At 46.0% G+C, this 71722-nt stretch overlaps 3 protein-coding genes across 3 annotated transcripts in view; 2 read left to right on the top strand and 1 right to left on the bottom strand.

Annotated features, from left to right (window-relative positions):
• Window positions 1-6514, bottom strand: part of LOC143439941 (sperm motility kinase 2B-like) — a 10061-nt gene extending 3547 nt beyond the window's left edge. Inside the window, exon 1 of the mRNA XM_076926518.1 lies at window positions 6062-6514. The gene's annotated coding sequence lies outside the window, so the exon portion shown is untranslated. The remainder of the gene's footprint in view (window positions 1-6061) is intronic.
• Window positions 6515-16594: 10080 nt separating this feature from the next.
• Window positions 16595-20801, top strand: LOC143439940 (sperm motility kinase 2B-like). The gene is made up of 3 exons (XM_076926517.1): window positions 16595-17013; window positions 18415-19957; window positions 20399-20801. Exon 2 carries the CDS (start codon window positions 18441-18443, stop codon window positions 19911-19913), a length of 1473 nt encoding a protein of 490 aa, XP_076782632.1. The 5' UTR covers window positions 16595-17013; window positions 18415-18440; the 3' UTR covers window positions 19914-19957; window positions 20399-20801.
• A 19369-nt stretch (window positions 20802-40170) lies between these two features.
• On the top strand, window positions 40171-47533 carry LOC143439939 (sperm motility kinase 2A-like). Its single transcript, XM_076926516.1, has 3 exons — window positions 40171-40628; window positions 45149-46707; window positions 47149-47533. Exon 2 carries the CDS (start codon window positions 45175-45177, stop codon window positions 46660-46662), a length of 1488 nt encoding a protein of 495 aa, XP_076782631.1. The 5' UTR covers window positions 40171-40628; window positions 45149-45174; the 3' UTR covers window positions 46663-46707; window positions 47149-47533.
• The last annotated feature ends 24189 nt before the right edge of the window (window positions 47534-71722 follow it).

Here is a 71722-nt window from a genome sequence, read left to right as displayed (position 1 = left end):
TTGGAGCTAAAGAGCTTGTGGTTTTGACTGCCGGCTAACTTCCCTAATAAAGCCTCTGCTGATTGCATCCAGGTATTGTTTCTTGTGATCTTTGGGTGGTCATGATTTCCTGAGACTTGAGGAAGGGTCTCCCGAGTATGGGGGTCTTCACAACAACAGCAAAAACCCAGAAAAGCAAAACCACACACAAAACCAAAAAATCCAAAGTAAATAATCAAAGAAATTTTTAAAAATTAACAATTAGAAAACCCTAAGCAATATAAAATTAAATTAAAATCAAATTCCAAACAAGAGAACATGCAAAAAATGCTAAAAACCTAGAGATTAAAACAAAATGTAACAAAAGCATCAAAAGTTCTAGAATATACAGGAACTAAAAAAAAAATATCACCAAGAAACAACCCAATGAATAATTGGGAATATTGAGATAGGGATCTGAAAAGGGTTTTCTTGAAGACACACAAATGGCTAAGAAATATATATATATATATATATATATATATATATATATATATATATATATATAAAAGTGTTCACCATCCTTGGCCACCAGAGACACAAAAACTCAAACTTGTTTGAGATTTCATCTTATTCTAATCAGAATGGCTAAAGCACCAAGGCTGGTGTGGATGTGGGGGATGGAAATCCTCATGCATGCTGTCCATGGGAGGATATAGGCTGGTGTGGCCATTAAAAAAAACGTGTGAGTGTTCTCAGAGAACTAGAAATTGATATGCCACATGGTCCAGCTACTCCACTTCTGGGATATTCAACTATTTCCTACTGCAGAGACACTTGTTTCTCCATGTCCAATAGTGTTCCATTTATTCACAATGCAGGTATGTAAACAGCCTAGATATCCATTCGGCCGACGAATGGCAAATGAAAAGGTGGTACCTACATACAATGGAATGTTATTTAGCTGCAAAGAAAACTGAAATTATGAAGTTTCCAAGTAAACGCATGGAACTGGACAACATTACACTAAGTGAGCCAACCCAGACTCAGAAGAACAAACATGGCTGCTCTCATACACCCACAGATCCTTGTATCAAATCTTCAGATTGCTTAGTACAATTCTTGTATCTCATAGAAATTACATTTATCAGTGTAACTCATATCTCAGAGAAATTTCTTTGTGCAGTGACACAGAAACTCAAAACTGGTCAAAGACTGGAGAATGAATGTTATCAAACTGCTCAGACACAAACAGGGATGTGTACATTGTACCCTCCCTCCTTCCCTCCTTCCTTCCCTCCCTCCCTCCATGGCATAGGGACTACCATGGAAAAGCGGGGCAGAGAGATTGTAAGAACCAGGGTTGGGAAAGGCCAGAACAAAATATCTTCTTGACACGACAAGACCATGGCACCCATGAATTCCCAGCAGCTCTGGCTGCCAGCATAAGATCTACATGAAATCAAGCATTCCGACGTGACCAACCCCTGGCGGGAACACTGGCAGTTGATGACATCTAGGAGAGAGAGTCAATCCTCCTTAAGAACGTGTCTCCTGTCCAAGTACTAACCAGGCCTGACCCTGCTTAGCTTCTGAGATCAGACGAGATCCGGCGCATTCTGCAGCACCTGATTGACAGAGAGGCAGAGGCTGCCATCTCCCACTTGCAGTTATTTGAGGAACTCTGCCACCCGGCGCCCATTACCAGCGACCCCACAGAAGCTGCTGCCATGGGTGCTGTGGAGGCCTCCTTCAAGTGCTGTAGTGGGGCCATTATCGTGCTCACAAAATCTGGCAGGTGTGCTCACTAAGTGGCCAGGTACCACCATCAGGCTCCTATTACTGTTGTGACAAGCAATCCACAGATTGCTCGCCAGGCCCATCTGTACCGTGGCATCTTCCCTGCTCTGTGTAAAGATGCCTTACTAAATGCCTGGGCTAAGGATGTTGACCTTCGTGTAAACTTGGCCATGGATGTTGGCAAGGCCCGAGGCTTCTTCAAGACAGGAGAAGTGGTCATTGTGCTGACCGGGTGGCGCCCTGGCTCTGGCTTCACCAACACCACGCGTGTAGTAGTGCCTGACCCTTGATGGCCCTCTGGAGCCCCTCTTCTAGCCCCTGTCCCTTCCCCTGCCCTATCCTATCCATTAGGCCAGCAACGCTTGTAGTGCTCACTCTGGGCCATAGTGTGGCGCTGGTGGGCTAGGATGCCAGGAAAAATTGATGCCTCTGAAACATGCAATAGAACCCAGGTATTTTTCGCGGCCCTACTTGAGTCAGGGGTGAGGAAGGAATGCAGGGTTGGAAACTCCGAGTTTATCACAGAAGGGCAGCATCATCTCTGTGTACTTTGCTCCTGTAGAAAGTTGTCCAGAGAATTCCCAGCCCTAGCCTGGTGTCAGGAGAGGGCAAGAGTAGGGGCTGAGGGCATGGGGCCCAGGGGCCCAGGTAGATGACTTTTGGCCCTGGCCCTGACTTGCTTTCCCAACATCTTTGGCCTTCCTGCTCCTCCTTGTTCACTCCACTGCTGTCTGCAGACACTCCACTCTCGACCTTGTATTCTGCAGTCTCCAGCCCTCTTGCTATAGTGCCCACCTGAATGTCAATAAACAGCAGCTGAAGCAAAAAAAAAAAAAAAAAAAAGTATGTGTCTCCTGGTAGGTCAATCACATTCCAGTGGGTGCTCCCACACTCATGAACATATATGACAGCAGGCTATTAAAAAAACACATAGCCGGGCTGTGATGGAGCACACCTTTAATCCCAGCATTCTGGAGGCAGAGGCAGGCAGATTTCTGAGTTCGAGGCCAGCCTGGTCTACAGAGTGAGTTCCAGGACAGCCAGGGCTACACAGAGAAACCCTGTGTCGAAAAACAAAAAAGAAAAAGCAAACAAAAAAATCCACATGAATTTGTGGGTTGTGGGGAGTGGCTGGGTGGATGGATCTGGGAGGAGCTGGGGAAGGACAGGGAGTGAATAGGATCCAAATACATTCTATGCACGTCTGAAGTTCTTAAAAAATAGTATAACTTTTAAAAACCACAAATAATCAAAAACGTAAAACCCCAAACAAAGCCAAAGCGGATCAATAAAAAAATACAATAAATAAGAAAACCTAGAAGTGCAAAAGTTTGTAACCCAAAACTGGCACAAAATTCCCCAAAACGCTAACATAACACACACACACACACACACACACACACAGAGAGAGAGAGAGAGAGAGAGAGAGAGAGAGAGAGAGAGAGAGAGAATTTCAAACAAAAACCTCAATAAACACTGAAAGCAACAAACCAGCCAAGCAAAGAAACCAGAAAATAAAACCGAAAGCATAAAAGATTAAAACTCAAATAACCCCTGGGCTGTGGCGGTGCACACCTTTAGTCCCAGCATTCAGAAGGCAGAAGCAGGAAGATCTCTGAGTTTGAGGCCAGCCTGGTTGACAGAGTAAGTTCCAGGACAGTCAAGATACACAGATAAACTCTGTCTCAGGAAGAAAAAGAATTAACAAAAAAACAAAAACTAAACCTCTACTATCCACAGGCTGGGGAGATAGTTCAGTACTTAAATAGCAAAACACAAGGGCTGAATTTCAATCTTTAGAAACCCCGTGAAAAATAGTCCACTAAGTCATTTTAATTTTAGATTATAAAGTGGATCAGAGACCCCAACATAAAACCAGACACACTAAATCTAACAGAACAGAAAGTGGAAAATTCTCTTGAACTCATCGGCCCAGGAGACAACTTCCTGAAGAGAACATCAATGGCTCAGGCACTAACAACAACAATTATTAAATAGAACCTCATGAAACTGAAAGCTTCTGTAAGACAAAGGACACTGACATTAGGACAAAACAACAGCCTACAGATTGGGAAAAGATCTTCACTATCCTACATCTGATAGAGGGCTAATATCCAAGATATATAAAGAACCCAAGAAGCTAGACACTGACAATCCAAATAGCCCAATTGAAAAGGGGTGCAGAGCTAACAGAATTCTCAACAGAAGAATCTCTAAAGTCTGAGAAGCCCTTAAGGAAATGTTCAATGTACTTAGTCATCGGGGAAATACAAATCAAAATGACTTTGAGATTCCATCTTACACTCATCAGAATGGCTAAGATCAAAGTCTCAAGTGACATCGTCATGTGCTGTTGAGGATGTGAAGCAATGGCAACACTCCTCTATTGCTGGTGGGAGTGCAAACATGTACAACCACTCTTGTTGAGGCCCACATTCTGCCTCAACACTTTTGGGGCTAAGTGCTCTGGTCAAGAGAGAGAGTAGGGCTGCAGGGGCAGGAGACGTGAAGAATGGAGACAAGACAGGGTGTGATTCAGTCTCTTCTATTTTCTCAAGTCTCTTCTATTGAAGGGAATTCTGAGGTATTTATATACACATGCAGGAGAACACAGGTGAAAACACTTTACCACGTGCACCATACAGCTGAGGTCACTAAACAGCAAAACAAGCTATGTGGGATAAACAATATATTTATCAGAGTGTGCTTCAGCTGTTGTAGGCTTTTGACAACCAAGTCTTTCATCAGGGTATATGGTTCCAGATGGCTGCAAAGTTGATCTAGCCGCTTTCTACTAAAGTCGGCTCCCAACACACTCTGAAAATCAATTTGACAGTTTCTCAGAAAATCGGGAATAGTTCTACCCCAAGACCCAGCTATACCACTCTCAGGCACATACCCAAAAGATGTTCCACCATACCGCAAAGGGACTTACTCAACTATATTCATAGTAGCCTTATTCATGACAGCCCGAAACTTGAAACAACCCTGATGTTGAAGATATCCCTCAGTTGAAGAATGGATAGTGTAGTTAGTTTTCACAATGGAATATTAGTCTGATATTGAAAAACAAAGTTATTATGAAATTTGAAGGCCAATGATTGGAACTTGAAATATCATCCTGAGTGAGGTAACCTAGACCCAGAAAGACAAACATGGTATATATTCAGTTTTAAGTGGATATTAGCTCTAAAATACAGGATAAGCGTGGTATAATCAACAAACCCAAAGAAGCTAATTGACAAGGATGACCCAAGGGAGGACACTTGAATCTCGTTCAAAAGAAACAACAGAATAGGATGGAAGGAGGGAACCGAGAAGGAGAAGGGGTTGAGAGGAGACCAGGGCACCAGATATGTGTGGGGAGAGCAGGGAAAGTGGGCAGGAGAGGTCTGAGTGTGGGGGATGCATCTCTGGGATGAGTTGAAGACTTGGTCGGGATGGGATGGGGGGAGGCTCTAGAGAGTCTGTGAGAGTGATGCCAGCTGAGACTTCTAGCATCTGGGGTTGAAGAGACTGAAGTAGCCATCTCCTGTAGCCAGGCAAAATTTTCAGTAGTGGGAGGGGGACACTAACCAACCCACAATACCTTCAACCCCAAATGTGTCCGACCTATAAGATGTTCAGGGATAAAGATGGAGCAGAGATTGAGGGAATGGCCAGCCAATGACAGGCTCAACTTGAAACCCACCCCATGAGAGAGAGAGCACTATTAATGATATTCTAGGACTTCAGACAGGACCTAATGTAAGTGTCTTCTGCAAGGCTTCAATCAGCAGCTGATGGAAACAGATATAGAGACCCAGAGTCAAACATTAGGTAGAGCTTGGGGAAGTCTTGGGGAAGAGTGAGCAAGCCAGAGGGGTCAAAAACACCACAGAGTCAAATAACTTGAGCCCATGGAGGCTCATAGAGATTGAACCACCAACCAAAGAGCATGAAGGGGCTGGACCTAGGCCCCTTACACATTTGTAGCAGATGTGCAGTTTGTCTTCATGTGGGTCCTCTAACAATTGGAGCAGAAGTTGTGTTCTCTGGATCCCTTTCCCCTAGCTGGGCTGCCTCTTCTGATCTCCTTGGGAGAGGATAAGCTTAGTTCTGCTAGAACTAGATGTCCCAGAACAGGGTGGTATATGAGGGGTTGGCCTCCCCTTCTCTGAGAAAGGGAGGGAGTTATAGGAGGAAGGGCATATGAGGTGGGCCTAGGAGGAGAGGAGGGAGTGAGGGGCTGTGATTGGGATGTAACATGAATAAATTTTAAAAATTCTTAAAAAAAAAAAAAAAACAGAAATAGATGGCTTACCTTAGAAACAATGGCCAAGTTGACTGAAGGCCTCAAATCTTTCCCTCACACAGGTGTTCTCACCCTGATAACACCTGTACTTGCAGGACACACACACACACACACACACACACACACACACAAACCCACGTGCTCTCACACACTCACGGATTCACCCACAGTCACCCACAGGTATATTTACACACACACACACACGTACTCAAACACAAGTAAACTCAAAAAACAATGCACACACACAAGAAGAAACTCACAGGCAAGTAAACTTAAAATACAACACACATACTATACACACAAACACACACATACAGGCAAGCAACCGTCCCCATAAACGCACACCAATCTAGATACACACAAGCTCACACACAAACCAATCAAAAGCAAAATCCACAACCAGCTCACTAGATACAACAAAATCGCAGAGGGCACCACACCACCACTCCTCTCAACGCACTCAAAGAAATCCAGGTGTGACCACAGCTTAACATCTGTTGGCTGGACCATGTCACAGTTGCTCCTCATGAGGTCATAGCAGGACCTGTCCTGCCAGGGCTGGGAGGGACTCCGAGGCTCTGGCTAGGTGGGCTGTGGAGACTGACATTAGGCTTTCAGAAATCAAACCTGTAGGATGTGTTGATGTCCTCAGGTCTCTGGTTTGAATGTTTGCTGTGCCTCCTGCTTTAAAGTCCTAATGTCTACACTCAGCATGTCACTTTTGCATTCCAACTGATGGGTCCAAGATGATGCTACAGCTTAACTTTAAAACAATGCTCTTGTTAAGACCTAGGTGGCTGCTGTCTTTCTGACATTTCTGTAGCCATGTTGTTTTATACCTGTAGCCTGCTGTCTTGCATTAATAACAGAGGACCCTTCTCATGCCCGGCTAACCATTAACCACATATCCCATTAAGGTCTATGCTCTGGTAGTCTTGGAAATTCTCCTGACACTTGCCCTCCTTTAGGGCCAATCATAATTAAGGTCAGGTAGAATTGCTTTGTACAGCTTTGTAGCAGCAATAAGCCTGGACCTGAACCAACCACCCCACTGCCCAGCAAGACTTCCTGCACCTGTGTGTGAGCTTTCATGGTTGCTATGTGGTTTTTGCTTTTTAGAAGCCACCCATGGGAAACAGTCAGGGTTGCCTTCTCAACTCCTGAGTCTGACTTGCATCCTTGATCAATCAGTCCCAGGATATATGTTCAATAAACTACCCTTGCTTGACTGAGATGGCTGTCTGAGTGGTTTGTGGAGTGATTCCTGGACTCAACACTGCTCATGGAATATAATAAAGCAGCTTATTACCACCTGTGAGGATGACAGGAAGATACCTTTCTCATAATTTCCAAAATACTTGATTCTTGTCAAAAACATGGGAGGGGGGCTGTTGAGATGGCTCAGAGGTTAAGAGCACTGACTGCTCTTCTGGAGGTCATGATTTCAAATCCCAGCAACCACATGGTTGCTCACAATCATCTTCAATGAGATCTGATGCCCTCATATGTGTGTCTGAAGAGAGCTACAGTGTACTTACACATAATAAATACATTAAAAATCTTTTTTAAAAAACCATGGGTGGGGCCAGAACATCTGCTCCGCTAAGTGGGAGGACCTGAGTTTGAACCCACAGGAAAGCTGGGTACACACCTGTAATATCAGGATTCCTAGGAAGAAGGAAAAGCAGTTGAGAGAGAAAAATGCCTGGGACCTTGTGGGCCAGGCAGCCTGACATATGTAGTATCAAACCACACACCCGGTTCAAACAGTGTAGAAGAAGGTAAGGTCTGACAAAAATGTCCTCTAACCTCCACACATGGTGGGACATATCTGTGACCATATACATGCAAGCTTGTTTCATTCTGTCTCTTTCTCTCCTTCTCCTTCTCCCCTCTCCTCCTTTCTCTCTCTCTCTCTCTCTCTCTCTCTCTCTCTCTCTCTCTCTCTCTCTCTTTCTCTCTCTCTCTCTCTCAATCTCTCTCTGTCTCTTACACACTTACACACTATTATATGCACACTCTCACACATATTCACACACTATTATAAATACACAAACCTACTCTCAGACACTCTCACACTCACATACAGACACACAGAATCGTCGAGTGTACACAGTGTTATATTAAAAACAACTAAACAAGCCCTCTTTATGAACTGTGACTCTCTAGTGAAACCCTTCCTCAAACATGAGGAAGAAACTAAGACACTCTCATAGATGAAGACTGAGTTAAGGGATTTCAGGGTCTCAAGAAAGAATAAAGAACAGGTGATCCATGGACAATCACAAAAGGCAAGGAGGACTTTGCTTCCCCTGAGATGTGAGAGATGCTATGTCACATGACTGCAAACAACCAGAAGAGTTGGTCAGGGCTTTGAGAGCAGCAGCAATACCTTTCACATAGGAGAGGTGGTATTTTAGCATCAGTGTGATCTTTATGGTAACACAGGGTGGACAGCTTTGACCTGTCCTTGATTTTGGTGGAATTTTTCTAAGTTTCACTCCATTTAATCTGATGTTGGCTATTGGCTTGCTGTATATTATCTTTCTTGTTTTTATGCATGCCCCTGTATCACTGATCCTACCAAGACTTTTAACATGAAGGGATGTTGGGTTGTGTCGAGGGCTTTGTTTAGCATCTAATGAGATGACCATGTCATATTTTTTAATTAATCATTTTTTTCATTTACATTTCAAATGATATCCCACTTCCTGGGTGTCTCTCCACAACCTGTCCATCCCATTCCCCCCTCTCTCACGTCCCCTTTGCCTCTAAGAGGGTCACTTCCACCCACTCATGTTGCAGCCCGTACTGCCGGGCTTTGTGGGCCAAAATGTTTCGGCCTGCTTCGCTCCACGCTTGGCAGCCACTGTGTCTTGGCCCAAGCTGCCGTTCCGGTCCAAGGGTCAGGGTCTAGCGAGAGAGAGAGTGGGGATAAAGGGGAAGAGACGCGAAGAATGGAGACAAGACAGAGATTCTGATCAAGTCTCGTTTATTGAAGGGAATTCTGAGGTATTTATATACACAAGCAGGAGAACACAGGTGAAAACACTTTACCACGTGCACCATACAGCTGAGGTCACTAAACAGCAAAACAAGCTATGTGGGATAAACAATATACTTATCAGAGTGTGCTTCAGCTGTTATAGGCTTTTGACAACCAAGTCTTTCATCAGGGTATATGGTTCCAGATGGCTGCAAAGTTGATCTAGCCGCTTTCTGCTTAAGTCAGCTCCCAACAGGTCCCCCTTTTTAAATTTTTTTCAAAAGGGAAGGCTGGGAAAACTTACGGAAACCGTGCCTGTCCTAGGTTGGAGCAAAGGACCCCAGCCTCACTTAAGATGGTGAGGCCTCCCTTATTTTAGGGGCAAGGGTCTCGATATGCTCTCTTACCCGTCATTGGCTAACCAGCTTAGCACGCAAGTTAGGGGTTAATCCTCATCAGTCTTGATGACAGAGGTTTCAGAGTCCCCTACTTCCAGTCCGCTATGTATGTATGTAACCCATACATAGCGGACCTGTATGGGTTTCATTTGTTATCTGTTGCTGTACCAAAGCCATCAGTTTGAACAGCATGAACCCAAAAGACAAGAGACTTAATATCTAAACCATTGATATAACAGCAACACTCTTTAAGGCAACACACAACTTCCCCTGTTGGAGAAGTGAAAGGTCTAAGCCTTGCACCCACAAATTTATACCAATGAAATCCTTGAATTTTGCATCAGCTTAGTAACAATTATACAGATAAAGACAGCCTAATATTAACCACCTCAGTCCCCAAGTCCAGGGAATTGGGGCGCCGACTCTTCATTAACTTCTTCAAGCTGAACATGGGCGTTGAGATATTAGAAGAGGGATGAGGGGAAGGGTAAATTGATAAGCATCTGAAGTCTGTCTTAACTGCATCCAGCTGAAGTCCAGGGCATCAGTGAACATGCAGGTGATAAGATTCATTCTCCAAAGCTGTGTATTCTGTAATATACAAATCTCAAAACAAGTTTTAGTATCTAGATAATTATTTTGATTCTCTGAAATCTAGTGTTCTGGAGGCCTACCTCTGTCATGTCTGATCCATATAATTCTGGAAGACATAACTACTACCTTAATGACCTCATCAGAAAACACATAGAAAAACTTTTTTTTCCAAATTAACCTTTCCTTAAGCCAGTAACTAGAAAAACCTTTACATTGAGTTTTTATCCAGACAAATATAATTATATAACTCAGAATCACACCCATTTTGAAAGTTAAATCAATTAACATTATCATTCTGCTTAGCTCACTGTCTAGAGCAGCCTTCTATTTATTCCTCACGTCTTTAAAGCCTTTTTCATCTGTTTTTATTCACTTATTTCTTGCCCCATTTTGGTTACTATAACCTTTATCTATTTATCTGTTTGGCTCTCTTGACTCAGAGCAGCCTGCAATTTACTCCTTGCATCTTTAAAACTTTTTCATCTGTTTCTGCTTATTTTTTTCTTGCCCCGTTTTTGTTACTATAACCTTTATCTATCTGTTTGGCTCTCTTGACTCAGAGCAGCCTGCAATTTACTCCTTGCAACTTTAAATCCTTTTTCATCTGTTTCTATTTACTTATTTCTTGCCCCGTTTTTGTTACTATGCAATCACCCTTGTTTCACTTTCGAATTCAGCCAGCTCCATCAGTCGACTGGTTCTCCAGCGCAGGGTGTCTTCCACTGTATCCCGCTTACTGGAGCTCTAATGTTGAGACTCTGTCAGTCCACTGGTTCTCCAGCGCAGGGTGTGTTCCACTGTATCCCGCTTACTGGAGTTCAAACATTGAGGCTCTGTCAGTCGACTGGTTCTCCAGCGCAGGGTGTCTTCCACTGTATCCCGCTTACTGGAGCCCCACGTTGGGCGCCAAACTGTTGCAGCCCGTACTGCCGGGCTTTGTGGGCCAAAATGTTTCGGCCTGCTTCGCTCCACGCTTGGCAGCCACTGTGTCTTGGCCCAAGCTGCCGTTCCAGTCCAAGGGTCAGGGTCTAGCGAGGGAGAGAGTGGGGATAAAGGGGAAGAGACGCGAAGAATGGAAACAAGACAGAGATTCTGATCAAGTCTCGTTTATTGAAGGGAATTCTGAGGTATTTATATACACAAGCAGGAGAACACAGGTGAAAACACTTTACCACGTGCACCATACAGCTGAGGTCACTAAACAGCAAAACAAGCTATGTGGGATAAACAATATATTTATCAGAGTGTGCTTCAGCTGTTATAGGTTTTTGACAACCAAGTCTTTCATCAGGGTATATGGTTCCAGATGGCTGCAAAGTTGATCTAGCCGCTTTCTGCTTAAGTCAGCTCCCAACACACTCATCCACTCCCACCTCACCACTCTAGTATATCCTACATGTGCACATCAAACTTTCACAGGACCAGAGGCCTCCCCTCTCACTGATGTCATATAAGTCGATTCTCTGCCACATAGGTATTTGGAGCCCTGGATCCCTACATGTATACTCTTTCGTTGGTGTTTTAATGTCTGGGAGCTCTCTCTGGGTGGTCCGGTTAGTTGAAATTGTTTTTCTTATACGGTTGCAATCCACTGCACTAACTTCAGTCCTTCCCCTACCTCTTCCAGTTGAGTGCCCATGCTCAGTCTGATGGTTAGCTGTGAGTATCTGCATCCTTATTTGTCAGGTGTTGGTAGTACCTCCCAGGGAAAAGCCATTCCAGGCTCCTGTCAGCAAGCACTTCTTAGCATCAGCAATAGTGTCTGGGTTTGGTTCTACTTCTCCTTTGTTGCTTATTTCAGCTAAAGTCATCCCTTGCCTCCTAGGAGCTTCTTGCTTCCCTGATGTCTAGGACCTTCTAGTGGCTACCCTCAGTTCTTCATCTCCCACTGCTACATATTATTATTTGATTTCCTGACCTCATTTCCCTTGCAATACCCACTCCTGCCCCCCTTTTTACCCTCCCCCTCCTTTCTCTCTCCCAGATCCCTTTCAGCCTCTACCTTCTGTCATTTGGTTTCCTCTTCTATTTAGGACTGAAGCATCCACACGTTAGTCTTCCTTCTTTTTAAGCTGCACATGGTTTGTGAGTTGTATCATGGGTATTCTGAGCTTCTGAGCTAAAATCTACCATATCAGTCAATACATACCTTGTGTGTTCTTTTGTGTCTGGGTTATCTCCCCCGGCATGACATTTTCTAGTTCCATGCATTTGCCTAAGAATTTCATGAAGTCGTTGTTTTTAACAGCTGAGTGGTACTGCATTGTGTAGATGTACCACACTGTCTGTGTTTATTCTTCTGTTGAGGGACATCTGGGTTGTCTACAGCTTCTGGCTATTATAAATAAGGCTGCTACAAATATAGTGGAGCGTGTGTTTGTCTTATATGTTGGAGTATGTTTGGGGTCTATGCTCAGTAGTTGTTTAGCCGATTTCCTTGATAGTCCCGGTGCATTATTTAAATAGGAACACTACCAAGAAAAACGGTTAAAACTTTTTAAGGAAGTTCTTATTAATGAAAGCAATGATTTGGTCACAGATACCTAAGAGCATGATTGATAGACATGATGTGACTCATTTAAATGAATGTAGAGTGAACGGTGTGAGGCCACACACTTGCATCTGTAGCTATGACTGTGTTACAGCAGACTGCCTAATTGGGAATAAGTGGGAGAGGATGTGCCTAGTCCCACTGGTACTAGAAGTCCCAGGGTCAGGTGGTACCCAAGGGGGGCTCTCCTTCCCATAAGAGAAGTGGGGCTTAATGGTGGAAGGGATTCATATGGGTGACTGGGAAGAGAGAAGAGAGGGTGGCTGGGATCAGGATGTAAACTGAATAAAAAAATACATTTTTGGAAGAAAAAAAAGTTAAGCCTCATCTTAGTTTAATTGTAATCATTGATATGTACTGAGATTAAATTAAAATCCATGTCATAAACTGCTTGGACCTTTCAAATCTGCAGGAAACATCTTAAGGAAGAAGAAAAGAGGCTGAAGGAGGATGGTGAGGAGTCTGAGCCCTGCAATGCCTCAGTGTCCACTCACATGGCACTTGTCCTTGGCGGGTGACATCTTTCGCTCTTCCAGACTGTTGGACCAATCAGAACCCACGTGTTCTGTTTATGACCCTGTAAAAAGTACAGTTGCTGCTGGACCAATATGGAGTTGCTAGGCCGCTCAGCAAACTCACTGTTGACTTTTGAGGACCCTGGTGGATGAGCACACTGAGGAGGTACACAGCAGCCTCAAGTTGAGTCAGCCAGGCCCAGAGGGCTCTGAGGGCTCTCTCAAACTCTCAGAGCCCACCCTGAGTTTGAACGCTCTACACAGTGTAAGATGATTAGGGGCTTACCAGGAAATGTAGATGCTGAGGTGGCTGGCTCTGTTGGAGAGAACTAAATCAGAATGGGATGCATCAGGACAGTCAGGTGTCCTGAGCCCTCCACAGAGTCTAAGTCCAGCCTCACAAACCTTCATTCTGTCCAGAAGTTTCCCAACCCTAGGTCTTGTCTGACCTGCAATGCAGACAGTTGTATTACACAGTGTTCCTTAGAGACAGGATAAACTTTCCAGGTAGGCATCTTCTGTGTCACACTAAGACTGAGTCTGTGGTACAACAGGTGCTGAGGGGAACTGGCACTCCATTAAATTAATTATTAATTAATTAACGAATCCATCTCACCCCCTACAATCTTCATTGTCACCACCAGAAAGCACTGCTGTAAATATCTTCTTACAAATAAAAGCTGACTTTCCTCATGGAGATAGATAGATAGATAGACAGATAGATAGATAGACAGACAGACAGGCAGATGGGTAGACAGATAGAGCCAGCAGTTACCTGATCTTCATTGGATGACCAGGCAGACAGGAGATAAAAACTCTTTGTTTTCATCTCTACAAAGAAGTGACTTGCCTTTATCAGTTTCCTTCTGTCCTATTCTTGTGAACAAAGCACCTTTGAAATGGCTACTTTAATTACTTCTTCTACATTTCTGTTTTCTTTGGCTGTTCACTTAAGATAGCCCCTTTGGAATCTGCTCATCTCCATACAGGCCCATCTGTGGAATGTATACCTTCTCAGGAGCTATAGAGTTCTTTCAAGAAGCTCCCACCATCCCCTTTGGGGAAGTTGCCAATGTTCTCTACTCATGAGAGCACTGCATGAAGCAAACACACAACTGGCTCACCACTCCAGCTTGGGTGCCTGCCTCGGTACCCCTCCCCCAGAGTCCTTTCCAGTTGCACCTACCCCAGAGTCTTTACCACAGGGTTCCTACAACATTACTCCTGCCCCATTTCACCAGCCCAGGATCTCTGCCACACTGTACGTGCCCCAGGGTCCCTGCCCCTTTGTACCAACCCTGCTGCACAATCCTGAGAGTACCTACTAACTGTGCTGAGGTGGCTTTTTAAAAATCTAACTTAAACACCATGCCAGTCAGAATTCACAGTCTTTGGTGACACCAAGTAGATATTTGAAGGGTTTCATCTTCTTACCTCTCTCAATCCCTTCTCCCAGTTGGCCATGTGGAAGCAAAAGACATTTACCTGGCAGCAGAAAATGGACTCTCCACTTAGGCTCCCAGCACCCTAGAATTCTAATGAGATGGGCTTTTCTGAACCGGTTATATGATGCAGGGGTTGCAGATAGGCTTTGACATTGAAGAAGCCTGGGCTGGTGCATCTGCTAACATGTGTTTCCAATACCTTAGCATAACTCTAGATGGCCAACACAATGAGAGGAAGAATGAGATCTTGTAGCCCCATGTACTTCCTACCTAGAGGAAGTAAACAGTCAAGGTAGAACATGACTCTGAGGACTACTTTCTGAACTCACAGGTCTACGATGAGTGGGCTTTGAATAGATTTCAGAACTCAGAATAGGTCTGCATAAGCAAGTGCAGGTAATCCTCAGGAACAACCAGTTCCTGAGGAGGTTCTGAGAGATGTTGGATCCACTCTTGGAGAAGACAGCCTTGTGTTCATGGGCTAACACAGCAGGTGCCTGCTGATGCTATTCATACTATTGAAATAGAGGGGCAACCATTCCTTTAGTGACATGATGTCCTAGCACTCTGGAAACAGAATCTCTCAGATGAAGCAGACAGCCTGGAGGCTCCTGGCCCCATAGTCTCAATAGATTGCCCTCATGTGTGATGCTTCTACAGTCTGGAGGCTGGGAAAGGGAATATGGATACTGTCTTAGTTAGGGTTTTGCTGCTGAGAAGAGACACACCATGAACAATGCAGCTCACCTAAGGACAACATTAATTGAGGCTGCCTTAAAGTCTCATAAGTTCAGTCCATGATCACCAAGGTGGCAGCATAGAAGCATCCAGGCAGTCATGGTGCTGGAGGAGCTGGGAGTTCTACATCTTCATCTGAGGGCTTGTGTGAGGCTCCCTAAGCCATCCCTGGGCAGGCCCGTGCCAGATTCCCATAGGACCCTTTGTTTCTGTCCCCTATACTGTCTAAGAAGCAATTACCTGTCCTTGTGAACCCTGTTTATAAACCACCCTTTGCCTCAGCTCCGGGTTCCTTCTTACCTGGGAGCAGAAGGGCCCCGGTGCACCAGCCGCTATAAATTCATCAACAATCCTCATGTGATTGCAACTAGTCCCATCCATGAGTATCTCTGGGGGAGTGTGTTCCATGGTTTTAGATCTTTAAAATCCAACAAGAAATTATGAGAGAGGTATATTCTTGTCATCCTCACAGGTGGTAATAAGCTGCTTTATTATATTCCATGAGCAATGTTGGAGTCCAGGAATCACTCCACAAACCACTCAGACAGCCATTTCAGTCAAGCAAGGGTAGTTTATTGAACATATATCCTGGGACTGATTGATCAAGGATGCAGGTCAGACTTGGGAGTTGAGAAGGCAACCCTGACTGTTTCCCAGGGGTGGCTTATAAAAAGCAAAAATCACATAGCAACCATGAAAGCTCCACACAGGTGCAGGAAGTCTTGCTAGGCAGTGGGGTGGTTGGTTCAGGTCCAGGCTTATTGCTGCTAACTGTACAAAGCAATTCTACCTGACCTTAATTATGATTGGCCCTAAAGGAGGGCAAGGGTCAGGAGAATTTCCAAGACTACCAGAGCATAGACCTTAATGGGATATGTGGTTAATGGTTAGCTGGGCATGGGAAAGGTCCTCTCTAATAATCTAAGGAGGCTACAGGTATTTAAAAAATGGCTACAGAAATGTCAGAAAGACAGCAGCCACCTAGGTCTTCATATGAACTTTTTTAAAAAAAACTTAAGCTGTAGCATCATCTTGGACCCATCAGTTGGAATGCAAAAGTGACATGCTGAGTGTAGACATTAGGACTTTAAAGCAGGAGGCACAGCAAACATTCAAACCAGAGACCTGAGGACATCAACATATCCTACAGGTTTGATTTCTGAAAGCCTAATGTCAGTCTCCACAGCCCACCTAGCCAGAGCCTCGGAGTCCCTCCCAGCCCTGGCAGGACAGGTCCAGCTATGACCTCATGAGGAGCAACTGTGACATGGTCCAGCCAGCAGATGTTAAGCTGTGGTCACACCTGGATTTCTTTGAGTGCGTTGAGAGGAGTGGTGGTGTGGTGCCCTCTGCGATTTTGTTGTATCTAGTGAGCTGTTTGTGGATTTTACTTTTGATTGGTTTGTGTGAGCTTGTGTGTGTCTAGATCTGTGTGTGTTTGGGGGAAGATTGCTTGTGTGTGTGTGTATGTATGTGTAGTATGTGTGTTGTGTTTTCAGTTTACTTGTGTGTGAGTACCTGATTGTGTGTGTGCATTGTGTTTTAACTTTACTTGCGTGAGTACCTGTTTGTGTGTGTGTGTGTGTGTGTGTGTGTGTAGATATACCTGTGGGTGACTGTGGGTGAATCTGTGTGTGAGTGCAAGCACGAGTGTGTGTGTGTTTGAGTCTTGTAAGTACACCTGTGTGAGGGAAAGATTTAAGGCCTTCAGTCAGCTTGGCCATTGTTTCTAAGGTAAGGCATCTACCTTAAGTTTTTTAAAGAATTTTTAAAATTTATTCATGTTACATCCCAATCACAGCCCCTCACTCCCTCCTCTCCTCCTAGGCCCACCTCATATGCTCTTCCTCCTATAACTCCCTCTCTTTCTCAGAGAATTGGAGGCCAACCCCTTGTGTACCACCCTGTTCTGGGACATCTAGTTCTAGCAGAACTAAGCTTGTCCTCTCCCATGGAGATCAGAAGAGGCAGCCCAGCTAGGGGAAAGGGATCCAAAGGCAGGCAACAGAGGAAGAGACAGCCTCAGCTTCAATTGTTAGGGGACCCACATGAAGACAAACTGCACATCTGCTACAAATGTGTAAGGGGCCTAGGTCCAGCCCCTGCATGCTCTTTGGTTGGTGGTTCAATCTCTGTGAGCCTCCATGGGCTCTGTGGTGTTTTTGACCCCTCTGGCTTGCTCACTCTTCCCCAAGACTTCCCCAAGCTCTGCCTAATGTTTGACTCTGGGTTTCTGTATCTGTTTCCATCAGCTGCTGATTGAAGCCTTGCAGAAGAAAGTTTCATTAGGTCCTGTCTGCAAGTCCTAGAATATCATTAATAGTGCTCTCTCTGTCATGGGGTGGGTCTCAAGGTGGGCCTGTCATTGGCTGGCCAATTCCCTCAATCTCTGCTCCATCTTTATCTCTGAACATCTTATAGGTGGGACACATTTCAGGTTGAAGGTTTTGTGGGTTGGTTAGTGTCCCCCTCCCACTACTGTAAATTCTGCCTGGCTACAGGAGATGGCCACTTCAGTCTCTCCAACCCCAGCTGCTAAGAGTATCAGATACCATAGGTGAACATTAATATATATAATTTCTTAGCCACTTACATCATTTACATGTCTTCTGAGAAAACTCTTTTCAGATCCCTATCCTAATATTCCCAATTATTCATTGGGTTGTTTTCTTGCTGATTTTTTTTTATTTCTTTGCATATTCTAGAACTTTTGATAAGTTTGTTACATTTATTTTAATCTCTAAGTTTTTAGACTTTTTGCAGGTTCGCTTGTTTGGAGTTAAATTTTTTTTAGTTTAATTTTACATTATTTGGGTTTTCTAATCGTTAATTTTAAAAATCTCTTTGACTGTTTATATATTTTGTTGTGCATTTTTTCTTCTTACACAATTAGTAATATTCCTTCTCAGTGTTGCTGAGCTGTGCTCCTCCCTCCTAGTGACTTGCAGTTAGATTTTTTAATTTGGATTTTCTTGGCTCTGTGCATGGTTTTGCTTTTCTGGGTTTCTGCTGTTGTTGTTATTTTGGTTGGGTTTTAGTTTTCTGTTTTGCTTATTTTTCATTATCTTAGTTTCTAATCTTAGCTTTCTTTCTTCCATTTCTTCATTTCTATCTTTCTTTTTTTTTCCCTCTTAGGTAGCATTAATACTTTGTTACCTCAAATGAGCTCTGAGAGCGAACAAGAGTCAGAAAAGCTCAAATCTGAGCCCAGCCCCTCTGGCACGGAGAGTTTCCACTCTCAATATGTAGTTTTAAATACCATCGGCCAGGGGGGCTACGCCAAAGTCAAGCTGGCGAGGCACCGCCTCACAGGCAAGCTCGTGGCTGTCAAAATAATCCGCAAGAGGCAGCAATGGTGCCATCCGGTCACCTCTGAGGTCGAAATATTGAAGATGACCAACCATCCCAATATCATCTCTCTCTTTCAAGTCATTGAGACTAAGAAGAGAATATACCTCATCATGGAATTGGCAGCGGGTAAACCGCTGTACCAACACATCCAAGAAGCTGGTTACCTGCAGGAGGATGAGGCACGGAAAATATTCAAACAAATATTAAGTGCTATGAGCTACTGCCATGACCAGGGGATCATTCATCGAGATTTAAAAGCAGATAATATTATGATAGACAATAATGGAAAAATAAAAATTATTGATTTTGGGCTTGGCACTCAAGTGAAGCCTGGGCAACTGCTGAGATTTCACTGCGGGACCTATGTATTTAGTTCTCCCGAGGTAGTCCTCGGGAGACTGTATGATGGCACTAAGATCGATGTGTGGACCCTAGGGGTTCTTCTGTACTGCATGACAACGGGAAGGGTCCCCTTTGATGGTGCTAACACACCACAATTGCGAAGGAAAATTTTGTTAGGAAAGTATTCTATCCCTCATCACCTGTCACTAGAGCTCGAGGACATGATTAGTTACCTACTGACAATGAACCCAAAACACCGACCGACAATCAGTGAAGCAATGATGCATCCTTGGCTTACAGAGGACTCAGAGGATCTCCCGGATTTTTATGAGAAACATATCCCCCTCAGGCCAGACCCAGCCATTGTAAAAGCCATGGAACATCTTGGATTTCAAGCAGAAGACATTGAAGACTCACTATGCCATAAAAAATACAATCAGGCCATGGCGTCATATTGTTTTTTCAAAGAGCAGGCTGGTCAGGAGTGTGACAGCCCTACCCCAGCTCAACCCATGAATCCATCAATTACACCATACACTTCCCGGGATGATCCTGCGACTTTACATCCGGAACTAAAGAGAAGAAGTGAGCCCATCTTGTTTTCTTCTTCCTCCAACAGCCAAATGGCTACTCATGGCCAGAAGCCTAAGCAGAAAGAAGACCGAAGGGTCAGTTGGCCTGGTGTTCCTCCCTGCAGGTCACTCCAGACTACACCAACAATGGGCCAAGCCCACATACCTTTTAGGAGTGTCCCCTTCAGGTACTCAATGCACAGCACCAGTGCCTCAGCAGAGCACAAGCCTGTCCCCAGCAGGGGCCAGCGCACAGGACTCAAGGGGTGGGCCAGAAAGATAGGAAATGCTCTAAGGAGTCTCTGTTGTTGTATACCAGCAAGAAAGAAACGTCGCCTGGGGGAGAAGAGAGTCTCCCCACAGACATAAACACCAGGAGGGCATCCAGAGAACAAGCATCCGGCCTGGCCCAGGTACATTTCTGTATTTGAATGTATATATTTTCCTCGAGTCTTTGTCAAATGGCAGATTATAATCATGAGTATATTGTACCAGGCATGGGGAAGCTATGTCTAGACACCATGAGATGATGGTTAAATGGAATCTACCAACAGATCTAGCATCCCAGAAGGTCACTCCCATGTGTATCCTGTGCATGGGAAATTTAATAAAGGTTGAACTAGCAGACAGCAGGAGGGTACTGACCATGCTAGGAGGAGGAAGTAGGAGAAGGAAGAGGAAGATGCTGAGGGATGAGAGGGGCTGTGGACTGGGAACTAGGAGGTTGGAGGAAGAGGTTTAGACAGGAGGAGGCAGCTTGGGGAGCAGTGTGGAACAGGGTGACCACAGCTGGAGAGATGTCCTGTGCAGCTTAGGTTCCCAGTGTCCCTCTCACATGTGTTGTTGCCTTTTAGAAGATCACTAGAGGATGCCGGATGCTACAATTCTACAGTCACAAAGTTGGAGAGGACCCATGTGCAGACACCAACCTACAGGAGGGAGCCTTGTGGAAAGCCATCATGTTCCAGGTCCACCACACTTTTCTCAGATCCCAGGGTCCAGCCAGGAGGAAGGGAGCAAATGATGAAATTCCAGGTGGCAGGAGGAATGAAATCCTACCTCAAAGGCATCACTATTCAGGGCAGTGGCTGAAATCCTTTCCAATACTGGTAGAGACAGGAGCCCCTCTGCCTACCTGGGGTCACATCAGACCCTTCCTCTCCATTCATGTTCCAGCCTTACTCTTAGTAGAAGACAGAAGGCTTCTTGACATGTTTGTTATGATGCAGAGAATAAAATAGATGTTTGTGAAAGATGACCTCAGAGATTTTTCTGTATCTTTTTGACATAGGAAAATTGGTCCTGTGGTGTTCCAAAGCCCCAGGAAGAATAATTTCATGCCCCAAACCACCAAATAATTCAAAGTGACTTTGAAGGGACCAAGTTCTAAAATACCTGAAGGGGAAAGTGTAGAAGCTGAGGGTGGACTTTGGGTCCTTCTGGACCCAGAAGCATTATCAGAAGGACCAGAAAGAACATTAGGTACCATCAGCTTGACCCGCTTCCACTGAGGCAAGCATGGTAACTATGTGAAGTCCTGCAGATGTGGCATGGGCTGGATCCCAGGGTTGTGAGGAGCCACATGTCCATCGTAACCCCCAGGGCAGTAATTGTATTCTATAAGGCAGTCACTCTTCCTGTTGTGACATTTTCCTCTTTAGATCCACGGGGCAATGGCATTCCCCTTGTCCTATCTCAGGCAAGTGTCCTTCAGTGAACAAGTCAGATCTGGGGCAGAAGGAGGATGTGTGTTGGAAAAGAGAAGAAGAGATGTTCTCTGTGAGAGGACAAGTTCTCCTGTCACAGACTAGATGTGCTCTATCACAGGGACATCACCTAACAATGCCAACCCCAACCCCTACCATACCTGACAGATTACCAGTGCCTGGAGAAGCCTAATCTCACAAGCACTGAAGCCGTTCATGTGTATACCCGTCACTCTGATGTAAATGTCTCAGATTGCTGAGCTACACTTACAACATCATCCCAGTTGTCCTAGTAGAAAGCTTTTGGCTTCTTAATGTCACCAATCTCTTCAGGAAACACCCCTCTCTAAACTGCACTCTTTGCCTCATTTAGATTCAGCCTCAGGAACTCTCAGGGAACAGATGTGTGGTCACAAGTGTTTGTGCATGCATGCATACGTGCCTGTGTTTATGCCTGTCTGTGCATGTATGCATGTATACGTGTGTATGTGTGTGTGTGCGTGCGTGTATGTGTGTATGCACATGTGTGTTTGCATGTTTTTGTGTGTGTGCATGTATGCGAATGTGTTATGTGTGTGCCTGTGTCCATGTATGCACATGTGTGTTTATGTGTACACATGTATGTGCATATCTGCATACATGTATTCATGTGTGTGCATGCGTGTGTGTTTGCGTGTGTGTTTGCGTGTGTGTGTGTGTGTGTGTGTATGTGTGTGTGTGTACATTATTTGCCAGGATATATCACACTAGGCATGCCCTCCAGTCTGCCTCCTATCAGACTCCTCAGTCCTGTCACTCTGGTCAAGTATCTGTCACAATGTCAGTTATCTCCATGAGAACATTGCCCGTTTCCCCAGCAGCCTGTATCCCCAAACTTTTCCAAACACGTCCCACAAATGCATTGCAAAGGTGTCTGAACCATGTGTCACCAGGGACATTCCAGCATTAGGGCCATGGCTCCACATTAGACTTCCATTGCAGTGACAAAATACTCAAGCTAACCATGTGATAAAGACAAGTTTCCTGCTGGCTCACTGCTTCTGAGTTCATAGCTCCTGGGCGGCTGTTTCTGTGTGTTAGGCTGGGGTGAAGCAGAGCGTCACAGCAGGAAGTACCTGATGAAACAAATTGTGTGCCTCACAGTAGCCAGACCAGGAAAAGAAAAAATTGTTTTTTTTATAAATGTGTCCTCTCTGGCCACTAAGCCCCATGTTCATAAATGAACTGAACCATTTCTGAGGTGAGAGCTCTCAACATCCAATCCTCTTCCAAAGGCCCACCTCTGTTAACTGCTGTGTAGAGCATAGGACATTCTCAAAACAGGAATTTCTGTAGGATTCGTAAAAACCCCTCATCCCAATTTGTAACTCTTATCCCAAAACTTCTAGGCCTGTGGTGTGAGAGTCATGAGTTTGAGACCAATATGGGTTGCACAGTATGATGATCTCACATTAAAAGAAAGAGAACATAATTCAAATTTATAATAATTGGCATGAAAAGTACTTGTGCCAGCATGGCTGAATCCCCTCAGCTGCCATGGGAACTAGCCCATCAACATGGCTACCATCACCCACAGGGAAAATGAGAGGGGTGTGCTTAGGGCAGTGGGCAATGCCTGCTGCAGATGCTCCCACTCAGACAATATTCTGAGCACCTGCTGCACCCCACACACTGAAACACCAGTCTGTCCTTAAGGACACATGTTTATAGGTGGGCAGAGACACAAAGAGGTGGGCAAACAGCAGATGATACTGAAAGGTTACACAGCAGGCAGGATGCAGACCAAACCAGGGACTGAACAAGATGTGTGTGGATCCCACCACAAAGACCAGAGCAATCGTCTACCCACACACCCAGGAAGGTCAGAGCAGGCTGCAACTGACCAACCACACCTTGGGACTTTGATTTCAGGCTTAAGTGGGGTCATAGAGGGCAAGTTCAGAGCAGGGTCAGGTGGGATGTGGGGTTGGGACTGTGTGTGGAACTGGCAGAGGCTTGGCTTAGATGGCCACCAGAGATCTGCCACCACCACCAAGTAGGACCTTTATGCCAACCAGGGTCCAACACCAGGGATAGGAACAGTATGATAGCCACCTGATTAGTCCCCTTAAGGGAGAAAGCAAGAGGATCCTGCCCCACTTAGGTTTTGGGACCCTGGAGGGGTCCTTTTCGCTGTAATTTAAAACCTAGCCCTCAGTGCCACCCAACTGAGGTTTGTATCTCTCAGATGAGAGGACCTTTGAAACTGCTCCGTCATCATTTTGTATCCTCTTATGCTCCAGTCTCTGTCAGTGGCCCTGGCTGTGTGGGTGAACAGCCCTTTTGGTCTTGTTACTATCTGGTCAAGGTGTTGTGTCCATCCTTCAGTAAAGTCTTGAGACCCTTAAAGGTAAGACTGAAAACACTTGTCACCTCCTGGCATCTCACCAACACTCAGCATAGGAATCAGGGCTTGAAGGTGATGCTCTGAGGGTTGGTGAGCTGTGGCCAGAGCCTCCAAGACCAGCCTCCCTACACCTGTCCCACCTGTGGGTCTCATCATCCTCCCACAGAACTAGCAGGGGGCTAGATGTCACCTTCCTGGATTATACAGAGTCTACTGTCACTGTTTAGGGTAATCATGTCCTGACAGTATCCTTGGTAACCATGTCGATCAATGAAGAGCAGCTAAAGGTTTCCTTCCTGCAACTGTGAACCCAGGGAAGAAAGTCACCGACATGGACATATTAGCCATCCACCTCTCCTGAAGTAGGGATGGGCAGCATAAGGAAAAGGTGTGCATGGGCTTTTCATGCTCAATCACACACAGGCTCACCCATCCTCCCACACTCACACCTGGTACGCACGTACACACACACACACACACACACACATACACACGCACACACCTTGATTCATACATGATCAGTGATTTTCAAGTCAGCTAAGAACAAGTGAACCTAGAGTGTTTGTGTGAGTTTCCTCAGTGATGAGCTTTTCTGACTGCACAGCTGAGGCTCTGAGGGGCTGAGGGAGAGAGCAGGGCAGCTTTCACTACCATGCCCCCGGATGGGCCCAGGAGAGAAAGACCTTGATGCAGCAGCCTCCATGGTGTAGGCACCCAGATCAGAACTGGAATTGCTGTGGGAAGGACTTCCCTGAGCCCTAGAAGCAACAACCTGGCAGAGGGAGGCGTCCCTTCACTGAGGCAGGGTTTGAAGGAGCCTGACATTTCAGTCTACCTCAGGAGTGACTGCCAAGGGTTGATCCAGACACAGGTGAGCCCAGGTTGGAGGTAGTGAATTGGTGTGGGTTCTGGCTGTGAAGCAGACTTTGCTTTGAGGAAGAAAATGCCCTCGGTTGCCTCTTGAGTTGCCCTATAGATCAGTCAGCTGTGTTTCTGCAAAGCCAGGTGATGATCTGAAATCTTTGCATTTCGTTATGGATTACATGATCAGGCTACAGATTGTAGAGGCTTCCGCTGAAATTTTCAGTGCTAAGTCCTGATTGCAGAAGCAAAGTCAGAGCAAGGAGGTTTGAAGCTCAAACCAGAGGCATAGTTAGCATGAAGGATCCTGAGAAACAAAGCAAGTCTCACTACCCATGGCAGGGTACAACATGTCCTGTCTGGGCCCCTACATGGGCAGAAAGGCAATGAACTGGGCAGCCTTGGGGCTAAGGAACCATGGCCCTCCTGGTTCCCAGCATAGACCCTGGGGAGTGTGGGTCTTATGGAAAACTTAAGATCAGCCTGCTTGCAGAGTCACGACTATTAAGAGCTGAGGTAGAGCCTGCAGCGGCAGAGCTGGCTGTTCTTCTCCCCATAGACCAACTCCCCAGACTAGCAGTGGATGAACACCCACAGCCTACCTTCAGGTGGGGGTACATTTGACAGGAGCTGGGGGTGGAGGTCCAGGTGCCTCCTCCTAGAACATTTGCTGAGGGATTGGTGGGGCTTGTCTTAAATGGCAAGTGTGAATCTGTAAACTGATTAGTTTTGGGTGAATACCACCATGAGAGCCATTCCCTCCAGAAGCCCCCCTCTGGTGCTCTGAGGAGTGAGGTGGGCCCCACCCTCCTGGCCACACAGAGGCAGGTAGGCTCAGAGCAAAGCAGCCACCTGCTTCCTGCAGCTTTTCTGTCCTGAGGTGAGTCAAAAGCTCCTCTCTTGTGTCTGTTGGGATTGGCTGAGATTTGCATTCCTCCAAGTTCACCCAAAACTAATCAGTGATGACAAAACCCACAGTGACCATGATGGCCATGATGACATGACAGTTCTCAAGTAACAGCTCAGCAGCCAGCAGTTGCCTTGGGACTCTGTGGTCTCTGTCTAGTTCCTTCTTTGTCTCAAACTTTTCATAACTGGGGCCACATTTCACAGCAGATAAATGAGACTTAATGCGGTGTCTAGAAATCCACTACTCTTGAAAAATCGGTTCCACTCTCTGTTTACCTTGAGCATAGATCCATCTGCCCGGGGTGGTTCTCTGTTGTCCTCCTTGGCGTAAACTCATCCTTCCCTGTACATCTGGAAAAGAGAAATGTTTTTCTAAACTCGAGCATGGTGAGAGGATCAAGGGAAGTTTCTTTCAACTTCGTCAGTCTTTGGAAATAACTGTGGCAAAGGTGGCCCATTGGGGAATCTCTAAGGTGGTTTTGTTGGTTTGGTTAATGTTAAGCAAAGACATAAGGTCACTAGTTCAATGTTGCTCTAGGAATCAGTGATGAGTACCAAGTAACCCCAAACTCCATGGCCTAAAACCTTCATAGTCTATAGGTAGGAATTGGGAGTGGCCTAGCAAAGTGGCTCTGGATGTCTGTCAGAGATGTGACCATTATCTGGAGGAGGACTGACAGGGCTGGGAGGTGCACTGGTGATTGATGCTCATGGGTGGAAGCTGCTCCTGGTCATTGGCATGGCCTTACTCTCTTCGTGCTCCCTGCTCAGTGCCAAGCATCTACATGGATGCTGGCCACTTTCTTGAAGCATCAGTCTAAGGGATGAAGGGGAGTCAGGTATCCTTGCTGCCTAAATCCAGCTCATCTACTCTGATCCCATTGTACTGCTCACCTGCACCAGCCCTGGTCCTGAAGAGAGGAGGCCAGTGAGGAGGAAGGAGAAGGCTGTGTGTTAAACACCGGTCTGCCAGGAACTAGAGACATGCTTGTGTCTGCAGATAGTAATATGTAGAAAAAATATGTCCTTCCTAGTGAGCCAAGGTGTTTTGTCTCAGTGGTAAGTCATTATATTTGTTCAATTTTTGTCTTTATAACAAAATATTTAAGTCTGGATAATGTGTGAACAAAAGGTTTATTTATCTCACTGTTTCAGAAATTTAAGAGCATAACATCATTGTGGGCTGGTTCCTATGGGCCTCTGATGTCCCCATAATGGCAGAAGCACATACCAGAGCAGTCACTTACCAGGAAGACAGAGAGGTGGTGGTGATTGGCAGGATTTTTTGGTTTATTTGTTTGTTTGGTTTTTTGGTTTTTTTTTTAATAACAGGTCTTGGATAGAGATAGCTCAGGCCTATAAGAACCTGTTCCTTCTGTAGGTAGTGTCCCCATGACCCTTCCACATGGCCTTAGTCACAAAGTTCTCACCACATCAAGGCCACCACCGTGGAGACTCCTGTGAGCCCCAAATCATGGCGGTCAGTCTGACAGAGGACTAAGGACAGCCAACACCAACCCAGGTGAATACATGTGACTGAGCAATAAACAAGTGATATTTCAGAGCATCTCTGAACAGCACAGGTCACAAATGACAGGGCAAACAGACACAACTGACCTTGGATTGGAACTGCATCTCCGGCACCCTGTCAACATCTGTGTACCTTTCTAAAAAGGCTAAAGAGAAACACAAGCTCAAATCCAGCTGTTTGGATATTGACTGAAGTTCTACATAACCTAGTTCAAAATCATGGCTCCTGTCTGACACCTGGGTATTTTGTGTGCTCATATAACTTTCTGAATAGACACAGCCTCTCCCTGAAGAAATTTTCTGTCTAGCAATAGGAAGGGTGAAATCACTCAGTGGCTGGGAGGAAGAAGGAGGGGGTGTGATCACAACTGAAGCTGGGGTACACAGGATTTACCGAGGGGGTTCCCACAAGGCAGTCTTAGACTATAGCAGTTGAGAGAGCTGCTGACTGCAGAGTCGAGGTCATTGAGTGTCACCTCGTCACCCTTCAAACTGCCAGTATCTGCCCCAAGGTCAGCAACTGGTCAGGAAGCTCCAGCAGTATGTTAAAAGACACTCTGTTCATTTTACAGGTGAAAACAGTTGCTAACTGTTAAAACACAATGTCTAGTGTTTAACACTTCACATCAAAATGGACAGAAACACAGGGAACAATGCTGGAGAGATTCCTAACTCAGGAGTTATGGTCACTGGCTGCTTTTGCAGAGCACCTGTCTGGGTTTGGTTCCCAGCACCGATGGGGCGGCTCACAAGCTTCTGTAACTTGAGTTCCAGGGAACCCAATGCTCTGTACTGGGCTGTGAGGGCACCAGGTACACATGTGGTACACATACATGCATGTAGGCAAATGTGCATAAAATAGAAAAAACTCAAAACACATACAGAGTGGAGGCTCCCACTGTAACCCTAGCATCTGGGAGACTGAACCTGGAGAATCCCTGAGTTTGAGACAAACCTGAGTTAGCCTGTGAGATGCTGTTTCAAAAGGAAAAACCTAAAACAAAATGAACAATGAGGTAAACAAAAGCAAAGATATTTACACACAATGTTTGGTGGTCTGTTTTAAACCCTAAAAAGGCCTTTTGGGACAGGGTTTCCTTCCTTCCTATTCTCCTCCCTCTTTTTTTCCTTTCCTTCCTTCCTCTCTCTTTCCTTCCTTCCCCCTCTACCATCCCTCTCCTCCACTTCTCTCTCTCCCATCCTCCTCCCCCCTCCTCTTTCCCATCCCTCTCCCTCCCTCCCTTCACAGCTGTGGACTCAGAGCTCTTCAGAAACAATGCCCCTGGCTCTGAAGTTGGTTTTAAGTCGACCTCAACCCCACTGCTGCCTTCTATGTTCCTACTTCTTCTTCACTCCAGTGACCTTCAAGTCCAAATCAAAATAAGGTTGTGTTGCTCTAAATGAATGGAGAAAGAACATCTCCTGCAAACATGGACACTGTGTCCACTCTACTAACTGTCTAATGTTTGGAAAATAATCCACTCTCATCTAAGCAATCTGCCTCTAAAGATAAACCAACTTATTTTGATGCCATACACAAGCCACCGAAAGTGGACAGTGAAACTCACATAAACCAGTTCCCAAATGTTTGAGGACGGGGACAATCGGATCTGACAAGCCTGCATTGAGAATGTTCTCACTAGGTTGTTTGGTACCACCCTGCATCATTCACACCTGTCATCTGCATCCTGGCTTTCTCAGGAATGTTCTTGCCCTGGAGTTCATGCAGAACACCGAGGCTTTACCTTGGGAGCAGCAGTGAAGCTCATCCCAGCTCGGAAGGAGGTAGGCCCAGAATACATCAGCAATTTACAGCCTACATGCAGAAATCTCAATTAACCTCCTAATCTGCAGGCCAGAATGAGGGCTTGTGGGTAAAACACATTGCCAGTTTCCTGTGAACCCTCCCCAAGTGTGGGATAGACTCTAGTGGCTGTGATCAGCTAGAGTACCAGGAGAAACAAAGGTTGTGGAATTTGCTTCTTAAAGACCAGTAATGGATGAAAGGGAGTCAGCCTGTATCAGGCAGGGTCTGAGCTGGCCTTTGTGGCCAGCTGCAAAGTCACGTTTGTCCTCCTAATCATTGTTCCCTAATTCACAGGAGGATAGAGCAATGCAGCCTATGCTACCCAGAAGATAAGGAACAGTGTGTTCATTATCACAATAATGTTCAGGTTCATGTAAAGTAAGCACCTGACAACAAGGAATTAGACCACCTGCCCATCGTTAGGGCAACAAGAGGACTCTGGTCCCCCAGCCTCTGATTTCAGCTCTATGGGTGCTGTGAATCCTTGAAACAACTTTCAGTCAGCCCCATGACACTGTAACAATGAGCTGAAATCAAAGTCTTCAGGGTCTTCCTGAAGGGAGTCAACACACAGTTGGGCACAGTGGGCACAGTGGGCACTCCATGGATCTCCACAGTGGAGGAGGCCACAGGACAGTCAGAGGCAGGGGACGTCTTGCTGCCATCTACTGCTGTGAGGGTTAATCTGGACTGAACTGTCAACTTGACAGGATTTAGAATCATCCAGGAGACATACCACAGGTCATGTCTGTGAGGTGGTATCTGGAGACTGAGGAAGATGGTCTACCCTGAGGTCATGGGTCTATCCTGATGTCATTGGCACCATCCCATGAGCTAGTGTCTTGGGATTATCAAAAGGAGAACAACAGTGGAGTAGCAGCGTTCCTGTGTGTATGATTTCTGAGTGTGACACATGACCAGCCACCTTGGCCACCACAAGAACTCTTGCCACCATTTTTTTCTTGTCATGCTGGACTAGACCCATGGTTCTCAACCTGTGGGTCATGACCCCTTTGGGGTAGACTGACCTTTTCACAGGGGTCACGTATCAGATATTTACATTATGATTCATAACAATAGCAGAATTACAGTTATGAGGTAGCAGTGAAAATAATCTTATGGTTGCGGGGTCACCACAACATAAGGAATTGAATTAAAGGGTTGCAGCGTTAGGAAGGTTGAGAACTGGTAGATTAGACACTCAACCTGTGAGTCCAAATAATCCTTCTTCCTTTAATCTGTTCTGATCAAACATTTTGTCACAACAACAAGCAAAGTGACCTATAAGCTCCTAGGCAAGAGTTCTGTATGACCCCAGAAAAACTTTTCCCTCCCTCCCCTCCCTTCCATTTCCCTCCCTCCCTTCCTCCCATCTTCTCCCTTCCCCCTCTCCTCCCCTTCCCTCTCTCCCCTTCCCTTTCCTCCATTTCCCTCTCCTCCTTTCCCCTTCCTCCCCTCCTTTTCCTCCTTTTCCCTCACCTTCCTTCCCTCCCATCTTCTCCCTTATCCCCTCCATTCCCTCTCTCCCCTGCCTTCCCTTCCCTCCCTCTCTTTCCTCCTTCCCATCTTTTCCCTTCCCCTCTCCTCCCCTCTCCTTCCCTCTCTCCCTTTCCCTCTCCTCCTCTTCCCTCACCTTCCCTCCCATTTTTCTCCTCCCCTCTCTCCCTTTTCCTGAATTCTCAGCAGCAGAGCTGTAAGGTGCTATAAGGAATGTGAAACTGAAAAGAGCTTAGCACCTGCTCTATGTCCAGAGGCAAGCACCTGCCGCCTCCAGTCACACAGGAGGAAGGGCCACAGCTGAAGACATGCCACTCTGAGAGCATGTCTCTCTGGTCTCACTGGCCTCCAGTCAACAGCCTCATGCTGGCCTGATGGTGCAAATCCTTTCACAGAGTGTCTCACCTCAAGCCAGCATACCCACACTTTAAATAGCTGCCATTCTATCATTTGTGCCTAAATAAAACTAAAAGCAACTAATTTAAATAAATAAAGTCAGGCATGGTGTCACATGCTTTTATTCGGAACACTCGGGAAGCAGAGGCAGGCCTCTGTAAGATTTGAGGCCAGCCTGGTCTATAGAGTGAGTTCTAAGACAGCCAGAAATACATAGATCCTATCTTGAATAAATTAAACAAACAAGCAAGCAACCTATCTCCTGTATTTACTACCAGTTCTCTAAAAAATATTGAAGAAATCTAACTTTTGTACATACTTCTTCTAAATATTAATAATTTAAAACATGTCCTTTGTTTCTTCTAGCCCCCCTGAACCTCCCAGATGAGATCCCCGCCCTGGATGGACCCTCATGCCTGCACTGGTTATTTGCTGCTTCCTGCCCTGCACTTCCCCAGGATAGCTGAAGGATCTGGCATCTCCACACTCTGCTGGGGTAAAACTAGGCAGCCCCCAAAAGCTGTCACCCAGACACTGCAGGAGACAGGCTCCTGTGGCTGTGGCACTGCAGTTACCCTGCTTTCTGAGAATATGTGGTATGTGGCTGGCTGTGGCTGGTCTTTTCAAGCAGAGTGTGACTGGCTAGAAGGCACAGAGGGAGTCCAGTTTCTGTGGAGGATCCTCCCATAGCACCCATCTGAAGGGCTCAGGCAGTCCAGACTCAACAACGGGACAGAAGAAAGCCATCGCAGCAGGGGCAGCAAGATAAACTTGATGAAGCTTTGAGTTCATTGCATCATGGCAAGACATGAACAATTTCCTGTCATGGAAGAATGTGGGCAGTTTAACAGAACCTGCTTCCTCATGTCCTTCCTCACCAAATTCTCAGACAGTCATTAAACACAGGAGATGTGGTAGATTCTTCAGGGATCCAGACAAGCTGTTGGAAATGCTGTCAGGGTGTGAGCCGGACTGAGGTACTGTGTGTGTAGTGGGTGGCATGTCTCTACATGCAGCTGGGGACAGGTTTTTAAACAGCAATGTGCACATCTGGTGCAGGAATGTGGCTTCATGCTGGATTTAAATACCAAGCTGTGTTACCTGCCTCATGAGACCTGAAATTGGTTTTATTTCAAGGTTACCATGGCAGTACACCATAAACAGACTAATTCCTATTTTGAGAATATTAGTAACTGTTAAATTTGTTGAATCATCTATTTCCCTATGATTATTATTTTCAAATATCATCTTTTCAACATTTTGACAGTATGTGATTGAGTATGACACCACTTGACTCTGTTATTGGTGATGGTGGGGGGTGTTTAAGGTGCTACACAGGGAAACACTCCCCTGTAGCTTAAGATTTCCAGGGACAGTTACCATACCTCATTCCATGACTGGATCTCCCAGCGAGTCTGAATACATAATGTAGGAATCATATCTGTCCATAAGCCACCAGAACTCATGCCACTAAATTTCAAGAAACACTTTGTAGATGCTGGGACGACTGTGTATTGCAAAGGGCAGAGACTGGAGTGGGTGATTCCAGAAACACATCCTGGTCTTAGTGTTGGGCCCCAAGGCAATCTCTTCAAGGATGCTAAGCCTTCAGGAGCTTTCTGTCAATTCCCCCGGTGGCTGTGGCCAAGAATGAGAACTAGTGAGAAAGATAGGGAATCAAGAATGAATTTTAGGAAACCATTTTGATAAAAAGCACTACTTCTAAAGAACCCTGTAGAATGGAGCCAGCCATCCTGCCCTTCTGCCTGTCTTGCCATGGGCAGTGTTATAAACTTCTGTCCTTTAGTGACCCACGAATTCAATCACAATCTTCACATGAAGGGGACCTCCTTTTCCTATCTGGATGTCTACATCCATGGCCTATCTTAATGTCTCTAGAACTTCTATCCTCAGTCCTCAGCCTGGCATTCCTTGTTGAGGTTTGGTCTATTGCCGTAGGTTGTAATGCTAAATTCTATACTGAAGTGTTTATAAAAAGATACAGAGATAAAGAGAGTATGTTCTGTGGGTGTGTGGAGAGGGATGGGGAAGAGGATGTCTCAGTGGGCCTATGTAGAGGCATCTCTTCCTGTGAGGGACCAGTCACACACTGGTATAGTATAGAAAAGAGTTTATTGAAGACATGGGGAAGGGAGCCAGGAGGATAGTAGAGGCAGAGAGAGATAGAGAGAGAGAGAGAGAGAAAGAGAGAGAGAGAGAGAGAGAGAGAGAGAGAGAGAGAGAGAGAGGAGGGGAGAGAGAGGGAGAGGGAGAGAGAGAAGCAGAGAAGCAGAGGAGTAGAGAAGTAGAGGCCGGCCATGACCATGTGGAGAGAGAGGAAGGATGGGGAGGGGACAGAGAGGCAAGAGGGTAAGAGATTAAGAGGGTAAGAGATTAAGAGGGTAAGAGAGTAAGAGATTAAGAGTAAGAGAGTAAGGAGGGAGGGGACAAGCAGCCCCTTTTATAGTGGACCAGACCTACCTGGTGGTTGCCAGGTAACTGTGGGGAGGAGCATACCTGGCTGCCAGGTAACTGTGGAGGTGGAGTTTAGACAGAATACTAACATTACCCCATTTTGGTTTAATTAAAAAAGAAAAATTAGAAAGAGGTGATGGTGAAGCAGAAATAGGGTTGACGTGTTATCTGGCTACTTCCTGCTGACATGGGGGGGGGGGGGCGATGAGTCTCTAGAGGAAACCTAGAAGAATGAGTATGGGGGATGTTTGTCTGGTCTTAGGAGAGTTGGCTGTTTCCTGCTGTCCAGGGTCTATGGAGCCATCTGAGGATAGGTCAGAAGGAACAGGTCCAGTAGAAGCAGCTGTGTATGTGACAGGAGATGGAGCATCTGGAGGTTGTTTCTCTGGAGCTGTTCTGGATGTGCCTGGACTTGACAAGATGTAGGGAATAAGATTAAGTACATTTGGGGGAAAGAAAATTGTTTCTAAGATGTACATTTGAAACCCAGAGGGATCCCACCCTTTGGAATAGGTAGTAAGTGGGAACTTTAGGCTGATGTACTTATCTGGATGGTGTCTATTTGGTCCATGAGAGGTAGATCTGAGTGGGTTTCCTGTAGCTTATAAGTTTACAAAAGAGATAACAGCATGAGTTAATAACAGGAGCAGTCTTTAAGATGAACCTTTGTCAGATCGTATAGTGCAATATTTTATTAGAGGTAGGCAAGTTTATAGGTTCTTAGATAATATTAGGATGGTGGCATAGCAAGAAGAGGAACTATGAAGCATTTAATTGATGGCAACTGAGTTTAGGTAATGAGGTAACAGATTACATCTATGAAAGCTTAGCTGTCAATGTAGTCAGAAGTCTGAAAGAGTAACAATAATCTACCAGTTATATATTATTTTAAAAAATGACAGAGTCCACTAGCCAACAGTTCCCATGGTCTCCATAGTCTCTTGGGCGAAGTCAGTTTGGCTTCCAAGTGCAGAAGACGCAGGGCTTTTTCTCTGTGGAATGGATACATGTGGCATGAGAAATGACTTACCTTGGTTTAGCCAAGTCATTTGACTCAGAACATCCAGTTTAGTCCACTGCGTTTGTTAGTGACTGTATCATAGCATACAATCCAGGCTGTATCTTCTAGGTGTCCAAGTCTTCTGAAACCATCTTGGGTCAACTGTTAGAGGCTTTGGGAATTCTGTCGGCTATAAACTTAAATATATTATTAGCGGACTTCTGCCAAGATTGAGAGCCATAAGATTAATTGTAACTGAATAGAATTTAATAGCAGTAGTAAAAATCTATTAAGACAGGATAGGAAAGAGTCTTAAGTAACTTTGGCAGGGTCTGTAGGTAGAGAAAAGCACATTTTAGTATTAGTAAGGAAACATTTGGGTAGGGCCAGAATAAGAAAGCCGGCAACAGTGGCCTACGATCAAATGGCTGGCAGGTTGGGGCTCTGGGCCCGCAGCTGAGGGCATAGGTGCTGCAGGTCAGGTCTGCTGTGGCTGCAGGGCGGGAACTCCTATTAGCAGCCTGAAGTCACTGCCCAGTGCCTCTGGTGGCTAGAGTCTGCAGTGGGCAAGGAAAAGCATGTCACAGCAACGCTCATGTTAGCTGTTCTTGTGGGAGAAGGCACTGCTAACACTCACTTCATAGGTCCCTGGCAGAGAGGGAGAAAGAGAGAGAGCCTTCCTCAATTGTTCAGGTAGCCAAGCCCTTTGTGCTGGTGGTTGAGCATGTGGGGAAACAAATCTCAGAGAGGGTCCCTGGCAGAATGTAAGGAGTAGACCCAGAACAGAGGTAAGGACCAGGGGGAAGGGAGCAAGCAGGGTCCTGGACCAGCTGCTTTTCAGGCAAACTGGCTGAACTAAATGGTCACAGTTGGTGGTAAATGACCGAGGAGGGGAAGAGGCCTACATTAGCAGGCAGCTGACTGACCCCTGGGGGAGACAAGCTAGGGACTAGAGCTTGGAGCCAGTGCTCCTGAGAGAGAGAACAGTCTGTCCAGTCCCGGCCTGGGGTACTCAGCTGCGAAAAAGAAACTGTCTCAAGAGGAGAGGGGAAGTGTCTCACCCAAGAGGAGTTCTAGAAAAAGGGTCAGGGAAGGGTTAGCTCTGAGCTCAAGAAATCTTTCTTGGGACCATGTGGATGGTTACTCTGATCAGTGGTGAATGGCTAAAAAAACCTGGGGTGGGGAACAAGCAGAGCACATGGAGGGATTAGAGCAAAAGTAGCTGAATGCTTGGATGTAGGGAACCTCTTTCCATTTACCAGACTGCCTTATGTATGTATGAAGACCCTTTAAAATGACTGGGCCTAGCATGCCATTAGGTGGCCACTTTAAACCATTATCTAGAGGTACCAAATCCAGACTTTATTGGAGAGATGTATCAATTTGGAAGGCCTCAAATCAGGCATTAATTTTAGAGATCTGAGGATTTTAAGGAGACAACCCAGTGGGGTGTCTGGGGGTGTGGCCGAAGACAATGTAGTGCCTATTGGGTGAGGGGGTGGGGGGCTTACCGAGCTATTCCTATTGGCATCCCCATAGAAAGGCAGTAAGAAATCAGGCAACTGCACAGATAATCAGGTCATCACGAGATTACCTAGGGGCCTGGCGAACTCCTGGAGATCTCCAAAAGCAGTTTAACCTGGTACCAGGATTTCCGGCAGCTGCAAGAGCTCGAGGCGGGTAGGGAGACCCTAAACTGCTTTTGGAGGGGGAAGTCACCCAGAGGCCAATGTCCTAAGTAGTAGTTCAGCTAGGAGGCCAGTCATTTGGACTGGGGCAGACAAATGCCAACATCTCTCAGCCCAGGGAAGGCTGGCCAGGTCTTATCTGGGCATCTAGGGTCCCTCCCACCTATTGGAATCTCCTTACCAATCAATATGCCGGTGTGTGTTTGCAGGCTTATGCAGTCTGGTACCAGACTCCTTGGCATCTACAAGTACATCATCCTAGACTTGATTCAGCTGAGGTTTAATCTAGGAGTGAAGGATGAGTAGTACTAAGACTACATAGTACTTAGTACTTAGTACTTAGTACTTAGTACATAGACTAAGGGATCATAGACTAGGAACAGTGGCTCAAGCATTTCGAGAGGGGAGGCACCTCTCACCCAGTCAGTCATCATTTCCTGTTCCCCACTGTCAGTACATATACCTTCATAGCTTTCTTCAGAGATTCAATAATTTCCCATCTCACACATGACTTTGGGGATTTTTATCAGTCTCTGTAGGACCTGGACCAGTAAGCCTTCCTCAGTGACAGGGTTCCAAGCAGAAGGACCAAGGAATTAGATGATAAGAAGTTGGAAAAGTTTGGGATTGGGAGTCTTGTGTAACCTATGTCCTATGCCAAACAGGCTTATTAAAAATCACAGCTTCTTATGTACTATTTCCTGGGGAGAAAAGGGACAGTATCAGTGGAGAACTATCATACAGTGGGGTGAAATCAGCAAGAGGCTAACCAAGTAACGCTGTACAAAGTACAACATTGTACAAGATATCTCAAGGGTGCCATGGGCTGACCACACTGGCCTTGGAGCTTAACTCCAGTGTCTTCAGGGGCAAAAGCCAAGTTCCCAAGAACCAAGACTTTAAACTCCCTCAAGGCCTCCAGCTCCAGAATGGCCATGTCAGGTCTGGCTCTGGACAAGTACACAGAACTAGGTTCTGTTTGTCATTTCTGCAGAGTTCCTGTGAAAGTTTTGCATTGGTCAGGCTTTCAATACCTACAATACCCTACACACTGCCCAGAGGGCCCCATCATGCCACATTCTCAACATCCCTCAGGCAGTGAGTCTGCTCAGAAATAACTAAAACACAACTGGGGACTGAGAACAGACTGAGTCCCAGGACTGTGAAGGGTGATCTCTTTCTGTTCTAGTCTGCAGTGTCACTGAGCATTACAAAGGACACCTTTCAAAAGAGCTGGCCAAAGAGAATTTACCTTCTCTTTCAGTGATAAAACTGTCTGAGGCAAGGCAGGGAGGTGTTGCAGAACCAAAATGTAGGGCTAGAAGGATCAGAGAATCTGGGTTTGGGGGTTGGGTTTTAGCTCAAGACTGCAGGTCCCTGAGCACTTTGGTTGGGGTGAAGGGTGACTTAATAGTCACTAACAGCTCAGTGCCCTTGCTTCCTCTTGGTATCAATAATATTCCTGAAATGCAGATAGCAAGGCCTAGATGGTGTTCACAGCTCCCCTGACCTGAAACTGTCCTTTGATACTACAAACCAGGAAGCAGGGACTTGAACTTGAGATCACTGACTCAGACTAGGGAGGACTCCAGGGTCCCTGATCTCAACTGCAAAGTCAGAAGCTGAGCCACAATGACCAGTGGTGGCAGGTCTCACTGTTTCTTTGCTTTTCTGCTCTCAAGCCTGGCAGTGAACTCCAAAGATGAGGATCTTCCTACCAGGCTTAGTGTCTGCATACATGAGGCTCCTCTACAGGAGACTCAAATCCCCAGAACAGAGTCCTCAAAAGGAAAGCACTACACACTGCACTGACCACAGCACTCTAAAAAGTGAAGGCCCTTTCATGGCTTGAGCTTGTTACTGCTCAATAGTTCAGTTCCAGCTGCACTGGGTGCTCAGGAATAATACAGCAGCCTGGGTCCTGTGACCTGACTGTGGTTCAGAGTCTATTTCATCTGTGTCAGCAGCACAGCTCATCTGTTCACAGTGTACATAGAGCATCTGGTCCTCACACAGGCCTGTGCCACCTTTGGACCTTAGTGTCTAAAGCGAGCCCTGCACACTGCATAGACTTACTTTTCTATACAACCTGCCAACCTCTGTGTGTGAAGACAGGGGTGGGGTAAGGAGAGAGAGAGAGAGAGAGAGAGAGAGAGAGAGAGAGAGAGAGAGAGAGAGAGAGAGAGAGAATGCACTAGCCACCGAGGAAGCATTTGCTGTGTTCTTTATGAGCCTCACAGCTTTGTCTCTGTTCCTTGATTATTGTCTTTTGCCGTCAGTTTGGTTTTTAGTAAAGAAATGTTTGATTTTCTCTTCCTCTCTGTTATTCTGTTTTGTTTTTTTATTTTCCTTTGTTACCATAAAGATCACACTGATGCTAAAATACCACCTCTCCTATGTGAAAGGTGTTGCTGCTGCTCTCAAAGCCCTGACCAACTGCTCCAGCCGTTTAGGGTCATGTGACATAGCATCTCTCAAATCTCAGAGGAAGCAAAGTTCACCTTGCCTTTTGTGATTGTCCATGGATCACCTGTTCTTTATTCTTTCTTGAGACTCTGAAATCCCTTGACTCAGTCTTCATCTATGAGAGTGTGTTAGTTTCTTCCTCATGTTTGAAGAAGGGTTTCACTAGAGAATCACACATCATAAAGTGGGCTTGTTTTGTTGTTTTTAATATAACACTGTGTACACTCGACGATTCTGTGTGTCTGTGAGTGTGAGTGAGTGTGAGAGTGAGAGTGAGTTTGTGTATTTTTAATACTGTATAAATGTGTGTGAGAGTGTATGTGTGTGTGTATGTAATAGTGTGTGAGTGTATTGTGAGAGAGAGAGAGGGAAAGAGAGAGAGGGGGAAAGAGAGAGATAGAGAAAGAGAGAGAGAGAGAGAGAGAGAGAGAGAGAGAGAGAGAGAGAGAGAGAGAGAGAGAGAGAAAGGAGGACAGGGGAGAAGGAGAAGGAGAGAAAGAGACAGAATGAAACAAGCTTGCATGTATATGGTCACAGATATGTCCCACCATGTGTGGAGGTTAGAGGACATTTTTGTCAGACCTTACCTTCTTCTACACTGCTTGAACCAGGTGTGTGGTTTGATACTACATATGTCAGGCTGCCTGGCCCACAAGGTCCCAGGCATTTTTCTATCTCAACTGCTTTTCCTTCTTCCTAGGAATTCTGATATTACAGGTGTGTACCCAGCTTTCCTGTGGGTTCAAACTCAGGTCCTCATACTTTGCGGGGCAGATGTTCTGGCCCCTCCCATGTTTTTTAAAAAAGATTTTAATGTATTAATTATATGTAAGTACACTGTAGCTGTCTTCAGACACACATATGAGGGCATCAGACCTCATTGAAGATGATTGTGAGCCACCATTTTGTTGCTGGGATTTGAACTCATGACCTCCAGAAGAGCAGTAAGTGCTCTTAACCTCTGAGCCATCTCACCAGCTCACCTCCCATGTTTTTGACAAGAATAAAGAACCTTGGAAATTATGAGAAAGGTATCTTCCTGTCCTCCTCACATGTGGAAATAAGCTGCTTTATTATATTTCATGAGCAGTGTTGTGGTCCAGGAATCACCCCACAAACCACTCAGACAGCTATCTCAGTCAAGCAAGGGTAGTTTATTGAACATATATCCTGGGACTGATTGATCAAGGATGCAGGTCAGACTTGGGAGTTGAGAAGGCAACCCTGACTGTTTCCCAGGGGTGGCTTATAAAAAGCAAAAATCACATAGCAACCATGAAAGCTCACACATAGGTGCAGGAAGTCTTGCTGGGCAGTGGGGTGGTTGGTTCAGGACCAAGCTTATTGCTGCTAACTGTACAAAGCAATTCTACCTGACCTTAATTAGGATTGGCCCTAAAGGAGGGCAAGTGTCAGGAGAATTTCCAAGACTACCAGAGCATAGACCTTAATGGGATGTGTGGTTAATGGTTAGCCGGGCATGAGAAGGGTCCTCTGTTATTAATGTAAGACAGCAGGCTACAGGTATAAAACAACATGGCTACAGTAATGTCAGAAAGACAGCAGCCACCTAGGTCTTCCTATGAACTTTTTTTTAAAAAACTTAAGCTGTAGCATCATCTTGGACCCATCAGTTGGAATGCAAAAGTGACATGCTGAGTGTAGACATGAGGACTTTAAAGCAGGAGGCACAGCAAACATTCAAACCAGAGAACTGAGGACATCAGCACATCCTACAGGTTTGATTTCTGAAAGCCTAATGTCAGTCTCCACAGCCCACCTAAGCCAGAGCCTTGAAGTCCCTCCCAGCCCTGGCAGGACAGGTCCGGCTATGACCTCATGAGGAGCAACTGTGACATGGTCCAGCCAGCAGATGTTAAGCTGTGGTCACACCTGGATTTCTTTGAGTGCGTTGAGAGGAGTGGTGGTGTGGTGCCCTCTGCGATTTTGTTGTATCTAGTGAGCTGGTTGTGGATTTTGCTTTTGATTGGTTTGTATGTGAGCTTGTGTGTGTCAAGATCGGTGTGTGTTTGGGGAAAGGGTTGCGTGTGTGTGTGTGTGAGTAGTATGTGTGTTGTGTTTACTTGCGTGTGAGTACCTGTTTGTGTTTGTGTTGTTTTAAATTTACTTGTGTGTGAGTACCTGTGTGTGTGTGTGTGTTGTTTTAAGTTTACTTGCGTGTGAGTACCTCTTTGTGTGTGTGTAGATATACCTGTGGGTGACTGTGGGTGAATCTGTGTGTGTGTGCGAGCACGAGTGTGTGTGTGTGTTTGTGTCCTGTAAGTACATGTGTGGTAGGTGTGAGAACACCTGTGTGAGGGAAAGATTTGAGGCCTTCAGTCACCTTGGCCATTGTTTCTAAGGTAAGGCATCTACCTTAAGTTTTTAAAAGAATTTTTAAAATTTATTCATGTTACATCCCAGTCACAGCCCCTCACTCCCTCCTCTCCTCCTAGGCCCACCTCATATGCCCTTCCTCCTATAACTCCCTCTCTTTCTCAGAGAATTGGAGGCCAACCCCTTGTGTACCACCCTGTTCTGGGACATCTAGTTCTAGCAGAACTAAGCTTGTCCTCTCCCACGGAGATCAGAAGAGGCAGCCCAGCTAGGGGAAAGGGATCCAAAGGCAAGCAACAGAGGAAGAGACAGCCTCAGCTACAATTGTTAGGGGACCCACATGAAGACAAGCTGCACATCTGCTACAAATGTGTAAGGGGCCTAGGTCCAGCCCCTGCATGCTCTTTGGTTGGTGGTTCAATCTCTGTGAGCCTCCATGGGCTCAACTTAGTTGACTCTGTGGTGTTTTTGACCCCTCTGGCTTGCTCATTCTTCCACAAGACTCCCCAAGCTCTGCCTAATGTTTGACTCTGGGTCTCTGTATTTGTTTCCATCAGCTGCTGATTGAAGCCTTGCAGAAGAAAGTTTCATTAGGTCCTGTCTGCAAGTCCTAGAATATCATTAATAGTGCTCTCTCTCTCATGGGGTGGGTCTCAAGTTGGGCCTGTCATTGGCTGGCCATTCCCTCAATCTCTGCTCCATCTTTATCCCTGAACATCTTGTAGGTGGAACACATTTGGGGTTGAAGGTTTTGAGGGTTGGTTAGTGTCCCCCTCCCACTACTGAAAATTCTGCCTGGCTACAGGAGATGGCCACTTCAGTCTCTCCAACCCCAGCTGCTAGGAGTCTCAACTAGCATCACTCTCACAGACTCCCTAGAGCCTCCCCCTAGCCCATCCCCACCAAGTCTCAAACTCATTCCAGAGATGCATCCCCCACACTCAGCCCTCTTCTGCCCACTTTCCCTGCTCTCCCCACACCTATTGGACCCCTGGTGTCCTCTCAACCCCTTCTCCCCCTCGGTTCCCTCCTTCCATCCTACTCTTTGGTTTCCTCTTTTGAATGAGATTCAAGTGTCCTCCCTTGGGTCATCCTTGTTAATTAGCTTCTTTGGGTTTGTTGATTATACCATGCTTATCCTGTATTTTAGAGCTAATATCCACTTATAAGTGAATATATACCATGTTTGTCTTTCTGGGTCTGGGTTACCTCACTCAGGATGATATTTTCAAGTTCCAATCATTGGCCTTCAAATTTCATGATACCTTTGTTTTTCAATAGCTGACGAGTATTCCATTGTGATAACAAACTACATTATCCATTCTTCAATTGAGGGACATCTGGGTTGTTTCAAGTTTCGGGCTGTCATGAATAAGGCTGCTATGAATAGAGTTGAGTAAGTCCCTTTGCGGTATGGTGGAACATCTTTTGGGTATATGCCTGAGAGTGGTATAGCTGGGTCTTGGGGTAGAACTGTTCCCGATTTTCTAAGAAACTGTCAAATTGATTTTCAGAGTGGTTGTACATGTTTGCACTCCCACCAGCAATAGAGGAGTGTTGCCATTGCTTCACATCCTCACCAGCACATGACGATGTCACTTGAGACTTTGATCTTAGCCATTCTGATGAGTGTAAGATGGAATCTCAAAGTCATTTTGATTTGTATTTCCCCAATGACTAAGTACATTGAACATTTCCTTAAGGGCTTCTCAGACTTTAGAGATTCTTCTGTTGAGAATTCTGTTAGCTCTGCACCCCTTTTCAATTGGGCTATTTGGATTGTCAGTGTCTAGCTTCTTGGGTTCTTTATATATCTTGGATATTAGCCCTCTATCAGATGTAGGATAGTGAAGATCTTTTCCCAATCTGTAGGCTGTTGTTTTGTCCTAATGTCAGTGTCCTTTGTCTTACAGAAGCTTTCAGTTTCATGAGGTTCTATTTATTAATTGTTGTTGTTAGTGCCTGAGCCATTGATGTTCTCTTCAGGAATTTGTCTCCTGGGCCGATGAGTTCAAGAGAATTTCCCACTTTCTGTTCTGTTAGATTTAGTGTGTCTGGTTTTATGTTGGGGTCTTTGGTCCACTTCATAATCTAAAATTAAAATGACTTGGTGGACTATTTTTCACGGGGTTTCTAAAGATTGAAATTCAGCCCCTGTGTTTTGCTATTTAAGTACTGAACTATCTCCCCAGCCTGTGGATAGTGGAGGGTTTGTTTTTGTTTTATGTTAATTCTTTTTTCCTGAGACAGAGTTTATCTGTGTATCTTGACTGTCCTGGAACTTACTCTGTCAACCAGGCTGGCCTCAAACTCAGAGATCTGCCTGCCTCTGTCTCCTGAATGCTGGGACTAAAGGTGTGCACCACCACAGCCCAGGGGTTATTTAAGTTTTAATCTTTTATGCTTTGGATTTTATTTTCTGGTTTCTTTTCTTTTCTTTCAGGATTTGTTGAGGTTTTTGTTTGAAATCTCTCTCTCTCTCTCTCTCTCTCTCTCTCTCTCTCTCTCTCTCTCTCATGTTTCTATTTTGGGGGAATTTTGTGCCAGTTTTGGGTTACCAGTTTTTGCTCTTCTAGGTTTTCTTGTTTGTTTTATTGTTGGTTGTTTCTGCTTTGGCTTTGTTTGGGGTGTTAAGTTTTTGATTATTTGGTTTTTTTTTTTTTTTTGAAGTTATCCTATCTTTTGAGAATTTCAGACATCCATAAAATGAATTTGGATCCTATTCACTCCCTGTCCTTCCCCAGCAACTCCCAGATCCAACCTCACAGCCACTCCCCACAACCCACAAATTCATGTGTTTTTTAATAGCCTGCTGTCATATATATTCATGAGTGTGGGAACATCCACTGGAGTGTGATTGACCTACCAGGAGACACATTCTTAAGGAGGATTGCCTCTTTCTTCCCTAGATGTCATCAACTGCCAATGTTCTTGCTAGAGGTTGGTCATGTCGGAATGCTTGATTTCATGTAGATCTCATGCTGGCAGCCAGAGCTGCTGGGAATTCATGAGTGCCATGATCTTCTTGTGTCAAGAAGATGCTATTTTGTTCTGGCCTTTCCCAATCCCTGGTTCTTACAATCTCTCTGCCCCCCTTTTCCATGGTAGTCCCTATGCTACGGAGGGAGGGAGGGAGGGAAGGAAGGAGGAAAGGAGGGAGGGTACAATGTACACATCCCTGTTTTTGACTGAGCACTTGGATAACATTTATTTTCCAGTCTTTGACCAGTTTTGAGTTTCTGTGTCATTGCACAAAGAAATTTCTCTGAGATATGAGTTACACTAATAAATGTAATTTCTATGAGATACAAGAGTTGTACTAAGAAATCTGAAGCTTTGATGCAAGGATCTGCGGGTGTATGAGAGCAGCCATGTTTGTTCTTTTGAGTCTGGGTTGGCTCAGTTCCATGCATTTACTTGGAAACTTCATAATTTCAGTTTTCTTTACAGCTAAATAACATTCCATTATATGTAGGTACCACCTTTTCATTAACCATTCATCGGCCAAATGGATATCTAGGCTGTTTACATACCCTGCATTGTGAATAAATGGAATAGTATTGGACATGGAGAAACAAGTGTCTCTGCAGTAGGAAATAGAGTTCCTTGAGGATCCTTGAGCTGGACCATGTAGCATATCAATTTCTAGTTCTCTGAAAAACACCCACACTTTTTTTATAATGGCCTCACCAGCTTATATCCTCCCATGGACAGCATGCATGAGGATTTCCATCCCCCACATCCACACCAGCGTTGGTGATTTAGCCATTCTAATTAGAATAAGATGAAATCTCAAACAAGTTTGAGTTTTCATCTCTCTGATGGCCAAGGATGGTGAACATTTTTAGACAGACAGATAGATAGATAGATAGATAGATAGATAGATAGATAGATATAGATAGACATAGATATAGATATAAATATATAAATATATATGTATATATACATACATATATATACATATATACATACATACATACATATATATGTATACATATATTTCTTGGCCATTTACATGTCTTCTGAGAAAACTCTTTTCAGATCCCTATCCCAATATTCCCAATTATTCATTGGGTTGTTTTCTTGGTAATTTTTTTTTGTTCTTTGCATATTCTAGAACTTTTTATGAGTTTGTGGCATTTTGTTTTAATCTCTAAGTTTTTTTGCCTTTTTACAGGTTTGCTTGTTTGGAGTTCAAATTTTTAAATTTAATTTTACATTGCTTGGGTTTTCTAATCGTTAATTTTTAAAATTTCTTTGATTGTTTATATATCTTCTTGCACATTTTTCTTCTTACACAATTAGTAATATTCCTTCTCAGTGTTGCTGAGCTGTGCTCCTCCCTCCTAGTGACTTGCAGTTAGACTTTTTAATTTGGATTTTCTTGGCTCTGTGTGTGGTTTTGCTTTTCTGGGTTTCTGCTGTTGTTGTTATTTTGGTTGGGTTTTAGTTTTCTGTTTTGCTTATTTTTCATTATCTTAGTTTCTTATCTTAGCTTTCTTTCTTTCATTTCTTCATTTCTATCTTTCTTTTTTTTCCCTCTTAGGTAGCATTAATACTTTGTTACCTCAAATGAGCTCTGAGAGCGAACAAGAGTCAGAAAAGCTCAGATCGGAGCCCAGCCCCTCTGGCACGGAGAGTTTCCACTCTCAATATGTAGTTTTAAATACCATCGGTCAGGGGGGGTACGCCAAAGTCAAGCTGGCGAGGCACCGCCTCACAGGCAAGCTCGTGGCTGTCAAAATAATCCGCAAGAGGGAGCACTGGTGCCATCCGGTCACCTCTGAGGTTGATATATTGAAAATGACCAACCATCCCAATATCATCTCTCTGTTTCAAGTCATTGAGACTAAGAAGAGAATATACCTCATCATGGAGTTGGCTACAGGTAAACTACTTTATGAACACATCCAAGAAGCTGGTTACCTGCAGGAGGATGAGGCACGGAGAATATTTAAACAAATATTAAGTGCTATGAGCTACTGCCATGACCAGGGGATCATTCACAGAGATTTAAAAGCAGATAATATTATGATAGACAATAATGGAAAAATAAAAATTCTTGATTTTGGGCTTGGCACCCAAGTGAAGTCTGGGCAAAAGCTGAGCTTTCACTGCGGGACCTATCTATTTAGTGCTCCCGAGGTACTCCTCGGGAGACGATATGATGGCCCCAAAATCGACGTATGGACTCTGGGGGTTGTGTTATTTTATATGACAACAGGAAGGCTCCCGTTTGATGATGCCAGCACACCGCAGTTGCGAAAAAAGATTGTGTTAGGAAAGTATTCTATCCCCCGTTGCCTGTCAATAGAGCTCCAACACATAATTAGTTACCTACTGACAACGAATCCAATACACAGGCCCACCATCACTGAAGTAATGATGCATCCTTGGCTCAAAAAGGACTCAGAGGGGTTCCCAGATCCTTGTGAGAAACAGATCCCCCTCAGGCCAGACCCAGCCATTGTAAAAGCCATGGAACACCTTGGATTTCAAGCAGAAGACATTAAAGACTCACTATGCCATAAAAAATACAATCAGGCCATGGCTTCATATTGTTTTTTCAAAGAGCAGGCTCTTCAGGAGTGTGACAGCCCTACCAGGGGTCCATCCATGAGTCCATCGAAAACACCATACCCTTCTTTTGATTATCCTGCTACTTTCCACCAGGAACTAAGGAGAAGAAGCGAGCCCATTTTGTTTTCTTCCTCTTCCAACAGTCAAATGTCTCCCCGTGGCCAGAAGGCTAAGCAGAGAGAAAACAGAAGAGTCAGTTGGCCTGGTGTTCTTCCCTGCAGGTCACTCCAGACTACACCAACAATGGGCCAAGCCCACATACGTTTTAGGAGTGTCCCCTTTGGGTACTCAATGTGTTTCAGAGAGAGCAGCAGCACCAGTGCCTCAGCAGAGCACAAGCCCGTCCCCAGCAGGGGCCAGCGCACAGGATTCAAGGGATGGGTCAAGAAGATAGGAAATACCCTAAGGAAGCTTTGTTGTTGTATACCAGCAAGAAACGAACGTCTCCTTGGGGAGAAAAGAGTCTCCCCACAGACATAAAACACCAGGAGGGCATCCGGAGAACAAGCATCCAGCCTGGCCCAGGTACATTTCAGTATTTGAATGTATCTATTTTACTCGTGTTTGTGTCAACTGGCAGATTATAATCATGGGTGTATGGTACCATGCATGGGGAAGCTATGTCTAGACACCATGAGATGATGGTTAAATGGAACCTACCAATAGATCTAGCATCCCAGAGGTCACCCCCATGCGTATCCTGTGCATGGGAAATTTAATAAACTTTGAACTAGGAGACAGCAGGAGGGTACTGACCATGCTAGGAGGAGGAAATAGGAGAAGGAAGAGGAAGATGCTGAGAGAGGAGAGGGTAATGCGGAGTTGGAACTAGGAGATTGGGGGAGGGAGTTCAGATAGGAGGAGGCAGCATGGGGAACCGTGTGGAACAGGGTGACCACAGCTGGAGAGATGTCCTGTGCAGCTGAGGTTCCCAGTTTCCCTCTCACATGTGTTGTTGCCTTTTAGAAGATCACTAGAGGATGCCGGATGCTACAATTCTACAGTCACAGTGTTGGAGAGGACCCATGTGCAGACACCAACCTGCAGGAGGGAGCCTTGTGGAAAGCCATCATGTTCCAGGTCCACCACACTTTCAGGGTCCAGCCAGGAGGAAGGGAGCAAATGATGAAATTCCAGGTGGCAGGAGAAATGAAATCCTACCTCAAAGGCATCACTATTCATGGCAGTGGCTGAAAGCCTGTCCAAAGCTGGTAGAGACAGGAGCCCCTCTGCCTACCCAGGGTCACATCAGACCCTTCCTCCAGTTCACATTCCCGCCTCACTCTTAGTAGAAGACTCAAGGCTTCTTGACATGTTTGTTATGATACAGAGAATAAAATAGACGTTTGTGAAAGATGACCTTAGAGATTTTCCTACATCTTCTTGACATAGGAAAATTGGCCCTGTGGTGTTCCAAAGCCCCAGGAAGAATCATATTGTGCCCCAAACTTCCAAATCATTCAAAGTGACTTTGAAGGGACTAAGTTCTAAGGTACCTGAAGGGGGAAGTGTAGAAGCTGAGGGTGGACTTTGGGTCCTTCTGGACAAAGAAGCATTATCAGAAGGAACAGAGAAAACATTAGGTACCATCAGCTTGACATACTTGCACTAAGACAACCTTGGTAACCCTGTGAAGTGTTGCAGATGTGGCATGGGGTGGATCCCAGGGTTGTGAGGAGCCACAGGTCCATCCTAACCACCAGGACAATAATTGTATCCTAAAAGGTATTCACTCTTCCTGTTGTGACATTTTCCTCTATAGATCCACGGGGCAATGGTATTCCCTTATGTCCTATCTCAGGCAAGTGTCCTTCAGTGAACAAGTCACATCTGGGGCAGAAGGAGGATCCTTGTTGAAAAAGACAAGAAGGGATGTTTTCTGTGACAGGACAAGTTCTCCTGTCACAGACTAGATGTGCTCTAACACAGGGACATCACCTAACAATGCCAACCCCAACACCTACCATACCTGACAGATTACCAGTGCCTGGAGAACCCTAATCTCACAAGCACTGAAGCCGTTCATGTGTATACCCGTCACTCTGATGGAAAGGTCTCAGATTCCTGAGCTACACTTACAACATCATTCCAGTTGTCCTAGTAGAAAGCTTTTGGCTTCTTTATGTCACCAATCTCTTCAGGAAACACCCCTCTCTAAACTGCACTCTTTGCCTCATTTAGATTCAGCCTCAGGAACCCTCAGGGAACAGGTGTTATAGGAGGCTCTTGCAGCCAGGGAGTGGTAGGCTTGGGCATGACTGCCCTCTGTATTATGCTCAACTGTGGTCAGTCTTTTGACCACTTACTCACAACGGGGCCAGTGCCTGTGTAGAAGGAACACCAAGGCTACATCTCAGGGAAGAGCACTGAGGGCTCAGAACAGGTTCAGGCCCTGGGGTATGGAATGGCATAGCATGGTATCAAGATGTAGATGCTGTAAGGGCACCTTGGCTTCTCCACTCCAATAAACATGATGAGAGTAAGCGCCAGGCCAATGGATGTCACACCTTCAGGAAGAATCCTCTGGATGCCATGTAAGCAACTTAGGGCCTTAGTGTATATTTCTGAAATGTACATTTCTTGCCCTAAGACTGTGTTGTTTGCATGGTGGGGCTCAGGAATCAGGAAGAGTGGGGTACAGAGGAGACTTGAGTACCTATTTGTGTTATGAACTTAGTGGTCAGGTGGGATCATTTTCTGTCCTTGCAGCTCCTTTCAGTCTCCTGTGAGTGGCCTGTGCCAGCAAGGCAGAATGAGGAACACCCCAGCCCCACAGGAAACTGCAGGCTTGGGGACTGGGTATTTAGACATTGCCCTGGGCATCACACACCTTCCTGGCCATTGGTACACTAAGTCAACCAGTGCTTGCAGAATACTTGAAATAAATGTCTCTTTTCCAACTGGAAACAATGTACAAAATTCAGGCCTAATACAAGTCAGTGATGTGTCTCTGTTCTCTAGCACTGGGTTAATTAATGACTGGATGGACAGTACGCAGAGAGGTCTCACTAGTTCCATCCGAACTTCCTTCCAGATGCAGGTCCCTATGACCCAGTACTCACCTGAACACAGGTATGCTGCTCTGGGAAGCAGTAAGCACTGTTGCCCTGGTCATGCCAGAAAGTATCCACTACCAGTGTATGAGGAGAAAACTGACTCAAAGACAAAGTCCCTGCAGGAGTACTCCTGGGTCATAGCCAACAGCACATTGTCTCGATCCAAAGACACCACATATCCCTGGCTGGTCTTGCTGGTCTCTCTCCTCTCTGAGCTCAATTGTAAGGTTTGCACTGTTGCCTCTTTCTCTATAGAGAGATCTGCTCAGCTTGTCTCTGGGCTCCCTATGCTGTCTGATGCCTTCTGCATCTGAGGTGGCACCTGTGAGACAACAGGCTCAAGCCTTGTGATGGCTCCCTCCCACAGTGTGTAGCTGCAAGAACAGTGCTCAGAAGACTCTCCACCAGGTTCTCAAGACATGTTGGTGACTCCTGCAATACACAGAACCTTGTAGCAAGGAAGCACTTGTGTCTGAAGAAATCCTATAGCCTACATTTGTGGTTAGAAATAACAGTGACTCAATATGGCCGTTTCCACCTCTAGAGTCTCTATCAGGCTCTTAGGATGCAACAGAACAGAATTCAGACTCCCAGTTACTCATCTGCACATGTGTCCACAGGTGAAGGCAGAAGAAGCAGAGTCCAACATATGTCAAATAGCTGTCTCCAGATCTCCAGCCAGTCACTCCAATCAGTTAATCCTGGTGGATTCTGTGCAAATATGTGCCTACTGGATGGTCCTCCTCCATATTGAAATCTGTACCATTATTGTTGGAAATTCCTGCTTTACTTTCTTTCTGAGAGTTCCTCTCTCTAGCCAAGAACTGAAACAGAGATCTTACCACCCAGGAGAGAGTCTCAGGTCTTCTGTGAGCTGCAGTCCACGAAGAGCCTCTGGATAAGGCTGAGACTTTATGTGCATTGAGTGTAGCTGCTGGAGTGAAGCCCTGGCATCCTTGGCTCTCCATTCACAAGGGAAATAGTTGAGTTTTTAAAACTTCAGCTGCCTATAAGCAAACATGTGCTTGTTTCCTGCAGGTTTCCTCCAAGACCTTGGTCCTAGAGAGTTCAAAGCATTTCTTGCTAGCCTCCTGACCATTCTGAAGGTAGAAGTGGGATGCCCAAAGTTGCACAACCTGACACATTGGAGCTGAGTCCAATCCTCTCCGCAGGTCCCTTCCCCATCGCACAGCCCAGTTATCAGACCTATTTTAAACTCCCTTGGGAGTGGGACTGGACATACTGGGTTCCCAACGGAGCAGGATATAAAGTCTAAAGTATTGACATTCCCTACCTCTCCCTTTAACAGTCACATCAAGAATTCCATGACAACATAAAGTGAAAAGATTCCATGAGCACCGAGCAGGGCTCCTGTGCTGCCCTTTCGTGATGGCCAGAACAGGAAGCAGGAAGACAGAAGTAATGGGGTTGGGGACAGCGAGAGGCTGCAGAGAGGTAGGCAGCAAGGGTGGAAAAGAACCTGCTAGAAGAATGGCAAAGCCCTTTGGCAGCCTCTGTATCCCAGCCTGTGAAATGGACTTGGTGACGTCTGCTCTGTCCATTGCAATGAGAATGGATGAGGTCCTGGGCAGCCAGTGTTCAAGGCCTGGTTCTGCTGACCCCAGGGGTGGAGATGAGGATGCAGATCCACTCCAGCCCTGAAGAGGGTGCTGTGAGGCTTGGAGGATGCACATGTTAATATCCTTGCTCAATTACTTAGTCTTGGCATGAAGGTCATGGCAGAGGTGAACAGTGGTACCTGGGAGATTCCAGGGCTCAGCTTTTCTGGCTGTTGATTGGCTCACTGAGTGATGCTGTGATGTGTCAATACTGCTTTGGTGACTCCATCCAGCTGAAATGATAACCAGAGCTTACTGGGACTCCCCACTACAGGTTCACAATGAGCCTGAGTAGTAGTGTTTAGGTATTGTACCCTGCACAGCATGGCTCCCTGGGAGGAGGCTGTCCCCTGCACTTCTCCCTTAGGCATGAGAAGGAGATCTGTGTTTGCAGTTATGTGGAGTCAGGGAATCAGGCTTTGCTCCCACTTGGGAGTCAATCTGGTACTCTGAAGAGACATGTACAGACTCCCAGAAGAGGCAGGAGGAAAGAGAAGGGTCCAGCTGATTTAGGGACCCTGAGTTAGCTCCTCTAACTTCCTTCTGCCCACTCTGATTTTTATCTTTACCTCCTTCTTCTAGTCACAAGTTGGTCCCCTTTCTCTGCAGAGCCCTGGTTAGCAATACAGAACTCAAGAAACGATAAAAATACCCACAGGAGATACAGAAGTGACACACATAGTAAAATGTTTGCCTTGCAAGCAGGACTTGAGTTCCACTCCAGAACTACTTAAAAATAAAAGAATTTTAAGGAGCTGGGTGTGGATGGTAGGTAGGTGAAACACCAGCTTTGGGATAGCAGAGACACCAACATTTGAATGAAGTCCATTTCCTTAGCCCATGGGGCTCCTCACAGGATAATCAATTTCACCTGCAAATAAGATGAAGGAGCCTCTGCTTCAAATCTTTCAACCTCCAGCCTCAGGGGCTGCTCTTGAATCTAGCTGTGCTGCACTGCTCTCTGTGGCCTGGCAGAAGCTCCACCCTGCAGGGTCACCCTGAGGGTCTTGGCAGGACTCCCAGGCTCTTCTACCTGAATGCTAAGGCATAGCAGCAGAAAACCAGGCACTGCCAGCACTTGCACAGGACCCAGGCACATCCCCATCCTGATCCTCACTCCCAAGGTCTCCTCTCTCAGTCAGGGTCAGCCTCTGAAGGGGATGAGTCCACATAGCCAGCTACCTGGGGATTTGGCATGGTAGAGGCTGTTGCAAGCATGACTTCTTCACAGTGAGCTGCATCCCCCCTGGTTGTTCAAAGGCATGAGCACCCATGGCATTGGACACACCGTTGAGAACCTCAAAGGTCAGTGGTTATGTGTCTGTGGAAGGCAGGGCAGAGAGAGGAACTGGACAACACAGGAAGACAAGGGAGCTCTTCCCTCATCTGGGAATCCAACTAACCCTCACACAAAAATTCCATCCCAGTTAACACCTGCTTAAGACCTTGCTCCCTTCCCAGCAGCAAACATGTAATTGTTAAGACTGTCACTGTAAATTTCATTTACATGGAAAGGGCATCTGTGCACTAAACCCTTTGTGAAACTCTAGCATTCCCTGGATTCCCTTTGTTGGATTACAATTTCATCTAAGTCACCTCCTGAGCTACCCCATAATTACACCCATCAAATGAGAGAAAAGGAGCGTGGCTTTGCAATTGTATAGATATAAATCGAGGGACACCAAAATGGTACATTTGGTCAACACTAAGACACTTAGTTCCAGTGTTTCATGAACAAGCCTGCACTCATGTGTGTGTGTCTATTTCTCACATTAGGCTAGTCTTTCTCAGAGATGTTCATCCATGTCTTAATCATTCTCTTGTTCACCTTTCTAATATTTGTAATAAATCCCCATTCTGTTTCAGTCTGGATACACCTGAATTTCATCTGCCCAGAAGTGACAGATCCCAGTCTGGCTTGTGTTGAGGACTAAAAAGATTATGGAAACTCTTCAGGCTGTTGTGGAAGGAGACAGCCTGGAGCTGAGTCTCCTTCCACTCATAACTGACACATTGGCATCCTTGTTACCAACTGCAACACAGAACACAGGACATTCAGGGGGAGTATATAAGGTTCAAAAGCTCTGGGCTGGGGTGTAAAGCAACGGGGGAGTGCTTGTCTAGTGTGCATCAGGCTCAGAATTGGATCTGTAACACCAGAACTCTGTCTGCTTCTTCCTTTAAAGACCTAGACTCCTTAACATGACCTTGGGTTCCCTGCTTTAGTTACATTGGGACCTATAGTCTCATCTTTTGTAGACAGAGATGAGTGCCCAGCAGCAAAGAGTGACAGGCCTGTTGGTGCAGGCATGTGACTCCAGCACCTAAGGGGATGAAGCATAAAGGCCATGAGATTGGAGGTGTCCTCGATTCATAGTTGCCTACAGACAACCCTGAACTGTGATACCACGCCTTGAAACAAACACACTCACGTTCAAACGCACATGCACACGCACAAACACACAAGCAAGGTGTGAGCTGGCTCTCCAGTTTCGAGGGCTTGAGACAGAGTAAGCAGGAGAAAGATGGCCTGCAGGTGCATTCAACCTTTCACAGGTTTGTAGCACTTGGTACTTCTGAGATCAGTCTCCTGTCTGGTTCTCCATCTACTTGGAGCTGGTCTTGAGATGTGCTTCTCTTCACTCAGAGTGTGGAGGCTGAGGAGAATGGAGGAGACCTGGACACTTTATCCAGTCAGTGGTCCATTGTTGTGTGCCAAGGTACACCTGTTAAGGAAGCCCTGCTAGCGAGTGGTCAGTTTTGTGACAGACTACAGTAAGCTCTGTCTCTATGGTTAGTTCAGGGCTGAACCCTGTAGGCTAGGTCTGCAGACACTGTCAGCATGCTATCCCTACAGTGAAAACCAGCCCGTGCTGCTCTACACTGGGAAGACAATTGCCACAGCATCGTCTGAGGTGACCATATCTTACCTGCAGTGTGTTTTCATGTGTGTGTGTGTGTGTGTGTGTGTGGTAGTGCTTGTCTACCAGCTCAACCTTTGCAGATGCAGCTGTGTCACATGAGCTGATGCAGAGCTCTGTGTCGTCAGATGGACTTCGTCTGGTCAGGCCCTTAGAACAATGAGAGCATCTTCTCTGACTTGGCTCTCCCTTTTCTAGACAACGAGCATGTGTTTGAGGATTTGGTTTATGTTGGCAGGTACTTCAAGCCACACGCCTATTTCACACAGGGTGTAAGGCTGTGTAAGGCTGTGGGCCACATTCCTTGTGGGAGAGTCTGGGGGCAGGGTGTCTGATGTCTGCTCACCAAGAGCAAACTCCAGAACCCATGAATAAGAGGAGGATGAAGACATAGGGAGGCACCAGGACTTGAAGACAGAAGGACCCAAACCCAAGCTGCTCACCAACCCCCAACACCAATCCTGCAAAGGCTGGCAGTTTTGTGTAGGAGCTATGGCCAGGAGGCCATGCCTTCGGCTCCTATATAAACCCAGATAGCTCGACATCTGGGAGTACATTGGCCTGCTCAGCTGCAGAGTCTTATCCTCCCAGCCTCGGTAAAGAAGAACAAACACAGGTACCTCAGGCTCTCTGGGCCTCCCTTGCCTCACCTGTACCATGGAAAGGGAGCTGGTGAGCAACAGCTAATTCTCCTTGCAGAATCCTTGCTTGCCTTCCATGCCAAGCAAATGGTTCTGGAGGTGGCTAGCCATGCCCACGTTCTCCCCAACTGACCCCCAACCCACACTGCTAACAGTCCTCTTTACCTTAGGCCTCACACAGTTGCCTGGAGAGGTGGCAGCCAGCTTTTCCCAAGGCTTCCCTCAGTCCACACGCACACACTACCTCACTGGGAAGATTTCCCAACAACAGTGGCTGTGGGGTTGAAAGGAGCTCTACAGACCTCTAAGGAGGGCTGGTTCTGTGGTCCCTGTGGGCACCTGGGTGACATGAGAGAGGAGAGGAACCAAAGGTTTAGAAGCAACACATTCTGAACTTTAAGTCTGAGGCTAAGGTAGAAGGCCTAACTCACTCTGCTGGACAAAGTCTCTAGCTAGGGAGTTTGTTCTGACTCTAAAGGTCAGGGAAAGGGAGGTCAGTATAGAGAAAGGGCAGTGTGGGGTCTGAGCTAGCTGGTGGCTTTGTCCTCAGATTACCAACAACATAGGAGTTGTTTACATTCTAAGAAATGTGTCTGCCATGCACCATGAACTAACTGCAGGATTTGAATCCAAAGGAGGCAATTCTATGCTTCATCAGTGATGCCTCCCAACTTGAGGCTGTTTCTGTACATTTCTTCAGGATGTACAAGGTTGACCCTGAGGTGCTGGAATGGGAGGAACTGAGGACAAGTGTGGTTTTATAACACATGTCCGACAACATGACTAAGAAGATATCAGGAAGGGTGGGCAGGACAGTCCTTAGGACCTGGTTGGCATGTGGCATGTGGCATGTGGTCAGGTGTTTTCTGTCCTGGACGTGACATGCTGAGTTCTCTGATGTCTGAGTCCTATCAAACTTTTGTTCATCGTCTTCTGTAACTGGTTTGCTCTAAGATGTAGTGGACTGTCATGGCTGCCCTCTCTGGCTGCCTCACATTCAGTTCATCAGCACTGCATGGCTTCTGTTCCCAAGTAGCAGCCTCCTGCTAAGGGCACCAAGGGTAGACCTTTAGTCTACAAGATTCATTGAGCTCGTATATCTACAGAAGCCTATGACATACACATGTGCCCTGGGCATACGTACAGCAACAAAAGGGACCTAGAAAGATGTCATGGTTTGTGGGTCCTCTAGCCTGTTAGACAGACTTCCACTTGTACCAGGGCCAAAGCCTAAACCTCTGTCCTGTGTTCTTTTAGGAAAAGAAATAGGATCACCCTACTATTCTCCTGAAACTCACTCTGAAGGGAGTGACCATCTATCAGATGAGGACTCCTCCTGCCTCTCTGCCAACTCCTGCTGCCCCAGATCACGCCCCATGTACTGGTTTCTGCATTCCAGACTACCTCTGTCTTCAATAGTTAGACTACCCTCTATAGTTGCTCTGAGACTTCCTCTCATCACATATTTTGAATGTCACATTTCTGGTAGGTGTCTGAAGGGGGGATGCATCCACAAAGCTCAGGAATTCTAAGAACCTGGGACCCAACAACTTCATCCACAGGATGACATCAAGAGCTGCCTGAGGCTTCTCCACACCCTCAGGCATCTCTCAGTCCTGGTGGTCCTCACAGCCACATCTGGTAACACAGACAGAGAGGTATTGAGCTCTCTGTGAGATGTACAGCTGTGGTTGCCACCAATTTCCCAGGTCTCACTCAGCAACAAAGGGAAAAGCCATGGTACCTTAGACATAAACCTGTTAGCCTCTGTCCCCCTTCCTTATTCCCAAAGCCATGACAGTGAGGATTGCTGAACAGCAGGCTAGCTCCAGACCCTGATTAGGGTTCACTGAAAATCCTGTATGCAAGGCTTGTAGACATAGCAGGGGTTTCTCAGGTTTCATCTGCCTTCATAAGGCTGCAGACAGATTGTACTCACAGTGACCTGATACCTGTTTCAACAAGGACAGGAGCTTTCTAAATGAAGTGTGGGTCAGGTCTCAGTTGGGGCTTATGGCTGACATAAGATATGTCTCTGCTGCTGCTTGGACTGATTTCTAGACTGTAAAATCCCATTGTCCTTCTTGTCTGTCCAGAGAATGAAGCTCGGAATCCAGCCGGAAGGACTGTTGGCAACACAGAAGTTCCTGTTCTCCACAGGCCATGCCTTGCGCTCCAGTCACCTGCAGCAACTGCTTCGTACCACCCACCAGCTCCACCTCAGCTTGCAGCCTGTGCTGCAGTGGCTACAGCAGCTGGAGGAGGCAGAAAGTGGGTATTAGATCCACCTGGGTCTGGACACCTAGCTGATGGCCACACATCCTGTCTACCGTGTGAGGACATAGAATGAATATCAACCCTTGAGACCCACTCCTGGTGTTGGCTGGCTGTGCTCAGCTGGGCATCCAGGCCATATCTTCTCTTGCAAATCATCACTGATAGTGGGTATCACCTCCTTTTCCTACCTAAGGGGGTTAGGGTGAAAGGTGGACGTGATCGCTCCTTCACTCCAAGATGCCTATGATCGCAGTGTCTTTTTCCTCACATCCTTAGCCCTGCAAGCAAAGATGCAACCTGAAAGGGGGTAGCCTTGGTGCTGCCCAAGGATCCACTGTTCTCTCCAGTTTTCAAAGACTCCACTGAGAAAGAACCTGACTTGCTGCACACTGTAGCCACAGTGTACTGAAGTCTGTGTTCCTGTGTCTGTGTATTCACATGCAGCTATGTGTGTACATGCATGTAAGGGGTGTGGTTTTATGGGTGCATGCCAGTATGTATGCATGCCTGTGTGTGTGCATGTGGGCCTCTGCATGTGTGTACATGTATGTTGTGCGTGCATGTGTGGTTATGAATGTGTGTGTCTGTTTGATTGTGTGTGTGAGAGATAGAGACAGAGACAGAGACAGAGAGGAGATGAGTATGCCGGAACATATTTGTGAGGGAGGACCAATTAGATCTCTGTGCCCTTGTTACAGTGTAGGTCCTCAAAAATGCTGGGTTCATATCTCATGTCCATGCATGTTCAGGAGCAAATGATGGGCTATGTTATCACCTGATCCTCTCCTGAGTGACAGACCAGCATGGCTGTTCAGGATAGCTCTGTAGCTAAGAAACTAGGTGTCATAGCCCAAAGAATCATCACAAGGGGATGCTAGGAGCCTGCTGAGGACAAAGTCCATTTATGGTTTCCTAGCTCTCATGGTTATGCGAAGCTCATTCTCCAAGGGTGATGCTTTGTTCCACGCACTTAGGCTCTGATGTATCTCAAGGTTGTTAGGATGCTGACAACAACTGGCTCCTGGAATGCAAGGGTTCTTCATGTTCCTCTAACACCAGCTCTTGTGTTCCTTTCCACACAGAAAAGAGCTATCCTGAATACTGCATCAGTGACCCGCTGGAGCTGGATGTGGACCCATGCAGCAGAAGCACCCGGGGTAATGAGGACAATAAGAGCAGCAGACAACATCTCCTCCAGTGCCTCTCTCTCTTTTCCAAATGAAACCAGCAGCTCCCACACAGCAGGCATTGAGCCTAACTCCCAGCAGGGAGAGTGTGAGGTGTCTGTGGATGAGCCCACAGGGACAGCGAGGTTCTGTGAGAAGATATCTAGTAGTTCCTGGAGCAGCTGCAGCAGCCAGGACACATGGAAGTACAGTGGAGGTGAGCTATAGGACCAGGTACCAAAAAGCCTGCCCTGGCCCATGGTAATCTCAATCCCTGTGCGCAGACTGGAATGGTCACTCTCGACTACGCTGAAAGCCACTCAAGGGCAGAAATGTGTCACTAACACTGTGTGTGGCCACATTCTCATAGTCTTGTCCAGGTAAAATGCAGCTGGCCTTGGCCCTGACCTTGAGTCCACACTCTATGGGCTACAGAATAGCAGATCGGGCAGAGTATGAAATCACATGAGTGTGACCACTGGATGCTCCCTGGACTCAGTATAGATGGGTAGGGAGAAGGCACCATTCCTGGGTCTGCAGGAGTTCACAAGAACTCAGCTTTCTTAAGTGGGTAACCTCTGCCTCTCCTAATCCTGACTGGAGCCACTCTGAGGAGCAGATGGCATCACTTGTGAGATAGGCTCATCTGGGACCCTGAGCTCTGGTGTATGTCACAGACAGCTCCTGTCTTGCTTGCTGACAGTTCAGACCCCCAGCTGCCTCATCTCAGACAGTCCTATGAGGAGGGGTATTCCTACTTCAGAGTTATGGCAGGAAAGAGGCCAGGACAGGATTGCCCACAGTAGTATATATGGGCACTGCTCCTGTGTTGGCCCTGCTTACTCATCTCCTCCTCATCCTCCTCTACCTCTTTTCAGCAGCCACCCAGAGACCTTCGCAGGGGTGTGAATCTTGCTAATCAGGATGCTGGGCTGGAGGTCATATCCAGAGTAAGGACTCCAAAGAGCCCTTGTGGCTTCCACACCATGCCCACCTAAGATTTCCAAATTGGGTCCTCTGGGTCCTGAAGAATTCTCTACAGGCAACCCTGGAGGTACAACCAGGTTCTTGAGTACACTGGGCTTAGGAGTGGTTCTCTGATTCTGGCTCAGAGCCTTAGAAAGAGGGCTTCTTGAGTGGCACACCAGGTCTAGAACTATGTGGGGCCCTCAAATGGTGAAATTGCAGAACTGTACAACGTGATTTTTACCTTTTTAAAAACTCAGTCTCGTTCTAAAGGGCTGCTACAAGACCCCTGAGGACCTAAGAAAATTGAGTTTCCAACAAATGAGGCACCAGAGAGACTACAATAGCGGCCCTTTGAAAATTACGCAGAGGACAGTGTGGGCTCTGTGTTCCTGGGCTGGCTCTGGACTGGCATGAAGACTGATTGACCAGCAGGCGTGATGCTGGACTCACAGAGTGTTAGAAACTCATAGAGACTGTGTAGAGAGAGCATGAGATGCAGTCCCAGTAGAGCCCAGGCCCTGAATCGAGCCATCTCATTTAATAGAGGAGCACATGCCCTCCCAAAAGGCTCTCAGCTCAAGGCACTAATATGAAAAACTAACCGAATAGCATGCCCCATGTGTGGCTCTCCTACCTGAGGTATGTGTAGGGTCCTCAGGGCAGATCCTAAAGTTGTCATGGCTGAAAAGCACAAGTTTACTTGTCAATGTGGAGGCTACTCTAAGTTTATGGGACCCACCTAGTCTGTGGACAAGTTTGCTTAAGTGAAATGTGGGCATCCTTGAACTCTAAGATGCTTCCAGGGTAGTGTGTGGTAACCATATCCAGAGCCTTTCCTTAAAGAAATAAGGAAAAGTAATCAATGGGGGAGAATCTTGGGGTGGACAGCATCCCTTAGATCATTGTGGGCCCCAGGTGGTCCTACGTCATGGCATGGAGGCTCCCAAAATCTTCTAGGATGCATCTGAGCCACACAAGAGCCCACAACCCGGCCTGGGCGAACACTAAAGTATCTGGGATTATCAGGGAACCTAAGGTACAGTGAGATATGGAGCTGACGTATGCCAGGATGGTTGGAGGAAACAGCATGAGGCAACCTCGAGGGAAGTGTGTCATGAGAGCTAAGACAGAGCATAGTGACAGGATGGCCTATGAGAGCCATGACTGACAGTCTATGCCAGAATTAGAATGGGCTGAGTAGAGCTAGAGGCCTGGGATTGTAGATATGCAAAAAGTACCAACATTCCAAGTGAGAAATTCTACCTCACTGTTGTATCTCTCTGTAGGTTGGGAACGCAGAGGCTGACCAAAGGGGTGACTAGTAAATCCTCAGACTGGATAACGTGTATGTTCTCATTCATCCGAACAGCTCATGACTGGCTCACCCAGTGACACCTGAGACTGCACACTGGTGGAGCTGCTGGTTCCTCAGGAGGTCAGCTCCTCTCAAAGGCATGAAGTTCATGAGCTGCCTCTCCCTGTACTGGCCTAGAGAAGACCCATCCCTGCAGGACACTGGGGTGTAGGCAAGCGCCATACAGCAGCTCTGCCTGTGCCAGCCAGCCTTGAAGGTGGCTTGGTACTATTCCAACAACACCAGCCTTTGGCTAGGTCTGGGCAAGGTAGTTCTTAGCCCTCAATCCCTCTTCCCACCACATCAGTCTCCTTGGCCTGCACACTTGTAGGAGATAAGGAGCCAGCACTGACATTAGCCTTGCATGGGTCTAGCTCCTGTCCCTGGCTCTAAACTCCTGGTATTCTCAGGAACATGCGTGTCTGAGAGAAATAAGAGTCAATTTAAGCCTTGGAGCAGCTTGGACTCTTATCTGCAAGAATAGGTGTCATGGTGGGATTTGGGCATTAGAGGGAACCCTATGACTGCAAAGCCAGCCTAGGCTCCAAACACCCAGAGCTGGTGGCTGCAGGATCTCCTAGATCACAACTCCTTACTTCCTCTTCTCATGTGTTGCTGTACTGCACTGTACTGTAACCAACACAAAGGCCTCCCTAGCAGTATGTCTCAGTTCCACACAAGCCCTGTCACTGGCTATGCAAACAAGACACCACTGGATGCAATGGGAAAGAACCCTTACTAAACTCTTCAGGCTTTGGAGCCTGCCTCCACCTGGCATGACAGTGTTGCTAGGCAGTGGTGTAGTCCTATATGGGGTATCCTCTCCTCACCTTAGCCGAGGATGTCCATGGGCCACTAAGCAGGTGCAGTTCATGGGCTCTGGGAAGGTATAGGGTGGGTTATCTACCTATGGAGACCGTAGGATTCCTTTACTGGCCAAGGTCCAAAGAGGTATTTGATGTCCCTTTGCTTCGACAAATGGAAACTTGTATGTCACTCCTGGTCACAGGTACTTGACTATTGTGCCCAACAGTGGAAACACTGGTGTGAGAGCCACATCTGGACCACCTTGTAACATTTGTCAGAGTGTAGCTCAAGTCTGCATGGCTGGGTGGGGAAGCCCTTCCTCATCTAGGCCTTCTTCTGTGTATCCTGAGCTCAGTCAGAACATGTGGAGTTGGGACAGCCAGCCAGGATGTTGGCTGATGGAATGATTCACCTGTACTGAGGGTTCCATTCCCTGGACAGTGTCATATAGAACAGACTGGGAAATGGAGCAGGAGGAGGGTCCCCAAGGGTAATCGTGGATGGAATCCCAAAAGATCAGTGTTCCCATTGGTACAAAATGGGGTAACTAACTAACTAGCCCTGACTGACAGGCATACTATATTCCAATAGAAAACCTTTGGGAAAAAACCCCGAGTATTAAGTGGAGCCTGTGCCAACTGTGGGCACCCAGCATGGAGCAGAACTGTTGTCAGAACACGCCCCCCAACACACAAACAGGCACAAATGCAGGTGCATATACAGGCACACACACCCATGTGAGCATGTGCACAGTAACACACATACACACCCCACATTTGTGTAAACAAATGTAGATAGTGATTATTATGTTGGAAGGCTACCATGGTGATGTGTCCAGCCTGTCACACCTTAGCTTTCCCTCGCCACATATGTCCCTGAAGAATATGAGCCAGGGTAGTCCCTCTCCTCTCTGGGGTCCCTATACCTCAAGCTCAGGTGAGGTCACTCTGCTCCTCTTTGTCCTTGCCTGTCCTCAAGCGTGTCACCTGGCCATAGGATTCACAATTGCTTCTAAGGAAGAAAGTAGTCCATGTCCCAATTTTTACATTGCTGTCCATACAGCTGGCTCCCAGCAGGAGTCAAGTGTGGACAGGTACTTGGCAGGGTCTATGTCCTTAGCTTTGTCAGTGTCTTCACCAACACAGGGATTCTGCAGGACCAAATCACTCCAGACAGAGCTGGGTATGCATTGTGTAGCATGTCTAAGTCGCCTGTGAAGAGCCAACAGGTTCAGCACCATCGCAGTACATCCTTTTCTGGGCCTGGATCTGCTTGTCTGCCCTTCCCACCAGAGCATGGCCTGCTGTTACAGCTGCTCTTAATTATCTTTGGAAATGAAGCAGTGAGAACCCAGCTGGGTCTTCTGGTCCTCAGGGAGCAGGCAGGGGCCTTGTGCTCAGTTGTCCCCAGCTAGTCACCTAGGACCAGGGATTGTGGTTTTCAGTACTCCCAGCAGCAGCAGAGGCCAGCTCAGCTCATCATGTGTTTGCAGCAGCAAGAATTGCGTGGAGGTCAGGACCTGTGCCCTGTGTCTTCACAGAATAGAAGACAAGACCATTGGCTGACCCTGAGAGGCCACATGGGTCCCATGAAGATTCTATTTCTGTCCTTCCTCTGGGCCTGTGGAGAGGCATGGGGAACTATGACAAGTTTCTCTGACTGCTGGGCTGTGCAGAGCTGCAGTGTGGTCATGAACCTTAGGGAATGGAGAGGACAATTAAAGGCCAGGCTCTCCCCATGCCTCTGCCCAAGACAGTGCAATGGGGTCAAGGTGTTGGCATAAGGAAGTGCCCAAGCAGAGTCCCAGAGTCTCCTTCCTACAATCCACTATGGCGCTGGGGAAAGAAAGCCACCACTCACAGTCCCTCTGTCCCTGAACAGAGGCTGGAACTCTGTTAGTAGTTCTCTCATGCAGAGTGGGCTGCTGGCCCTGTGGCAGGATCAGGCTGAAGGTACAGCTAGGTGTCCACAGCAAACACAGGCGCCCTGGGAGCACATCCGGCCAGCTACAGCTATCCAGGTGTATTTCTGCAGTGCTCACTGGGACTAGATCCCAAAAGCCTGCTGTTAGGCCCTGGTACCCTTTAGAGGATGAACAACTCTGGATGAATTGTGAAGGCAATGATGGCTGTTTGTGTGACATGGCCATCAGAGAAGAGTGAATACACAGACACTCTAACTCCCCTCCCTAGTCAGTGGAATCCAGAACACTGCTCCACATTCCACTTCTAATGGGAGTGCCTTCTCTTCATGAATGTCTCTGACCTGGGGTCTCCTATAGGTGGCAAAGGCCCTGTGGCAGGGGACAGACAGACCAAATATCCCAGTACCATTTTCCTTGAATCAAAACACTTAATATAGACCATAGGAAATGACCTTGAAATCACAGTTTCCCTCAGCAACCATGTGCTAGACTGAAAATATCTACTTATGATTAATCAAGTTGGAAGATATTTCGGAACTTTATATTATCCATTGCATAGATTTATTTTTTATACATCTACTTAATTCCACAACTCAGCTTTTAGATCATTCAATTCTCCCAGTGAACACCATGATGCAACTATGATGCTTTAATCTCTTTGGATATGTGCAGTTTGCCTGAGATAGCCCAACAGCTGCATCCTCTCTTCTCTACCTCTAGAGAGATGCATGACTGATTCCCTTCTGGCTGGGATACTAAGTTGGATACTTGGTTGAATTTTACTTAGGATTTTTGATTTTTAGCTTTATCCCTGATATTTTCTTCATAAATTATATTCTATTTTTCTATCTTTGACTTTTGTTTATTTCATGCACATTTTTGTCATGTGTAATTTTAAAATAATCTCACAGTAGGTCCAGCTAAGTACAGGTATCAGAGGTTTCACCCAGCCCCCATGGCTAGCTCTAGTCAAATGTCTTACCCTGGATCCTGAGGCTAGCTTGCTCAGCTAACCAAACTAGTTTAACATGAAGTGCCTGGAACTGCATTTCACAGGCCGTCCACACCACACCCTCTGGCTGGCCTGCAGAATGGCAGCTACTGCTCATCCAGTTCCCCTTAGCCCCATGAAATGAAAACACTAGAGACTTATAGCAGCCTGATTTATAATGGTTAATCTCCAATCCCCAAACGGCCAGGCAAAGTATGTATGTACAACTCAATAATATATTTACAAGATGAACACTTAGATTGGAAAAAATACACCACTACACTATTGTATTGACTATCTACAAAATCCATAGCTACTGTGACTGCTGTGAGCCACGTGATTCTGGTCCATCTTCAGACTCTTCTTCCTCCATCTTCTCCCACAGTCTGTCCTTTGTCTCTTTTCTTCTTCTTTCTCTCCCTTCTCTTAAACTTTCAGCCCTGCCTTTTTCTTCCACTGCTCAATTACAGGCTCCAGGCTTTATTTGACCAATTAAGATTAGGTCAGGGCACCTCTCTTGAGGGAGTAGAAAGTACAAAGAGCAATCCATCCCATTCCCCCCTTTTTTATCCGATTAAAAGGCTCTTTTCTCTCAGATATAAATTGAGCACAGCTAATACTATTTTGCAGTTTATGAAGTATAAGACAGACTTAACATTCAGTCCAACAATTTTGTCAATTTAGAAAAAGCACTGTAAGATCTATCTTAAATTAGAAGGCTTATAATTCTAAACCTGTTATGTCCTGGTTTTAGCCTGTACACTATCAGAAAACCATCTCCATATATATATAAAATCTCTCTCAATGGTAAATAGCATGGGTTGGCTCAGAGATTACAGTCAGTCTTCAAACCTGCCGGAAATCTGAGAGCAACTAAAATATCACCTGAAAATATAAGAAACACTAAAATAGTTTCTAAAATTGAAAAAAAAAATTGTAGAAACAGCTGCCCACCTACACAGTCCTCTATTTCTTCAAAATCTTGGAGCATCTGTCTTTGGCCATTTGGCCCAGAATCATCTGACAGACCTTTGTAATGCACAATTTTGAAGGACTGATTATCTTGTCTTGGCAGGGATAATGACTTGACAATTCTGCATCTAGACATTATGTTTGTCTGAACATGAATAGGCAATTTTTGCCCAGTGGCTACCTTGGCACTATAAATGACCTCACCTGGAGGTAGAGATCCTCAGAATATTCTCTGAACCAAGAATGAAGTGCTCTCAGGAGCAGATAGGTCTAGCATCAAATAATTAAAGGACATTAAGTGTCACATTACATGGATTTCTGACATTTTTTAAAACTATCTATCTATGCAACATAACCTGCACTGTTGCCCTCTAACTGCTCTCACCTATTTCTAATTGAAATGTCTTGAAAACACCCTTACAGTGAACTCAGAACCAGGAGTTTGCTAACTGGTCCTTAACTCATATGCTTAATCATTTAGAAACAGTTTGTGTCTGCAGTTACAGAAGAACTGGGACTCAGCTTTGTAGACTTAAATTTTAGTATCAATAGAAGAAATTTATACCAATGAAAACCCTAAATCTGTACCAAAAATAAATTCTGTGCCAAGGTAGGAAATTATAACTTCAACTTTGTAACAGTTATAAAGATTTCTATAAAACGAGATTATGGCTACAAAATCAAATCTAGCTATTTCCCCCTTCCCCAAGCAAATTATCACAATTTCTAAATTTCCTAGGACAACCTAGGAGAAAAACCTCCAGACCGCCAAACCTAGGGATTCTTGTGACAACTCTTCATAACTTCTTCTTGCTGAATATGGGCATTGAGATATCTTTAAAGGGGAAAAGGGGAGGGAAAATAGGACAGCCGTTTAGGCTTTAAAAAGGCCACATGAACAAATTTTATTCAGTCTCTGATGTTTCTGACTGGGTCCCTCTGAAGGGCTGAATAAGGCAAGATGTCCCAGAATCCATGGCATTGGGAGTTGGAACAGGCCAGTTCAGCATGTCTGGAGATGAATATCACCAAACTTGTACACTCTGCAATTAACAATTCTCAAAACAGAATTTAAGTATCATCAAGCTATCTCTATGTGTTCTGTTAGTCTGTGTAGGGTGCACAGACTAGTCAAGCTAAAATTCTACTCTGTGTTTGAGCATGTGAAAAGACAGTCTTTTTATGAGCCAAATTTAATACTAACCAATCCTCAGTCTTCATTCACGCCATCTGAAGGATGGCACAAAGAATCTTTATCTTTCGTTTTTGGTTCTCTTAGATTTTTCTCCAGTTTTTCAGGGGCTCTCCCTCTATCATATCTGATCCCCATAAGAGTGGAGGTTTTGCAATACTGGAAGTGATGAGACACTGGAGGTCCTGCAAGAGTGGGGTCCTTGTGAGAGTTGAGGTGCTTTGATAGTGGATGTCCAGCCACAGTGGACGTCCTATTCCAGTAGAGGTCCTGAAATTGGAGGTCCTGAGACAGTGGAGTTGCTGTAACAGCAGTAGACCTAAGACAGTGGAGTTGTTGTAACAGCTGTAGACCTAAGACAGTGGATATCCTGCTACAGTGGAGGTGCTGAAACAGTTGAGGTGCTGTGAGAGTAGAGGTCCTGCTACAGTTGCCATCAAAGTGCTTGTAAGTAAGAAGCAATGCTGCCACCCATTAAAGACTATCGCAGAAATAATGATGATGCTTGAACACCCCAACATCATCTCTCATCTCCAAGTAACTGAGTCTGAGACAAGACTATACCTTGTCATGGAGAAGGTTGAAGATACACCGCTTTGGAAATACATCTAAAACTCTGTCCACCTAGCGGAGGACCAGGCCAGGAGAATATTTAGGCAAATAATAGCAGCCCGTGAGCTTCTGCCATGGGCACACAATAGTTCACAGAAACCTGAAACCAGATAATATTTCCTAGGACAAGAAGAAAACAGTCACAATTATGGACTTTGTTCTTAGTACCCACCCAGGACAAATGCTGAACCAGCATTGTGGTTCTCACCATTTTGGTGCCCCTGAACTTTTTCTAGCCAAATTTTATGATAGCCTAAAGAATGACATATTGACCTTATGGTTAATCACATATTTTAAGATAACAGGAAAAGTCACATTTGACTGTGTTATATCATATTAGAGCTAAGAAGACAGGTTGTGCCAGGTGTCTATCCTGCCCACAGTGGGCTCTCAGAAAAGGAGGGCCTGCATAGCTTCTTAATGACAGTAAAGCACAGATATAGGCTGACAGTCATAGATATGATGATGCACCCCTGGTTCAAGGAAGACTGGAAGAGGTTCCCAAATCCCTAGAGGAACTAATCCCCCCCCCAAGCCAGACGCTGCAATTGTAGAAGCAATGTAATATATTAGGTTCAGAGAACAAGATATTATAGATTCACTACATCAACGAAAGTATAAAGAGACCATGGCATCCTACTGCTTACTGCAAAGGCAGGCTCTCCAGGTGCATGGCTGCACAACCCAGGCTCAGTCAGTGACACCAGTTATGGGCCCAGTCCCTACCCTTGATGATGATGATGCTTTCCCTAGAGGACTAGAAAGGAGTGGATTCTCACCTACCACAGGCACATTGGTCTTGTCATCCTTCAATGCTGTCTGCTGGTGGCCATAGGATGGTCAAAGAGGAAGCAGAAGAGCCGCTGGACCTGGCCTTATTCTCCTCAGGCCTCGACACGTGAAACTCATACTGTATAATCCTACACACATGCCAGAAATGTCCCCTGCATTCAGTCAACAAGCAGCATCAGTGAGAAGAAGCCATGAGAACACAGAAGACAACCTACTCTCAGTCTATGCCTCAGTAGATGGTAAGACTGTCTGAAGCAGAGGCTGGCCCAGAGGCTTTAAAGGATGGACAATGAAATTAGGAAATACCCTGATGGAGCTGTGCTGCTGCTTTTCATCAAGAAAGCAAGCTTGCCTAGGGAAGGTTAGAGTTTCTCCACAAAAATGAGCTCAGGGAGAGCATCCAGAACCCAAGCAGCAGGCACAGCCCAGGTACATTTATCCTATGTCCTACCCAGCTTGCTTTGTGCTCGTTCCTCCTCTGAGTCTGGTTTACATTTCCCCAAAATTGTTACCTTCTGACCTTCTGTAAGTACTTTATGATTCTTCCTCCACCCCAAGCCTTCTCCCTCTTCTGGATTTCCCCTCTGCTCCACAGGGACTCAATATGACTGGTGTGTACCCCACTCTACAGAGTTGTCTTGCTGACTCCATCCCTACACCTGGATTACATCACTCCCTAAATACAACAGCTTTCACAAGGTGAGACCTAGAAGGCAATTGGCTCATGAAATCTTCCTAGAACATGTAGCCATCGATCACAAGAGATAAAGAACAAATTATGTTTCCTAAAGTAACAACACATTCCATTAAGCCTCGAGATCCATAACAAGCAGTGTCATCAAATAAGTGATGAGTTGCTGTGACAGTGCAGGTGCCTGGACAGTATAGATCCTGAAACAGTAGAGGCACTGAAATAGTGGAGGTCCTGAGACAGTGGAATTGCTATGACAATGGAGTTGCTGCAGCAGTGGAGTTGCTGGGATAGTACAAGTGCAGGGACAGTGGAGGTCTTGCAACAGTTGAGGTCCTACAACAGTGGAGGTGCAGGGACTGTGAAGGTAACGTGACTGGAGGTCATGCATTAGTGAAGGTGTTGCAACATTGAAGGTCCTGTTATCATGAACTTTCTGTGCCAGTAGATATCCTGTAAAAGTGGAATTGCTGAGACATTGAACTTCTGATACAGTGGAGGGCTTAAAACAGTCAAGGCCCTTGTGACAGGTGAGGTGTTGAAACAGTGGAGGTCCTTTGACATTGGACATCCTTGGCCAGTAGAGGTCTTGCAAATTGGAGCTGCTGAGACAATGGTGGTCTGGGGAGAGTGGAGGTGCTGTGACAGTGCAGATTTGTGACAGTGAAGGCCCTGCAACACTGGAGGGCCTGGGAAAAGGGAGCTGCTACCACATTGGAGGTCCCATGACCATGGAGGTGATGCAAGAGTGGAGACCCTTCAACAGTGAAATTCTTGCAAAAGTGTAGGTCCTGACACAGCAGAGGGCCTGCAACAGTAGAGTTGCTGAGACAGTGGAGGTGCTGGGATACTAGACATCCTTCTACCATGGAATTGCTGCCACAGTACATGTTCTGTGACAATGGAGGTGCTGAGACAGTTAAGGTGCTGAGACAGTGGTGGTCCTGCAACAGTGGAGGTGATGGCCAGTGGAGATTCTGCAACAGTGGCATTCCTGTGAAAGTTGAGGTGCAGACACACTGAATGACCTACAACATTGCAACCATGCAGGTTCTATGACATTGTATGTGAAAGTTGAGACATTGGATTTGCTGTGAAAGTACATGTTCTGCAACAATGGAGGACCTGTGACAGTGTAGGTGCTGTGACAGTGTAGGGGCTGGGACAGTGGAAGTCCTACAACAATGGACATCTTTCAACATTGGAGGCCCTGCAACAGTGGAGGTCATTACACAGTGTGTTTACAGCAACAATGGAGGTCCTGCAATAGTAGAGGTGCTGAGGCATTGGAGGTTCTGAGACTGTGGAGGTCCTTGGACAGTTGAGATGCTATAACAATGGATGTTCTGTGACACTGGAAGTCCTGATACATTTGAGGTACTAAGACAGAGTACCTAAGGTCTATGACATGGGAGGTGCTGGGAAAGTAGAGGTCCTGCCTCACTGGTGGTACTGTGTAGTGGGAGGTGCTGAGACAATAAAGGTCCTGCGACATTGGAGTTCCTACAGTAGTGGAAATCCAGAGACAGTGAAGATGAGGCTGGGACAGTAGATGTCCTGCGACTATGGAAGCACTGCAGCAGTGGAGATCCTGAACAGTGGAGGTCCTGAGTGAGACAATGAAGTCCCTGCAGTAGTAGAGGTGATTGGACAGTGGAGGTCCTTAAAAAGTGGAGGTCCTGTGACAATGGAGATGAGACTGGGACAGTGAAGGTCCTGTGACAATGGAGGTACACCAACAGCAGAGGCCTAGCAACTGTGAAAGTCCTGCACCAATAAAGGCCCTGCAACATTGGAGGTCCTGCAATACTGGAGGTCCTTAGACACTGGAGATGAGGCTGGGACAGTGGAGGTACTGCAACAATGGAGGAGTTATAACAGTGGACGTACTGCAACAGTGGCAGTCTTCAACATTAGAGGTCTGCAACATTGGAGTCTCTGCAATAATGAGGTCCCGAGACAGTGGAGATGAGACCACGATAATGGAGGTCATGCAACAGTGGAGGTCCTACAATTGTTGAGGTCCTGTGACATTGAAGATGAAGCTATGACAGTGGAAGACCTCTGCCAATGAAGGTGCTGCAACAGTCGAGGTACTGCAACAAATGGAGTTTCTGAGACAGTGGAGGTATCTAAGTAGGGGAAGTGCTTGTACAGTAGAGGTCCTGCAACACTTGAGGTCCTGCTACATTGGAGGTTCTACAACAGTGTAGGTCCTAAGAGAGTGCAGTTGCTCTGACACTGGTGGTTCTGCTATACTGGGGGGGGGGGGGGGTCCTGCAACAAAGGAGGAGATAGGCATTGAAGGTGATGACCATTGGAGGTCCTGCAACTGTAGAGGTTCTGAAACATCGGAGGTCCCACAACAGTAGAAGTCCTGCAACAGCAGACGTCCTACAACACTGGAGTTCCTGCAATAATGAATGAAGGTCTTGAGACAGAGGAGATGGGACTGGGATAGTAGAGGGCCTATGCCAATTGAAGGGTTGCAACAGTAGAGGTACTAAAGAGCGCAAGTCCTGAGACAGTGCAGGTAATGCCATAGTGGAGGTGCTTGAACAAGAGAGGTCTTTCAAGGTTGGATGTTCTTTGAAGGTGGCTGTCCTGAGAGAGTGGAGGCCTTCAAATGTTAAGGTCCTGAGACTGTGCAGTTGCTCTGAAATTAGTCCTGCAACAGTGAAGGTCGCTGTGACAGTTGAGGTACGTTGAGAGTGGATGTCCAGCGACAGTGGACATCCTATACCAATAGAGTATGGCAAATTGGAGGTTCAGAGACAGCAGAGTTGCTAAAACAAAGATAGTCCTAAACAGTGGAGATCCTGTGATTGTGGAGTTGCTAGGACAGGGGAAGGTGCTGGAAGAGTGAATGTCCTGAAACAACTGCCATCAAAGTGCTTGTTAAGAAAAACCAATGTGGCCAGCCAGTAATGAGCATGGCGGATAAAATGAGGATGACCAACAGCACAAAAGTCATCTAGCTTCTCCAACATATTGAGTCTTAGACAAGTCTATACCTTGACATGGAGCTGTTGAAGGTCAACAGCTTTACGAGCACATCTGAATGTCTGGAAACCTAGAGGAGGATGACAACAGGGACATATCTAGAAAAATAAGAGCAGCATCGAGCTACTGTGATGGGCAGAGTATCATTAACTGGAAACTGACCCAGGTATTTTCTTGGACAACAATGGAAAAGTCAAAATCATGGACTTTGTCTTTAGTGCCCAAGTTGAACCAGAACAAATGCTGAACTAGCACTGTGGTGCTTACCCTTTTGATTCTCCTGAACTCTTTCCAGGCAAATTTTATGATGGTCTAAAGAATGACATACAGACCTTAGGATAAGGCTTATGTTTTATTATAGTGGGAAATATCCCATTTGACTCTATAATCTTTCAAGAGCAGAGAAGAAAAGCTGTGGCAAGTATGTATCCTACCCAATGTGAAGTGTCAGAAGAGATGAAGGAACTGCTTAGCCTCTTGATGACAGTCGACCCCAGACATTTTCTGAGAGTCACAGACATGATGATGCAACCATTATCATGGTTCAAGATAT

This window comes from Arvicanthis niloticus, chromosome 28, assembly GCF_011762505.2.
Source record: "Arvicanthis niloticus isolate mArvNil1 chromosome 28, mArvNil1.pat.X, whole genome shotgun sequence".
Classification (NCBI taxonomy): Eukaryota; Metazoa; Chordata; class Mammalia; order Rodentia; family Muridae; genus Arvicanthis; species Arvicanthis niloticus.
This window is presented reverse-complemented; position numbering and strand designations above follow the sequence as displayed.

Coding starts and splice junctions, on each gene's coding strand:
- LOC143439940 (XM_076926517.1), top strand. CDS start 18,441: ATGAGCTCTGAGAGCGAACAAGAGTCAGAAAAGCTCAAATCTGAGCCC.
- LOC143439939 (XM_076926516.1), top strand. CDS start 45,175: ATGAGCTCTGAGAGCGAACAAGAGTCAGAAAAGCTCAGATCGGAGCCC.